The sequence below is a fragment of the Hydractinia symbiolongicarpus genome, chromosome 5 (assembly GCF_029227915.1).
Source record: "Hydractinia symbiolongicarpus strain clone_291-10 chromosome 5, HSymV2.1, whole genome shotgun sequence".
NCBI lineage: Eukaryota > Metazoa > Cnidaria > Hydrozoa > Anthoathecata > Hydractiniidae > Hydractinia > Hydractinia symbiolongicarpus.
The window spans coordinates 11,684,185-11,756,273 of record NC_079879.1 but is presented as its reverse complement, the minus strand read 5'-3'; the positions used below and the strand labels follow the sequence as shown (position 1 = coordinate 11,756,273).

The 72,089-nt window shown below is 40.8% G+C and overlaps 1 protein-coding gene and 2 long non-coding RNA genes across 3 annotated transcripts; 1 reads left to right on the top strand and 2 right to left on the bottom strand.

Annotated features, from left to right (window-relative positions):
* Positions 1-990: 990 nt before the first annotated feature.
* LOC130646278 (ankyrin repeat domain-containing protein 50-like) lies at positions 991-2,291 on the top strand. Its single transcript, XM_057452453.1, has one exon. The coding sequence runs from the start codon at positions 1,342-1,344 to the stop codon at positions 2,146-2,148; it is 807 nt and encodes a 268-aa protein (XP_057308436.1). The 5' UTR covers positions 991-1,341; the 3' UTR covers positions 2,149-2,291.
* A 30,977-nt stretch (positions 2,292-33,268) lies between these two features.
* Positions 33,269-35,269, bottom strand: LOC130644800 (uncharacterized). Its single transcript, XR_008982629.1, has 2 exons — positions 34,816-35,269; positions 33,269-34,026 (listed from the first exon to the last, which is right to left on the bottom strand). It is a non-coding gene; the product is annotated as an uncharacterized LOC130644800 (long non-coding RNA).
* Positions 35,270-40,045: 4,776 nt separating this feature from the next.
* LOC130644799 (uncharacterized) lies at positions 40,046-42,046 on the bottom strand. Its single transcript, XR_008982628.1, has 2 exons — positions 41,593-42,046; positions 40,046-40,803 (listed from the first exon to the last, which is right to left on the bottom strand). It is a non-coding gene; the product is annotated as an uncharacterized LOC130644799 (long non-coding RNA).
* Between the last annotated feature and the right edge of the window lie 30,043 nt (positions 42,047-72,089).

Below are 72,089 nucleotides of genomic sequence, written 5' to 3'. Positions count from 1 at the left end.
CATGCTAAGCGTTCTTATGACAGTAATTCTCGCACATGCGCAGCACGAGCAAATGAATCAACACCATAAGCAATAAAAACACGCACATTATGGCCTCTGTAGGCAATGTTGAACAGGTTACACATATAAAAACTCACACTATTTCTAGGTCCCTGAGTTTAAGGTATGTATCATCTCTACGGTATTCGTCAATTTCGTTATTTTTCGATTCGGTTGGGGGTCGGCAACATTTAGCTAAAAGAATGAATAATTTTCACCATTTGAGGTGTCATGCACAATCCCGAGCAACCACTCCATACGTACATTTGGAACTCGACTCCGAAAGTTAAGATCATTTTAAGAAGATTAAAGGCCTTGCCAATACTGGGAAGCACTGAGTATCATTATGAATGCGTCGGTACTGCGCGGACATCGTAGACTCAGTTTTCTCAGTCCAGACAAACACCCGTTGCAGTTTTCCATCGGAAATCATGGATTGGGCATTCCTCACACAGGGCAGGTCTTAAAAAGCACGTCTTTCCTAAGCATACCCGTGTTCCTAGAGAAGGTTACTGCTTACAAGTTTTATCTTGCTTCTGCAGCAGTCCCAAGGATGGTCAAAGATTTCTGCTTCTTTTAGCGTTGCACTGAATTTCTCCTTAAAAGTTCAAAACTGGCAAAATAGGAATAAAGTTTTAAACAACTTGTGAACATTTTGAAATTTGAAATCGGGAAAGTTAACAACGTGTGCTGAGATATTTTGGCATGCTAAGCGTTCTTATGACAGTAATTCTCGCACATGCGCAGCACGAGCAAATGAATCAACACCATAAGCAATAAAAACACGCACATTATGGCCTCGTAGGCAATGTTGAACAGGTTACACATAAAAAAACTCACACTATTTCTAGGTCCCTGAGTTTAAGGTATGTATCATCTCTACGGTATTCGTCAATTTCGTTATTTTTCGAATTGGTTGGGGGTCGGGAAGATTTAGCCAAAAGAATGAATATTTTTCACCATGTGAGGTGTCACGCAGAATCCCGAGGAACCACTCCATACGTATATTTGGAACTAGACTCCGAAAGTAGCTAGAGTAGGGAGGTAATTAAAGTACGGTTTAGGTTTTCGACGGTCAAACCCTATTAAAAAACGCTGCTTTTAGACCCACTAAAAAAATCTGTGACGTCACAGATTTCATCATGCCTCAAATGAGTAAAACACGTGACATCATGACGCCACTCGACAAAAACTGCTGACATCAACAAAAGCGCATGCGCAAATCTGTTCGAGTAGGGAAATTCCCTACTTAAATTGCGACCGCTGTTAGTTGACGTCTGAATGTACTTATAATAAAGAGAAATGAGTTTGTTCAAGAATGCAATCATGGGACTTGCAGCTGAAAAGTGTCACATTGAGATTGTTAAGCTGTGCAAAGAGTGGGGTGCGACGAACTTTGATTGGGCCATGAAACTTGCAGCTGAAAAGGGTCATATCGAGATTGTTAAGCTGTGCAAAGAGTGGGGTGCGACATACTTTGATTGGGCCATGAAACTTGCAGCTGAAAAGGGTCATATTGAGATTGTTAAGCTGTGCAAAGTGTGGGGTGCGACATACTTTGATTTGTCCATGGGACTTGCAGCTGAAAAGGGTCATATCGAGATTGTTAAGCTGTGCAAAGAGTGGGGTGCGACATACTTTGATTTGGCTCTAGAAAATGCAGCTGAAAACGGTCATATTGAGATTGTTAAGCTGTGCAAAGAGTGGGGTGCGACAGATTTTGATTTGTCCATGGGACTTGCAGCTGAAAAGGGTCATATCGAGATTGTTAAGCTGTGCAAAGAGTGGGGTGCGACATACTTTGATTTGGCTCTAGAAAATGCAGCTGAAAACGGTCATATTGAGATTGTTAAGCTGTGCAAAGAGTGGGGTGCGACAGATTTTGATTTTTCCATGGGACTTGCAGCTGAAAAGGGTCATATCGAGATTGTTGTATTGCTGCGTGGTTTTGATGTAATTCATGATGAATTGCTGCGACATCATCACAAGCGTAATTTTTATGCAAAAATATGGAATGAGGTAATACCAGTGGCGTGGCATCCGAATCGATATTGGAATTGGTGTTTAGATGAGGAAGAAAAGCGCGAGATCTCTAAATTATGGAAGTAATGTCCAGTATTTTGATTCTGGTTGAGGTTTAAAAAATCTATAATAAAGAGATGCCTTTCCTATCTGGAGAACAATTTGATGCCTTGAAATCAGAACACGAGAGTATTATGAAGTGGCGTGATGTTCAAAATTGAGTATGTTGAAGAGATCAAGACCGAAAAAAAAGGTGATGCAACTGTCATCGCCTTGATCGATTGCGATGGTGAACGATTTCGAGTATGGGCAACGAGTGTACTGAGAGAAGCTTTGATAGGTCGAACAGGTCAGATGTTTATCAAATCACTGGGAAAGAAACAATCTACGAAGAATCCTGATCAATTTTACTATGATTACAACCTTGTGGAAGTGGAAGACTAAAAAGACAAAAAAAGTAATCTTTTGTGACTGGAGACAGTCACAAAAATAACGAAAGCCTGGCGCTGTTCACATAAACAAATGGACAAACTGCGACAAGAAGCTAAAGCCTTAGGTCTCAAAGGGTACTCTACGCTGAAGCGAATAGACCTTATTGAAGCCATACGCAAGGTCAAGTATAAGGATGCGTCGACACAAACGGACGGACCGTACTGCGAGCTTTGTGTTAAAATTGCAAGGCAGAAAAATCTAGCTCAATATTTGAGGGATCTCGCTAAAAAATAGATCAAGATACGGGAGAAGTGATCGTCTAGTATGTTGACCAACATATTAGATCGCCTAGCGGCTCAGCACTTTGTAAGCAGGTGGAGACTCTAAGTAGCGCTGGCATACTGCGCAGATTGCAGTTTTTTAAAAATTTCATCTTTAGCTTCTTGCCTGCCTTGTGCTAGCAACTCTGCGCGTTCATTATCCTTGATGGATTTCACAGCTTTTTTCGTTCGTTGTCGGATCTGCTCCCTGAGCACCATATAGCGCTGTTTTTCCTGCATGATCCATGTAAACTCATCGTCTGAAATTATACCATCTTGGATCGCTCTGGAAGTCTTATCGTATACAGTGTCTAGTTTTGATTCAGCTAGGAGTTTGATGCACTCATGTTTGTGCACCTTATACTGTATCCTCTTGGAAGCATTCTTCAAACCTACTTGGCCTATGCCCACTGCAAGAGCCGCGGCTTCAAGACCAATTGCTATAGGGGCTCCGAATCCGGTTGCAAGCGTGGCAATACCTGCTGCGGAGGTGATGACAGTAACAGCAATCATGCCATGATCAGCATAGCGAAGCCCCATCCCCCAAAGCTTGAACTTTTTGTAGAGTTTTTCTCTCTCTTTGATCTCAGACCGCAGGTACTGCTCGATTTCTTCGATCTTTTTTAGTCTGTAGACTTGACTTTCTTGTATACTATCTTGCACAGGCGCACTTGGCGGCAAAGTTGGGTAAAGCTTCATTGTATCAGCCATCATTTATTCTATGAGTAAATGCATCGTAATTCCGACGAACGAAACATTTTTTTCATGATGATGCTCGTCCGTCAGCATAAACTCCAGTCTGTCTGTTGAGCCTTTCAAAGGAAGGTAGATTGGAGTGTCAAAACTCCATGTAAGCATATCTCCCCATGCGTTTAACTCTTTGGTGGGAAGCAAAGCAAGAATTTTTGATTTCTTCCCATCCAGTAGGCAATCGTCTTCATCCAGCTGAGGGCAAACGAGTCTCAATCTTTGGTACACGTCAGTTTTGTAGTAGCTGTCATAGTCGCCTTTGGTAGAATACTTTTTTGCAGGGTCGTAGGGTAGCCCCATAAGCTCTTGCAGTTGTCGATGGATTACCACAGTATACCCGTCACTAACCCTAAGCCTACAGAGTCCATTTTTCAGGACAAACAGATTAATCTTGTCCTGTGCTTGACTGTTGACGATGGCCGCGATATCCTCGATCTTGTACAGACCGTTCATTATTTCAATTCGGGTAACAGTCTGATCAGGTCCTACTTTGCGTATTGTAAAATCGTTGTTACTGTAAAGGTTCAGCCATACGGGCCTGATACTTATCGATTTCAGGGCAATTCTCGTGTCCTGCCCTAGGTAATTGTCAAAAATTGTAGGCTTCTCTATATCCGTGACATACAGCTGTGTCATGTTTATTCTCAAAGAAACATGAACATTTATAGCTATAACCACAAGGCAAAATACAAGTCCAATAGAGGAGAATGGCCCCTCGGTGTAATTAATCTAGAACATCAAGACCTCTACGTTTCTACAGAATCGCACATTCCCGTGACCTTCTCGATGTTTACGAAATACCCAATAAAATCCCCACTAACCTATTGAACGACCCCGTAAGTGTAAATTGGACTGGTCAAGCCCTTGGCTACTGGAATATACAAGTTAATTTCGCTTGTCATTGCGCTAGCACCGCCTTAGGTATATCCGCCAAACACTTGAATGGCTCCGTGCCTCTCATCAACAGTATCTTTAAATTCCACGTCTATTACCACATGCGGCGTATCCTAGCAAGAATGAAGGTACCCATGCCATACGATGACGGCTTTTCTCAGTACGAGAACCCCTACTCTACATCTGGATATGCCCAGATTTGTCGTGAATATGGTGCCGACCCCAATGCCCAATACAAGTTTAAAGCCCTCATGTCCTCGCTCACAAATGGTAGCTGGTGGCCGCAAGTTGATGGGGACTTGGCCAAGTTTATCATGCCTACGAGCCAAGGCCTGACATCGGAAGGTCTGTCGAAGCTTAGCGAGAGAATTTGTGTTTACGTGATTTTACTACTAGGATCCCAAGCTGATGCCAAGGCATCCCTTATAGGTTCGGATGCTGACAATTTTACAGCGAGACAGATACTACTACAGAAATTCGAAGCCATGGTACAACGTGAGGAGAACGTAGGCCACGATATCACCGAGTTTCAAAAGGTGCTTCAATATGCCAGGACCCCAGTGAATTTTGCCGTGATGCACCACGTGTACATGCTACCATCCGATATGAACCTGCGTATTGGTAAAATTGTGGGGTATAACAACAACATCTTGATTGCGCCGGCGAGTGCGATGATTGGCATAAAGCTAGACCTAAACAACAACCCCACACAGCCTCAGGGTTTAAAACGAGGTGCTACGCGGCAAGAAATATCGAGGGGTGGTGCCACCCTAACCCGGGGGTCTGAAAAGATGCCACCGATACCTCAGTCAGGTCTAGGAGATGGAAACCCTCACGAGGACACCAAGGCCACCTTGGTTACTGCGGGAGTAGGTCTCATCTTAGCATATCTATGGTTTAAATAAAGGTGCTCATGCTGAGCTGCAAGGCGATCTAATATGTTCGTTAACATACTAGATCATCTACGATAGTTTGCCACCCTTCCCAACATATACCACAACAAGAGCAGCAGCGGCAGCGATCGCCATGTATAGATGCTTTGCTACATATTCGACAACTCTCGCAGCCACTCTGAAAAAGAACGAGACAACCGTGCCAATAATCCCTGGTAGCGCCGCACCTGCCTTACCTGCTAAGTATTTCAAAAATTTTCCAAGCCTTTCCAGCTGTTTTTGTATGAAACCCTTCCCTGCGGCACTTCCTCCCGCTGCAGCACCCGCTCCACCTGTAACTGCGAGTACGATGGTGGCAATCAGTAGACCAACAGCCGAGACGATGCTTGCTATAGTAATCCCTTGCTCCTTAAACAAGATTCTAAGCTTTTCAGCTAGAGATTTATCGCCTTCTGCGATTTTCATCAGCGTTTCCTTAATTGCTTTCAGTTGGCTCTGGGTGTCAGATGATAGTAAACCGTGTGCTTCTCGTACTGCTTGCTTTTGATCTTGGAGTCGTTCTAGCTCTTCCCTAGCCTTTGCAATGTCTTCGTTCCAGATAGTTTGCTGCTCCTCTGATACTCTAGGTGTAGCTTTCTTCGTCTCAAGCCTTTTCACCTTGGCTTCTGCTTTGGCGATCTCGCTGTCGTAGAAGATCATCTTGCTTTTCAAGTGCTTTAGGTTACCCTTTAGGGTTTGAAGCTCGAGGTTGAACCCTCTTCTTTCACGCTCTGTGAAGCTGGCGCTAAAGGGAGTCTCTTCCTCTGGTAGGCGATCGATCAGGCTCTCCGTTTCATCAAGGACGTTCTCGAGCAGCGGCATCATTTCAATATCATCAGCCTTCTGTTGCTGAGCCGCTAGGCGATCAACATGAACAAGCTCTTTAAGGATTTTCTGAGCCATTGCTTTACTGCCTTTGTTTGGTGTAGTATACTCGGTAAACCACAATTCTCGCAAGCGATTTGTGCCTAATCTCCTCTGTATCTCGGCAACGCTCCTCACTTCACCATTCCTTTTAGTGATCTCTATGCCATCGAAAAGAAGCTGGTTTCCTTGTGCCTCAAACTCGTTATAAAATCTCGCGATTGGCTGCCCTAGGTCCTCACTAAGGTGTTCGTAAAGATCGTCGACCTTTGATTTTAATAGCTCTTCCCTCTGCCTTGTGATCTTGCTGAGCCGCCAGGCGATCGTGGTGCCAGTGAGGTCGCCTCGTGCTGAGACGGATTGTTCCTGATCTTGCTCCGCCAGGCGATCTGGTGTTAAATTGGCATCAGGCCTACTGAAATCCTCGTCTGAAATTTTTTCCTCTGGCGTAAAGTCGTCTCCTTCGTAAATTGGATTAATCGGCATTTATTTGAAACGAATATCAGCTAATAATAAAGCATGAGTAACATATTCGGAACTAAGCTCGATCCGTACGCGGAGATTAAAACAATGATGGCTATGAAAGGTAAGAAGCAGCGTGTAAAAGTAAGTCATGTGCCTAGTACGATTAATCAGAACGAGGACTTGTATATTGACATTCCCAACATGGGGCAGAACGATGTAATTTTTCCAGGTAGTATCAAACTACTTTTCAATCTGGAAATTACGGGAACAAACACGAAGCGCAATATCGTCAGCAACATAGGCAAAGCCTTGAACGGTAACGAGGTACAGAATATAAGCGATTTCAGCACCCTGGCGGTTTACCGGGATCTCTGGCTACCAAAATTTTATCGGGAAAACAACTTGATCCTAGAGGGGATCAATTCGAATGACGGTACAATCCGCGCCCTACAGGTGAAAGCGATTGATTATGTCGGCACGGATGAGGAAAAAGCGATCGTCGCAGCTTACGGCAACACCTTTTGCATCCCTATCGGTAAAATGTTTGAATTGACACGAGACTTGCTGTTCTACCAGCCAGGGCTACACGATAGGCTGCAATTCGTTATACATTTTGCATCGTACGGTGATGTTATCAAAGATGGTGGTACGGTGTCTTCAGGAAGCACGGCAGCTAAGTCCGCAGACAGTGCGTACAAGATCACTAATATCGCATTAGAGTTTGACAAGGTTAATAATGAGGGTCTCGCGAGCGCTATGATGTCACGGTATAGTCGTTTAGCGCTACCCGATGAAAGTGTTCTCCGTAGCAAGGTTGTCACGATAAAAAAGGCTGATACCAGCTACAATTTGCAAATTGATACTCCAGCAAAAAGTTTAAAGGGCGTTTTACTGCTCTTTGTAGACCCTGGAAAAGTAAAGGCTTACTCGGGTGCTAACGAGGTCTTCTATAACCCAAAGATCGAAAAAATCTCGATCACTGTCGAGGGTGAGCCTAATGAGCTCTACACGCACGCGATGCTCCCGAAAGATCACCTCGAGCAGATCGTAAACTTATTCGGTAGCCACGATTCAAAGGTGACAATTGGGCAGTTCATGACTGAGCGTTATGCCCTGTTTGTTGATTTCTGAGCATCACCTGATCATAGTCTCCATGGTTCCGGAAGGCCGTTACAGAGATTGTCAGACGGTATAACATTGCATATGACAAAGAAAGCAGACGGAACAACGGGGGATATTAAATGCTACGTTTTCCTACTTCAAGATGCTCAGCTGAACATCTTAGATGGGCGTTTTTACAGTGTCGAATATTAAACGAGAATCCTAAAATAAAGATGGCAAGCATATTAGTACCCACGGGTGGGGCTATAATCAATGCCCTCGCGTTTACCGGATCGAATTACTTAATCAGTAAGCTGTCAGACCATGGCGAGGCCGAGCGTAAAAAGCGTGATAAAGCAATTGAACAACTGCAAGCTGCTCAACAAGCACAGAGGGTAAGAGATCGGCAGGCAAAAGATTGGTATAACCATCAACGAGAGCTGAAAAGGCAAGCTGGAAAGAGCTTGAAGGAGCTCCATGAAGGTATGAGAGACTATTACATCGAAACGATCGAGAAGACTCCTAAGTTATCCGACTTCTACACGCCCAGCAAGCAGCAACAAGACGGTGAGCTAACGTTCATCGTAGGATCACTAGCCCTCCTTGGTTTTGCAGTGTACAAGTTCGCCTAGACGGCGTAAAATGTTTTCGATATGTCGAATATTAAAATAAACATGTCGAAACATATCATTACTCCAGAAGAAGCGAAAAAATTAAGCAGTATTTACTATACCCCTGAAAATTTATGGACTGGTCGGAAGGCTGTTAAATTGCTCGCTGAGCACAGTGGACTACCTAAAAAGAAAGTCGTACACTGGCTATCTAGTCAGTTGCTCTGGCTTAGACTTATTCGAGGACCTAAAAGGATTGATTACCCGCATTTACAATCACAAGGCCTAATGAAATGCACCAATTTGATTTGCTCTACATGCCTCATGATCGCCTGTATGGCTGGAAATACAAATATATCCTCACAGGGATCGAGGTAGCCTCGCGCTACAAGGTAGCTAGACCGTTGAGAACGAAGAAAGCCAGCGAAGTCGCTGATATGATCAAGGATATTTACGCTGGAGGCAAAGCAGGACCTTTACGCTATCCGAAGATCTTCCAGTGTGACAACGGTAGTGAGTTCAAGTCAGATGTGACGAAGCTTCTAGAGGGGAAAGGGGTCGAGATTAGGCGCGCAACTACCAAGTACCACCATACGTTTACAGCCTTTGTCGATTCCTATAACAAGGTACTCGCTGAGAGACTTTTCAAACCTCAGGATGCGCAAAAGTTGGTCACTGATGAGACTAGTACCACATGGGTCAAACATCTGTACACTATCGTGAAAGGCATGAACAATACCAAAACTGCCATGATCGGCATGAAACCCAACAAGGCAATCAAGCTAGATGAAGTCCTACTTACGAAAGGCGAGGAATATCCCGATCGCCTGGCGGCTCCGCAGGGGCAGGACCGAAAGGAAACAAAGCCTCTACCCGAGGACGGTCTTTACTTGTACCTGCTACAACCGGGAGAAGAGCATGGCGATGCGAGAAGACGTGCTACTGACGCCTGGTGGAGCAAAAAGATGTATAGACTCGATCGTATTGTGACTGGTACACGTCTTCTGTACTATTTGGCAGATGGGCCTGATCGAAGCTTTGTGGCAGAGGAGCTCATGCTAATCCCAGAGGATGTTAAAGTACCTCCAGAGCATGTCAAGGTGTGGTAAATTGCACGAGCCATTAGTCCTCCGCTGCGGGGACTTGCTCAGTTGCCACTTGTGGGTGTAATTTTTTGTGGCAGTTAACGTGAACCACAGGTTCACGTTAATACCTACCCGAGCCCTTTAATCATCGTCGGAGTCATCGCTGGAGTCAATCGGATGAAGGCGGGTATAATCATCAGGATGTAGGGTATAGAATGGATAGCCATAGACGATTCCCTTGATAACATTTGGCTCGCTATCAAGATCTTTGATATCAACTAGGCGCCTATCCTCGATTTTAATGTTGACTATGTCGCCAATTTTCTTTAGGTCTGCTAGATCCGAGAGCCTTAAGTCCTTATCCCTGATAATCTCGTAGCAGAGCATGCCCCACTTGTTCACCTCAGCGGAAACACTATGCAAATCCCGATCCTCAATATCAACCTGGAGATCCTCATCTATATATTCCGTCGGGATTGTCGCCCATGGTTTTTCGCCCGAGGCTACTCTGTCTAAAAGCTCGTCATCATCCGGATATAGAAACCCCTCGTAGTATGGCCCATTTCTAAATCTAAAATTCTCCAAACACTGTGAACAATAACCGGTAGTGGAACCTGCATTGATACAGCATCGCAGAACCGGTACCGTCACATCGTAAGACTTTGTAAATTGCTGACTCTGTACGTACTTTTCCATTTTTCTTTAACGCTTAATTATATATTGAAATATTTTGAAACGGTCAATATATAACTTTCCCAATTATATTCCAACCAGGATGTATGTCCTTAGAACAGTTGACATTATATCTTTTTCTTCGAGGTCATCTTCAAGCAACGCCAGGGCTTGACGCTGCTCTTCGATGGTTGCAGCAAGCCTTCGCATTTCCTGGGGCAGCACTTCCTCTACAACCCAATGTATTTTGCCTTGGGTTTCTTACATTAAAGCAATATAGACCGGGTTCTGTCAGTAACATCGTGTCTGGTTGGGGGTGATCTGTCCAGGTGAACAGATCTGTCCACCCTTGTCAAGGAGTGGTAAGCTGACGATATTTTTGTAGCCTCGTGCCCTTGCTGAGCCGCTAGGTGATGAAGCTACAAAAAAGTTGAGTCTCGCTAGTCTTCGAGCGCAGGCACTCCTAGGTCATACAAATCGTCGCGAGTAAGATCGATGAGTCGAAAGTGGCATTGATACCGTTCTATGTGTCCTTCTTCTTCGAATCGATTGAACGCGTGCATCCCGTTAGGATTATCGATGACCACAATCGCTTCACAGTTTGGATAGTTGTCCCTAAGCCATCTTCTTTTGGTGGAGATTTTCCGTCTTTGAACACGTGCACAGTAGTAGGGAAGACGATGGCACTGATCATCGTCTGGTGCAGTATGCTTGCGGTAAATCATGATCGCGTTGTCTTTTCGAGGGTCTTGCGCACGTGGAACATGTCGCTGTCGTAGCCCCGTGATTTCTTGCGCTTGTACCGCAAGTTGTCTATCTTTTTCTCCAAGATCATCCTCCAGCACCATAAGTTGTCTATCCCTGTCTTCAAGATTTTCGTCAAGGATCGCAATGGCTACGTCTTTTTCATCGATAGCTTGCCGTTGCTCTCGTACTTCATCTTGCAGCTTTTCTATACCTTTTCGCGCTAGCCACTTGGTAAGCTCGATGGCTTTTGGTTTTCTAGAACAGTCTGCAATGTCAAGAGCTCCACCTAGTGTCACAAACATATCGTGAGGATTAGCATGTTTTGGTTCTTGAAAGGTTTGCTTTAAAAGCAACCCTTTTATATCACGACGGGGTGTTGTTTTTACGTCTCTGTAAGTCGTCGCAATGTTATGGATCCCTAAAAATCTACCAAGATGAGCACGCTTGAAGCGCGGCTGCGAGTGCTCGTCATACAAGGTTTCGATCGCTCCAGCAGGCACGGCGTTGCACAGCTCAAGTTGAGAAGACATCTTTCTTATACAAGCCAAGGCTCAACCACAGTTTTTTTTGTGATTCACAAAATGTCACAAAATTACGAGGTCCAATAACGAACACCAAGCTGAGGAAGCCATGGATATTTTTTGCATAACTCTTGCCCGTCCGGACGGAGCCGCAGGCGATCAATATCCTGAGTCGTGTATACCACTTTGCTGTCATCGTCATCATTCACTGCATCTATCAGTCTGTCATAGGTTCTCAAAAGAGCTTGATAAACAGCTTTAATTACGCTCTCATTATCCATCTTTTCTTATATGTCAAGAGTCTAACCAACAATCTTGTAACTTCTAGGATGCTCCAGTCTTACGTACAAGCAAGCGTGCTTGGACTTTTTCAGCTGAGCCTTGATGTTTTCCCAGTCGCTGATCATGTTTGTTTCCTCGTCGACGAGTTTCATGTCTGATCGTTCGTGGGGGTACCACATGAACAACTGTTTCTTCTGGCGTCTGAGGTTCTTCGGCAAGGCGGTATACGACTGCGTTAGTAGCCAGAGACTGTGTTTGCGACGTCTACCACTGACGGCAAGCTTAAGCAAGGGCTGTCGCTTTTTATCCAGACTCTCTTCGGCTATCATATCGTCAACGATGAACAGCGTCTCTTCTTTCGCCAGCTTCGACGACAGTTCTTTGATCCACTCGAATAGCTGCTCCTTGGGGTCTATCAGAGCCACGTAGTCATCTTTCCACAGCGAGGATCTCTCGAGATAGGTCTTGTTCCAGCGGATTGTAGGACATAGAATGACAATGTTGTCAAAATGCTGCCTATACTCGTTCTCAAGCAAATCCAGGACACGCTGCGTCTTGCCACAGCTTGTCGGTCCAGTAAAGATTGCCGTATGCGGGTCTTTGACAATGTCTAGAGTCATATTTATTCTGAGTTAGGCAGTTACTTCGGAGGCATCATGGAACGCTTATACCACCCTTGTTTTATCGCGTAATCGTCGAATAATATCGCTCCTGTCATATATCCAGCGAGCTTCAAGCCGTACTCCATGTCCATCTTGGCCCCCGGTCTAGAAACTCCCAGAGCTTTTTTCGTGCCTAGCGCCAAGACAATAGTATAGGATACTAGTCTGACAGATTCCCACAAGGAATCGACGACTTCTTTCTGATACTCTTTGCTGCTCATTTATTATAGGTTTATCGCATCTTGAAAATGTCAATTTGGGGTTTCGAAGGCTCTCGCATGTGCTGCTGAGACGCACGTACTCCTGCGGAGATGGTTTCAGCAGGCTTTTTTGAACTATGTTCCGCGCTGCCACGTATGTAATAGACTGCCACGCAAGCGGTAATTACGGCAGCGAGACCTTCAGCGACATAGAGATATGCACCGAACTTGTGAGGACTTGCAACAAGTTCCTGACCCTCTTGTGAAGTACTTTTGCCTAAGTTCTTCTGTAGGTCAGCCTTGTTCTGGCGATTCCATTCAGCAAGTCTCTTGCCAGCAGCAACACGACCCTCATTCTTCTTGGTTATGACTTGGTTAGATTGCTCTTCACTCATTTATTTGTAAGGTGAGACCTTGGAAAAAGATGAAGACAAAAAGCCTTTATCTGAGGTCTCTAGAGGGGGTGACCAGATGGGGGACGATTCATCCTCCACCTACAACGAGGGAAAAGTCATCGTTTTTAAACGACCAAAGGCACGCCTGGGCTAAAAATTTCCCTGTAGTGACGAATCAGTGAATTTTCGACTTTTCTAGTAGAGCCAAGTTTTGCTCAAAATTATCCCATACCTTCACCAAAGACCTACAGACCATCGTGTAAAATAACGATGGTCTCTCTTCAAACCTTATAACAACCTGAAGGTAATGGCGCCTGCCGCGTTTGTGGAACGAGCTAAGCAAAACCGGAAAGAGACTCATTCCACTCTCCACAAGTACGTGGGAAATAACGAGCCTACATAGCCTCCCGTTCCCATCTTCGAATGGATGGGTATTAATCAGGTCCATAAACAACCTCACCGCGTTCCATATCAGATCGTCAGTCTCTGTAGAGTAGCATCGATCCAGGGCGTCTATGACTAACCTTGGGATTGCAGAAACAGGGGCAAATTCGTGAAAACCAGCGAATGCCTTAGTCGTCCTGTATTTCCCTGTCAGCACGGGTTTGCCGCCCCTGTGTTCTTCCCCGCGCATCATGATTTCATGGATAGTTTGGATTTTGTCAGGTGTGAGACGTCTGCAGCACTGCATCCATTTTAGAGCGCGCATAAAGTTTATCATCTGCCTTTTGAAACTTTTCGTCTTTTCGTCAAGATGTGCGTCTTCAGGATCCTGCATCAGCTTCCAGGCATCAGATGATGAAAAGTTGGAGTCTACCTCCCCTTCGAATGTGTAGGTTCCGTACGCGAACAGGGCTTCCCACCCTTTTAGAAATTCCTCTACGTATGCGTGGTTTTTTCGCTTTCGCGAGAGTTCGGCTAGCCTTGCAGTTTTATTTAGAACATTTCGGTACTCGTCTTCGTCTACCATCCAATACTGCATTTTCAATTTTTTGTTAAATATCTGACTGCTCCCCATCTTCTTCTTGCTGTTCATCATCTCGCTTTTTATCTGTCTTGGACACATGCTGGCAGGCATGGTTAAATGTATGAGCAACAACCAATATTGGTGCTAGAAATTTTCCAAAGGCAGAGTACACAAGTCCCCCCAAATCTGCCATGGAGTCCTTGATAATCGGGTCTTCCTTGATGTCTTTTTTCAGACCCTCCGCACTATCGAGTTGAACAACATTACCTATGGCCTTCGCGTAAATGTCAATCGCATGTGGGGAAAGTGCCTTGGCGGTCTTTTCTACTTTCTCATGAATTTCATGTTGAATGAATTCCGCATACGCTTTTTCGATCACCTCATCTGATGCCTTGTCAGTAAAGCTTTCAGTACATTTCTTCGGCAAGAGATGTTGTTTGCCTTTGCGTATAGCATCCTTCAAGGCTTGACGTTTGTCGATAGGTTTTTCACGATGTTGAAAGGCTTCCGTGTCTGCAACATCAAATATAGCTGTAATCTCACTCATCTTTATTAGAAGCGTTCTATAACGCAAAAAGCAGAGCACGATCAAGACGTACGGAAGGATTATTGCTACAGTGAGGCTTATGTCGTTCATCATTTTTATTTTTCAACGCAACCTACAACTCTAGCGGTACTGTGTGGATGCCATCATCGAGTACCTTTCGCTTATCATAAAAAGCCGAGAGGTCCAGCTTGTTTTGTTCGTACGTAACCATCCCCTGGTTGCGAACCCGGAAACCTACGTTTTTGGCCATGTCAATAGAGACATTCAACGCGTTCTTATACCTCTCCCATGTCATAGCGTTATGCTTCTTCGACATGCCATTTTGTGCCCTCTTTCCCTTCAACGAAATAGCACTTGGTTGTGCCAGCGATCATTCTAAAACCGATAAATTCCGGCTTGAATATCCCTCCTGTTTGACTCGAGTACTTATCAGTGACGAGCCAGTTTTTCACGTCTTTGTCGTACTCGTCAAGCAGTTCAGGGCGAACGACATCACGTAACGCTTCCCCAGAGATGGCAAAATACGCGCTGTCTGTATCCATGTAAATATATTCAAAATCTCGACGATCCACGTACTTGTCGATGAAGTCATAATAGAACTGAAGCATGCGCAATTTAGCCAGCTGGTACACCGCAGTACCGCACTGGTACGCTCTGTCGATATGCACCTTTTTCTTTCCTTCTCGGTTCTCGTAAGCATCACCTATCTCTTCAAGATCTTCAAGATACGGCGATCTCATCGCTGCATCAACCTTCTTTTCATCTCTGGTAAACGTTGTATTAGCGTGCCTCGCTTGGTCCTCGATCGTTTTCCCATAGAACGAGTTCCCTTTCTGTTTGGCTGTATCTCCCTCAATACGCTTGTCAGGATCCTTATCTGCTTGTCGTCGTGCATCCGCAATTTCTTCCGGAAACCATGCAAATGGCTTACCTTGTTTGTACTTGATGAACTGGTGAAACGCTGTCACCTTCAGGCCCTGGTCAAGGTACCACTTGAGCAAGGTTGTGAGCAACAAGATCTTTTTAGCTTTCATCAACCCTAGAAGCTTACGTGTACCTGGAATACGTTTGCGCCCTGTTGCTTTTAGGTACTCGTGCATGTGCTTGGGGATTTGATCGTCGGGTATCTCCTTGACCACAAATAGCGGAGGCATCTCGCTGAATTTGTCATACAGCTCCAGAGGGACCTCGATGTCGACCTGCACATAACCAAAGAGGGATCCATTTTGCATACCTTCTATCAACAGTCTGATGTTGTACTCAACCGTGGGTGGGTTGATCTTGATCAGCTTCTCATTTCCACAAGGAAAGTAGTTCAACAACGTACTCGGGTACAGCATGTTCGCGTCGTACCCTAGAATGGTCTTGCACATTTTGGCGTCCTCGTATACGTGAGATCTGATACCCGTCACGTCTCTCTCGTGGTATCTACATAATACGATGGCAGGTCCTCCCACCATGCCTGTTTGAAGCAGTTCATACGCCTCATTCTTCGTGCACTCAGTGCAAGCCTTTTTCACCTTTTTGCACGCCTTGCAACTCTTTCCCTTGCACGGTTTGCTTTCACACTTGTGTTTGCAAGGCTCTCCTGGAGCGTAGAGCTCTAGCTTTGGGTTCAGTCGTAGAGACTTGTTCAAGACGTAGCGCATTGATACACCTGGAATGCTTACCGCGTCTTTTAAAATATCTATCTCGTCGTCGTAGTACTGCAGCCTTGTCTTGTCCACGGCTTCGATGAAGGGTTCCACACCGGCTAAATTGTACTCACGCAACCAGTCCATCATGGTGACGCAGCCTCGCTTTTAAAACTCTGCACGGAATGTTTCGTACCCATCAAGAGGGAGGGCGTTTTTCCCACTAAGACTGCTATAGAAGTGTTCGTACGCCACGGGTCCGACGTGGGTTAGCTTGTCATAGCTCGTCAGCCACTCGTATGGGAACACCAGCTTTTCGAGCTTGCAATCCAGAGACTTGCACCATCGGTCGTAGCTCAGACCAGGAGCGAGAAAATTTTTGATATCGAGAAATTTGAACCTCGAGGTCGTGAGGAACATGTAGTCGTTGTCTTTCTTCGCCACGTTGATCTTTTCGCTATCGTCTCTGACAATTTGATCGACAAAGTACCGCTTGATCATGTTCAGGTCATACTTGCCGCTGTTGAAGCCGATCACGGCCACTTGGTTTACCCACTCGTTCCATGCCTTCTGAGTCTTGTCTGGAAGCATGTCAAAATCATCAGGTCTCGGGTACATTCTCTCCACCTCTTTCACGATGATGGCGTGTCTCTTTTCGAGCTGCTCCACAAATCGTTCAACCAAGATCTTGGGATCATCGTGCTCCAGGAACGTTGGATCCCAGTTCAGACTATCGTGAATGGCGACGCTGACCGGTACATGCTCCGAGATGTATGTTAGATCGGATGTTTGCCGCTGATTCAGAGGGAGAATGAGGGCCTCGAAATCAAACACGATGTAGTGAGGGTAGGGTCTAAATTTTTTCTTGAAGTACCTCTTTGCTTTGGGTGGGCTCTCACACTCCCACACTGTCACGAGTTTGTAGCCAAGTTTTCGGATGCCTTCCTCCTTAGACTTGGTGGCCGTATATCGATATTTATTCGTGTTTGTTTCTTGGCAGGGGCATCCGTGCCACTTACAGCCGTGGTACTCATAGACTGTCCTGGTCTGAGGTTCATAGCCGTCTACAAGGTAGACCTCATTTTCTTTCTCCCCGTAGCGAATCACGCGTTCTCCTCCATGCCCACAGAGTGCGTGATGGATGTGTCTTCCAGTTTCCCTCGACATGTGCTCGAGCCATTTACAAGCGTCATGGCTGAAGCCCTCACCGTAAAAGACCTTCTCTGACTTGCTAGGCATGCGCTTGACCTTCTCGCCTTTGCAGATGATAGTCGGCTTTTTTCCCTCGCACTCGTTCTTTTTGTGCCTTGTTAGGTTTTCAGCTCTGGTGAATCGCTGTTTGCAGGCTTCGCATTCCCAGTGTTGCGTTAAAACATCTATCTTTTTAATGTAGAAACAGTGCCCATCCAGCATGCCGAGGTTTATCGTGTCTAAATCTTTTTTGTATTGATTCTGACCGTACACGAGTCTCCAGGGTGCCTTTTCAGAGTTTGATAGGGGCTCAAAAGCTCTGATGTTGATCTTGAAACGCTTCGCTATTCCCTCAAAGTCAACGAGCTTCGTAGCACGTACTTCTTCCCGCTTTAGTTTGGGATTTTCGTAGTACTCACGTGCTAGTGCGAGAGCTGGTCTCGTGACACGTTTCTCGCGCTGCTGTCTTTCTTCACGGTAGTGTACGGCAAGACATCTCCAGACACACAAATTGTCGGTCCTCTCATCCTCCTTGTCAAAGCTGTAGATGCACCTCTTCCTTCGCAACCAGTCTGGTAAAGGTCCACAGCCTAACAAAGGCTCCCTTGTGGAGATGATCTTGATCTGCACATGCTGGAAGACTATTTTCCCTTCGTACGATCCTGGGGTCTCGATTGTTCTTTCTGGTGGCAGGTACGCCTTCCCCCAAAACTCATGATCTCCTAGATCTAATCGCTGCATTTCGCATTTTTCGATAAAGGCTTCGATGTCAGCTAGGCTCGTAAGCGATCCTTCGCTTCCCTTGGTCTCGTGATACGGAGCCGTGCCACCTCCTGCTTCGTGGATGGTGCAAGCAAAACTGTAGACTACCTTGACTCTCATGTCTATGTAGGACGTAATTTTTCGCAGGATGGCCTCCGTCAGTGGCTGATTAAGGTTCTTGTTGAACCGCCATGTCTTGACACGATTTCCGTCTTCCAACATCTGTGTGTCATTTTCGTCAAAAATGTGCTGAATGTCTTCGACGCCTTCGGATCGGTTTTTCTCTTGTGGGAACATGTGCTTGATGTCTTCGACTCCGCTGTATTCGTCTTGTATGTCTCCAGCATCGTAAAAGTCCTCTTGCACCTCGGCTTCGATTTCATCGTGCAGCGTTGGCCCTCCAGCAATTTGCTCCACCGCCCTATTATAATAAGAAGTAACAGTGTCTCGTACACTCTGCAGGCGATCGGCAAGAGCGTTGCGAGTTGCTACCACAGGTGCTGAGACAGCGCTATATAATTTACTGATTGCATTCTTGAACCACTCATCTCTCATTATTATAAGTACATTCAGACTTCAACTAACAGCAGTCGCAATTTGGGTAGGGAATTTCCCTACTCGAACAGATTTGCGCATGCGCTTTTGTTGATGTCAGCAGTTTTTGTCGAGTGGCGTCATGATGTCACGTGTTTTACTCATTTGAGGCATGATGAAATCTGTGACGTCACAAATTTTTTTAATGGGTCTAAAAGCAGCGTTCTTTAATAGGGTTTGACCGTCGAAAACCTAAACCGTACTTTAATTACCTCCCTACTCTAGCTAAAGTTAAGATCGTGTTGAGAAGATTAAGGGCCTTGTCAATGCTGGGAAGCACTACGTATGTGCAGTTTTTCATCGGAAATCTTGGATTGGGCATTCCTCACACAGGGCAGGTCTTAAAAGGCACCTCTTTCCTAACCATACCCGTGTCCCTGGAGAAGGTCACTGCTTACAAGTTTTACCTTGCTTCTGCAGCACTCCCAAGGATGGCAAAGATTTCTGCTTCTTTTAGCGTTGCACTGAATTTCTCCTTTAAAGTTCAAAACTGGCAAAATAGGAATAAAGTTTTAAACAACTTGTGAACATTTTGAAATTTGAAATCGGGAAAGTTAACAACGTGTGCTGAGGTATTTTGGCATGCTAAGCGTTCTTATGACAGTAATTCTCGCACATGCGCAGCACGAGCAAATGAATAAACACCATAAGCAATAAAAACACGCGCATTATGGCCTCTGTACACGATGTTGAACAGGTTACAGATAAAAAAACTCACACTATTTCTAGGTCTCTGAGTTTAAGGTATGTATTATCTCTACGGTATTCGTCAATTTCGAAATTTTTCGATTCGCTTGTGGGTCGGGAACATTTAGCTAAAAGAATGAATTTTTTTCACCATGTGAGGTGTCACGCAGAATCCCGAGGAACCACTCCATACGTACATTTGGACCTCGACTCCGAAAGTTAAGATCATGTTGAGAAGATTAAATGCCTTGTCAATACTGGGAAGCACTGAGTATCATTATGAATGCGTCAGCACTGCGCAGACATCGTAGACTCAGTTTTCTCAGTCCAGACAAACACCCGTTGCAGTTTTCCATCGGAAATCTTGGATTGGGCATTCCTCACACAGGGCAGGTCTTAAAAGGCACCTCTTTCCTAAGCATACCCGTGACCCTAGAGAAGGTTACTGCTTACAAGTTTTACCTTGCTTCTGCAGCAGTCCCAAGGATGGCAAAGATTTCTGCTTCTTTTAGCGTTGCACTGAATTTCTCCTTTAAAGTTCAAAACTGGCAAAATAGGAATAAAGTTTTAAACAACTTGTGAACATTTTGAAATTTGAAATCGGGAAAGTTAACAACGTGTGCTGAGGTATTTTGGCATGCTAAGCGTTTTTATGACAGTAATTCTCGCACATGCGCAGCACGAGCAAATGAATCAACACCATAAGCAATAAAAACACGCACATTATGGCCTCTGTAGGCAATGTTGAACATGTTACAGATAAAAAAACTCACACAATTTCTAGGTCCCTGAGTTTAAGGTATGTATCATCTCTACGGTATTCGTCAATTTTGTTATTTTTCGATTCGGTTGGGGGTCGGGAAAATTTAGCTAAAAGAATGAATATTTTTCACCATGTGAGGTGTCACGCAGAATCCCGAGGAACCACTCCATACGTACATTTGGAACTAGACTCCGAAAGTTAAGATCATGTTGAGAAGATTAAGGGCCTTGTCAATGCTGGGAAGCACTGAGTATCATTATGATCGCAGCGGGACTGCAGGGACATCGTACACTCAGTTTTCTCGGTCCAGACAAGCACCCGTTGCAGTTTTTCATCGGAAAACTTGCATTGCGCAAACGTTTGACAGGCCAGGTCTTGAAAAGTACGTCTTCCCTAAGCATACCCGTGTTTTCAGAGAAGGTTACAGCTTCTTTTATCGTTGCACTGAAATTCTCCTCTAAAGTTCAAAATTTGCAAGATAAGGAGAAAGTTAAAAACAATTTAAGAACATTTTGAAAATTCAAATCGGGAAAGTCAAGAACGTTTGATGAAGTATCTTGGTATGTTGAGCGTTCTTATGAGTAAAAGCCTTGTAGTACAGTCATCTTTGTCGTACTAAGTTCGCGCTTCCTGACAATTAAGGTGAAATCTTAAGCAAATACTAACAAGCTATGCAGGCAAGAGTGCATTGAGAGAATTGTTGAATTAACGGATTTGTTGCCTAAAAATCTCTGTATAGTCATCATTGTCGAGCAGCAAGAAGTAACTCCAGTATCTTTTCACGGATTGTTTGTTTGATGATCATCTTTTTTTCACCCGAGATGTCTCCTCAAAGTAGATAGCATACGAACAGTCCTACTTTTATTTTGATTACACTGAAGCGATTTTGTAACCACGGTCATTCCAGTTTTAATTTCTGAGCGCTTCCCCAGTTTATCTGTGTCATTGAGGTGTTCAGTAATTCCCGCACATGCGCAGCACGAGCAAATGAATAAACACCATAAACAATAAAAACACGCGCATTATGGCCTCTGTACGCAATCTTGAACAGGTTACAGATAAAAAAACTCACACTATTTCTAGGTCCCTGAGTTTAAGGTATGTATCATCTCTACGGTATTCGTCAATTTCGAAATTTTTCGATTCGGTTGGGGGTCGGGAACATTTAGCTAAGAGAATGAATTTTTTTCACCATGTGAGGTGTCACGCAGAATCCCGAGGAACCACTCCATACGTACATTTGGAACTCGACTCCGAAAGTTAAGATCATGTTGAGAAGATTAAAGGCCTTGTTAATACTGGGAAGCACTGAGTATCATTATGAATGCGTAGGTACTGCGCGGACATCGTAGACTCAGTTTTCTCAGTCCAGACAAACACCCGTTGCAGTTTCCCATCGGAAATCTTGGATTAGGCATTCCTCACACAGGACAGGTCTTAAAAAGCACGTCTTTCCTAACCATACCCGTGTTCCTAGAGAAGGTTACTGCTTACAAGTTTTACCTTGGTTCTGCAGCAGTCCCAAGGATGGTCAAAGATTTCTGCTTCTTTTAGCGTTGCACTGAATTTCTCCTTTAAAGTTCAAAACTGGCAAAATAGGAATAAAGTTTTAAACAACTTGTGAACATTTTGAAATTTGAAATCGGGAAAGTTAACAACGTGTGCTGAGGTATTTTGGCATGCTAAGCGTTCTTATGACAGTAATTCGCGCACATGCGCAGCACGAGCAAATGAATCAACACCATAAGCAATAAAAACACGCACATTATGGCCTCTGTAGGCAATGTTGAACAGGTTACAGATAAAAAACTCACACTATTTCTAGGTCCCTGAGTTTAAGGTATGTATCATCTCTACGGTATTCGTCAATTTCGTTATTTTTCGATTCGGTTGGGGGTCGGGAAGATTTAGCTAAAAGAATGAATATTTTTCACCATGTGAGGTGTCACGCAGAATCCCGAGGAACCACTCCATACGTACATTTGGAACTAGACTCCGAAAGTTAAGATCATGTTGAGTGGATTAAGGGCCTTGTCAATGCTGGGAAGCACTGAGTATCATTATGATCGCAGCGGGACTGCAGGGACATCGTACACTCAGTTTTCTCGGTCCAGACAAGCACCCGTTGCAGTTTTTCATCGGAAAACTTGCATTGCGCAAACGTTTGACAGGCCAGGTCTTAAAAAGTACGTCTTCCCTAAGCATACCCGTGTTTTCAGAGAAGGTTACAGCTTCTTTTATCGTTGCACTGAAATTCTCCTCTAAAGTTCAAAATTTGCAAAATAAGGAGAAAGTTAAAAATAATTTAAGAACATTTTGAAAATTCAAATTGGGAAAGTCAAGAACGTTTGATGAAGTATCTTGGTATGTTGAGCGTTCTTATGAGTAAAAGCCTTGTAGTACAGTCATCTTTGTCGTACTAAGTTCGCGCTTCCAGATAATTAAGGTGCAATCTTAAGCAAATACTAACAAGCTATGCAGGCAAGAGTGCATTGAGAGAATTGTTGAATTAACGGATTTGTTGCCTAAAAATCTCTGTATAGTCATCATTGTCGAGCAGCAAGAAGTAACTCCAGTATCTTTTTACGGATTGTTTGTTTGATGATCATCTTTTTTTCACCCGAGATGTCTCCTCAAAGTAGATAGAATACGAACAGTCCTACTTTTATTTTGATTACACTGAAGCGATTTTGTAACCACGGTCATTCCAGTTTTAATTTCTGAGCGCTTCCCCAGTTTATCTGTGTCATCGAGGTGTTCAGTAATTCCCGCACATGCGCAGCACGAGCAAATGAATACACACCATAAGCAATAAAAACACGCGCATTATGGCCTCTGTACGCAATGTGGAACAGGTTACAGATAAAAAAAGCTCACACTTTTTCTAGGTCCCTGAGTTTAAGGTATGTATCATCTCTACGGTATTCGTCAATTTCGAAATTTTTTGATTCGGTTGGGGGTCGGGAACATTTAGCTAAAAGAATAAATTTTTTCACCTTGTGAGGTGTCACGCAGAATCCCGAGGAACCACTCCATACGTACATTTGGAACTCGAATCCGAAAGTTAAGATCATGTTGAGAAGATTAAAGGCCTTGTCAATACTGGGAAGCACTGAGTATCATTATGAATGCGTCGGTACTGCGCGGACATCGTAGACTCAGTTTTACCAGTCCAGACAAACACCCGTTGCTGTTTTCCATCGGAAATCTTGGATTGGGCATTCCTCACACAGGACAGGTCTTAAAAAGCACGTCTTTCCTAAGCATACCCGTGTTCCTAGAGAAGGTTACTGCTTACAAGTTTTACCTTGCTTCTGCAGCAGTCCCAAGGATGGTCAAAGATTTCTGCTTCTTTTATCGTTGCACTGAAATTCTCCTCTAAAGTTCAAAATATGCAAAATAAGGAAAAAGTTAAAAACAATTTAAGAACATTTTAAAAACTCAAATCGGGAAAGTCAAGAACGTTTGATAAAGTATCTTGGTATGTTGAGCGTTCTTATGAGTAAAAGCCTTGTAGTACAGTCATCTTTTTCGTTCTAAGTTCGCGCTTCCTGATAATTAAGGTGCAATCTTAAGCAAATACTAACAAGCTATGCAGGCAAGAGTGCATTGAGAGAATTGTTGAATTAACGGATTTGTTGCCTAAAAATCTCTGTATAGTCATCATTGTCGAGCAGGAAGAAGTAACTCCAGTATCTCTGTACGGATTGTTTGCTTGATGATCATCTTTTTTTCACCCGAGATGTCTCCTCAAAGTAGATAGAATACGAACAGTCCTACTTTTATTTTGATTACACTGAAGCGATTTTGTAACCATGGTCATTCAAGTTTTAATTTCTGAGCGCTTCCCCAGTTTATCTGTGTCATCGAGGTGTTCAGTAATTCCCGCACATGCGCAGCACGAGCAAATGAATAAACACCATAAGCAATAAAAACACGCGCATTATGGGCTCTGTACGCAATGTTGAACAGGTTACAGATAAAAAAACTCACACTATTTCTAGGTCCCTGAGTTTAAGGTATGTATCATCTCTACGGTATTCGTCAATTTCGAAATTTTTCGATTCGGTTGGGGGTCGGGAACATTTAGCTAAAAGAATGATTTTTTTCACCATGTGAGGTGTCACGCAGAATCCCGACATACGTACATTTGGAACTCGACTCCGAAAGTTAAGATCATGTTGAGAAGATTAAAGGCGTTGTCAATACTGGAAAGCACTGAGTATCATTATCAATGCGTCGGTACTGCGCGGACATCGTAGACTCAGTTTTCTCAGCTCAGACAAACACCCGTTGCAGTTTTCCATCGGAAATCTTGGATTGGGCATTCCTCACACAGGACAAGTCTTAAAAAGCACGTCTTTCCAAAGCATACCCGTGTTCCTAGAGAAGGTTACTGCTTACATGTTTTACCTTGCTTCTGCAGCAGTCCCAAGGATGGTCAAAGATTTCTGCTTCTTTTAGCGTTGCACTGAATTTCTCCTTTAAAGTTCAAAACTGGCAAAATAGGAATAAAGTTTTAAACAACTTGTGAACATTTTGAAATTTGAAATCGGGAAAGTTAACAACGTGTGCTGAGGTATTTTGGCATGCTAAGCGTTCTTATGACAGTAATTCGCGCACATGCGCAGCACGAGCAAATGAATCAACACCATAAGCAATAAAAACACGCACATTATGGCCTCTGTAGGCAATGTTGAACAGGTTACGGATAAAAAAACTCACACTATTTCTAGGTCCCTGAGTTTAAGGTATGTATCATCTCTACGGTATTCGTCAATTTCGTTATTTTTCGATTCGGTTGGGGTTCGGGAAGATTTAGCTAAAAGAATGAATATTTTTCACCATGCGAGGTGTCACGCAGAATCCCGAGGAACCACTCCATACTTACATTTGGAACTAGACTCCGAAAGTTAAGATCATGTTGAGAAGATTAAGGGCCTTTTCAATGCTGGGAAGCACTGAGTATCATTATTTACGCAGCGGGACTGCAGGGACATCGTACACTCAGTTTTCTCGGTCCAGTCAAGCACCCGTTGCAGTTTTTCATCGGAAAACTTGCATTGCGCAAACGTTTGACAGGCCAGGTCTTGAAAAGTACATCTTCCCTAAGCATACCCGTGTTTTCAGAGAAGGTTACAGCTTCTTTTATCGTTGCACTGAAATTCTCCTCTAAAGTTCAAAATTTGCAAAATAAGGAGAAAGTTAAAAACAATTTAAGAACATTTTGAAAATTCAAATCGGGAAAGTCAAGAACGTTTGATGAAGTATCTTGGTATGTTGAGCGTTCTTATGAGTAAAAGCCTTGTAGTACAGTCATCTTTGTCGTTCTAAGTTCGCGCTTCCTGATAATTAAGGTGCAATCTTAAGCAAATACTAACAAGCTATGCAGGCAAGAGTGCATTGAGAGAATTGTTGAATTAACGGATTTGTTGCCTAAAAATCTTTGTATAGTCATCATTGTCGAGCAGCAAGAAGTAACTCCAGTATCTCTGTACGGATTGTTTGTTTGATGATCATCTTTTTTTCACCCGAGATGTCTCCTCAAAGTAGATAGAATACGAACAGTCCTACTTTTATTTTGATTACACTGAAGCGATTTTGTAACCATGGTCATTCCAGTTTTAATTTCTGAGCGCTTCCCCAGTTTATCTGTGTCATCGAGGTGTTCAGTAATTCCCGCACATGCGCAGCACGAGCAAATGAATGAACACCATAAGCAATAAAAACACACGCATTATGGCCTCTGTACGCAATGTTGAAGAGGTTACAGATAAAAAAACACACACTATTTCTAGATCCCTGAGTAAAAGGTATGTATCATCTCTACGGAATTCCTCAATTTCGAAATTTTTCGATTCGGTTGGGGTTCGGGAAGATTTAGCTAAAAGAATGAATATTTTTCACCATGCGAGGTGTCACGCAGAATCCCGAGGAACCACTCCATACTTACATTTGGAACTAGACTCCGAAAGTTAAGATCATGTTGAGAAGATTAAGGGCCTTTTCAATGCTGGGAAGCACTGAGTATCATTATTATCGCAGCGGGACTGCAGGGACATCGTACACTCAGTTTTCTCGGTCCAGTCAAGCACCCGTTGCAGTTTTTCATCGGAAAACTTGCATTGCGCAAACGTTTGACAGGCCAGGTCTTGAAAAGTACATCTTCCCTAAGCATACCCGTGTTTTCAGAGAAGGTTACAGCTTCTTTTATCGTTGCACTGAAATTCTCCTCTAAAGTTCAAAATTTGCAAAATAAGGAGAAAGTTAAAAACAATTTAAGAACATTTTGAAAATTCAAATCGGGAAAGTCAAGAACGTTTGATGAAGTATCTTGGTATGTTGAGCGTTCTTATGAGTAAAAGCCTTGTAGTACAGTCATCTTTGTCGTTCTAAGTTCGCGCTTCCTGATAATTAAGGTGCAATCTTAAGCAAATACTAACAAGCTATGCAGGCAAGAGTGCATTGAGAGAATTGTTGAATTAACGGATTTGTTGCCTAAAAATCTTTGTATAGTCATCATTGTCGAGCAGCAAGAAGTAACTCCAGTATCTCTGTACGGATTGTTTGTTTGATGATCATCTTTTTTTCACCCGAGATGTCTCCTCAAAGTAGATAGAATACGAACAGTCCTACTTTTATTTTGATTACACTGAAGCGATTTTGTAACCATGGTCATTCCAGTTTTAATTTCTGAGCGCTTCCCCAGTTTATCTGTGTCATCGAGGTGTTCAGTAATTCCCGCACATGCGCAGCACGAGCAAATTAATAAACACCATAAGCAATAAAAACACGCGCATTATGGCCTCTGTACGCAATGTTGAAGAGGTTACAGATAAAAAAACACACACTATTTCTAGGTCCCTGAGTTTAAGGTATGTATCATCTCTACGGAATTCCTCAATTTCGAAATTTTTCGATTTGGTTGGGGGTCGGGAACATTTAGATAAAAGAATGATTTTTTTCACCATGTGAGGTGTCACGCAGAATCCCGAGGAACCACTCCATACGTACATTTGGAACTCGACTCCGAAAGTTAAGATCATGTTGAGAAGATTAAAGGCCTTGTCAATACTGGAAAGCACTGAGTATCATTATGAATGCGTCGGTACTGCGCGGACATCGTAGACTCAGTTTTCTCAGTCCAGACAAACACCCGTTGCAGTTTTCCATCGGAAATCTTGGATTGGGCATTCCTCACACAGGACAGGTCTTAAAAAGCACGTCTTTCCTAAGCATACCCGTGTTCCTAGAGAAGGTTACTGCTTACAAGTTTTACCTTGCTTCTGCAGCAGTCCCAAGGATGGTCAAAAATTTCTGCTTCTTTTAGCGTTGCACTGAATTTCTCCTTTAAAGTTCAAAACTGGCAAAATAGGAATAAAGTTTTAAACAACTTGTGAACATTTTGAAATTTGAAATCGGGAAAGTTAACAACGTGTGCTGAGGTATTTTGGCATGCTAAGCGTTCTTATGACAGTAATTCTCGCACATGCGCAACACGAGCAAATGAATCAACACCATAAGCAATAAAAACACGCACATTATGGCCTCTGTAGGCAATGTTGAATAGGTTACAGATAAAAAAACTCACACTATTTCTAGGTCCCTGAGTTTAAGGTATGTATCATCTCTACGGTATTCGTCAATTTCGAAATTTTTCGATTCGGTAGGGGGTAGGGAACATTTAGCTAAAAAAATGAGTTTTTCTCACCATGTGAGGTGTCACGCAGAATCCCGAGGAACCACTCCATACGTACATTTGGAACTCGACTCCGAAAGTTAAGATCATGTTGAGAAGATTAAGGGCCTTGTCAATACTGGGAAGCACTGAGTATCATTATGAATGCGTCGGTACTGCGCGGACATCGTAGACTCAGTTTTCTCAGTCCAGACAAACACCCGTTGCAGTTTTCCATCGGAAATCTTGGATTGGGCATTCCTCACACAGGACAGGTCTTAAAAGGCACGTCTTTCCTAAGCATACCCGTGTTCCTAGAGAAGGTTACTGCTTACAAGTTTTACCTTGCTTCAGCAGCGGTCCCAAGGATGGTCAAAGATTTGTGCTTCTTTTAGCGTTGCACTGAATTTCTCCTTTAAAGTTCAAAACTGGCAAAATAGGAATAAAGTTTTAAACAACTTGTGAACATTTTGAAATTTGAAATCGGGAAAGTTAACAACGTGTGCTGAGGTATTTTGGCATGCTAAGCGTTCTTATGACAGTAATTCGCGCACATGCGCAGCACGAGCAAATGAATCAACACCATAAGCAATAAAAACACGCACATTATGGCCTCTGTAGGCAATGTTGAACAGGTTACAGATAAAAAAACTCACACTATTTCTAGGTCCCTGAGTTTAAGGTATGTATCAGCTCTACGGTATTCGTCAATTTCGTTATTTTTCGATTCGGTTGGGGGTCGGGAAGGTTTAGCTAAAAGAATGAATATTTTTCACCATGTGAGGTGTCACGCAGAATCCCGAGGAACCACTCCATACTTACATTTGGAACTAGACTCCGAAAGTTAAGATCATGTTGAGAAGATTAAGGGCCTTGTCAATGCTGGGAAGCACTGAGTATCATTATGATCGCAGCGGGACTGCAGGGACATCGTACACTCAGTTTTCTCGGTCCAGACAAGCACCCGTTGCATTTTTTCATCGGAAATCTTGCATTGCGCAAACGTTTGACAGGCAGGTCTTGAAAAGTACGTCTTCCCTAAGCATACCCGTGTTTTTAGAGAAGGTTACAGCTTCTTTTATCGTTGCACTGAAATTCTCCTCTAAAGTTCAAAATTTGCAAAATAAGGAGAAAGTTAAAAACAATTTAAGAACATTTTGAAAATTCAAATCGGGAAAGTCAAGAACGTTTGATGAAGTATCTTGGTATGTTGAGCGTTCTTATGAGTAAAAGCTTTGTAGTACAGTCATCTTTGTCGTACTAAGTTCGCGCTTCCTGATAATTAAGGTGCAATCTTAAGCAAATACTAACAAGCTATGCAGGCAAGAGTGCATTGAGAGAATTGTTGAATTAACGGATTTGTTGCCTAAAAATGTCTGTATAGTCATCATTGTCGAGCAGCAAGAAGTAACTCCAGTATCTCTTTACGGATTGTTTGTTTGATTATCATCTTTTTTTCACCCGAGATGTCTCCTCAAAGTAGATAGAATACGAACAGTCCTACTTTTATTTTGATTACACTGAAGCGATTTTGTAACCACGGTCATTCCAGTTTTAATTTCTGAGCGCTTCCACAGTTTATCTGTGTCATCGGAGTGTTCAGTAATTCCCGCACATGCGCAGCATGAGCAAATGAATAAACACCATAAGCAATAAAAACACGCGCATTATGGCCTCTGTACGCAATGTTGAACAGGTTACAGATAAAAAAACTCACACTAATTCTAGGTCCCTGAGTTTAAGGTATGTATCATCTCTACGGTATTCGTCAATTTTGAAATTTTTCGATTCGGTTGGGGGTCGGGAACATTTAGCTAAAAGAATGAATTTTTTTCACCATGTGAGGTGTCACGCAGAATCCCGAGGAACCACTCCATACGTACATTTGAAACTCGACTCCGAAAGTTAAGATCATGTTGAGAAGATTAAAGGCCTTGTCAATATTGGGAAGCACTGAGTATCATTATAAATGCGTCGGTACTGCGCGTACATCGTAGACTCAGTTTTCTCAGTCCAGACAAACACCCGTTGCAGTTTTCCATCGGAAATCTTGGATTGGGCATTCCTCACACAGGACAGGTCTTTAAAAGCACGTCATTCCTAAGCATACCCGTGTTCCTAGAGAAGGTTACTGCTTACAAGTTTTACCTTGCTTCTGCAGCAGTCCCAAGGATGGTCAAAGATTTCTGCTTCTTTTAGCGTTGCACTGAATTTCTCCTTTAAAGTTCAAAACTGGCAAAATAGGAATAAAGTTTTAAACAACTTGTGAACATTTTGAAATTTAAAATCGGGAAAGTTAACAACGTGTGCTGAGGTATTTTGGCATGCTAAGCGTTCTTATGACAGTAATTCGCGCACATGCGCAGCACGAGCAAATGAATCAACACCATAAGCAATAAAAACACGCACATTATGGCCTCTGTAGGCAATGTTGAACAGGTTACAGATAAAAAACTCACACTATTTCTAGGTCCCTGAGTTTAAGGTATGTATCATCTCTACGGTATTCGTCAATTTCGTTATTTTTAGATTCAGTTGGGGGTCGGGAAGATTTAGCTAAAAGAATGAATATTTTTCACCATGTGAGGTGTCACGCAGAATCCCGAGGAACCACTCCATACGTACATTTTGAACTCGACTCCGAAAGTTAGGATCATGTTGAGAAGATTAAAGGCCTTGTCAATACTGGGAAGCACTGAGTATCATTATGAATGCGTCGGTACTGCGCGGACATCGTAGACATAGTTTTCTCAGTCCAGACAAACACCCGTTGCAGTTTTCCATCGGAAATCTTGGATTGGGCATTCCTCACACAGGACAGGTCTTAAAAAGCACGTCTTTCCTAAGCATACCCGTGTTCCTAGAGAAGTTTAGTGCTTACAAGTTTTACCTTGCTTCTGCAGCAGTCCCAAGGATGGTCAAAGATTTCTGCTTCTTTTAGCGTTGCACTGAATTTCTCTTTTAAAGTTCAAAACTGGCAAAATAGGAATAAAGTTTTAAACAACTTGTGAACATTTTGAAATTTGAAATCGGGAAAGTTAACAACGTGTGCTGAGGTATTTTGGCATGCTAAGCGTTCTTATGACAGTAATTCTCGCACATGCGCAGCACGAGCAAATGAATCAACACCATAAGCAATTAAAACACGCACATTATGGCCTCTGTAGGCAATGTTGAACAGGTTACAGATAAAAAAACTCACACTATTTCTAGGTCCCTGAGTTTGAGGTATGTGTCATCTCTACGGTATTCGTCAATTTCGTTATTTTTCGATTCGGTTGGGCGTCGGGAAGATTTAGCAAAAGAATGAATATTTTTCACCATGTGAGGTGTCATGCAGAATCCCGAGGAACCACTCCATACGTACATTTGGAACTCGACTCCGAAAGTTAAGATCATGTTGAGAAGATTAAAGGCCTTGTCAATACTGGGAAGCACTGAGTATCATTATGAATGCGTCGGTACTGCGCGGACATCGTAGACTCAGTTTTCTCGGTCCAGACAAGCACCCGTTGCAGTTTTTCATCGGAAAACTTGCATTGCGCAAACGTTTGACAGACCATGTCTTGAACATTACGTCTTCCCTAAGCATACCCGTGTTTTCAGAGAAGGTTGCAGCTTCTTTTATCGTTGCACTGAAATTCTCCTCTAAAGTTCAAAATTTGCAAAATAAGGAGAAAGTTAAAAACAATTTAAGAACATTTTGAAAATTCAAATCGGGAAAGTCAAGAACGTTTGATGAAGTATCTTGGTATGTTGAGCGTTCTTATGAGTAAAAGCCTTGTAGTACAGTCATCTTTGTCGTACTAAGTTCGCGCTTCCTGATAATTAAGGTGCAATCCTAAGCAAATACTAACAAGCTATGCAGGCAAGAGTGCATTGAGAGAATTGTTGAATTAACGGATTTGTTGCCTAAAAATCTCTGTATAGTCATCATTGTCGAGCAGCAAGAATTAACTCCAGTATCTCTTTACGGATTGTTTGTTTGATGATCATCTTTATTTCACCCGAGATGTCTCCTCAAAGTAGATAGAATACGAACAGTCCTACTTTTATTTTGATTACACTGCAGCGATTTTGTAACCACGGTCATTCCAATTTTAATTTCTGAGCGCTTCCCCAGTTTATCTGTGTCATCGAGGTGTTCAGTAATTCCCGCACGTGCGCAGCACGAGCAAATGAATAAACACCATAAGCAATAAAAACACGCGCATTATGGCCTCTGTACGCAATGTTGAACAGGTTACAGAAAAAAAAACTCACACTATTTCTAGGTCCCTCAGTTTAAGGTATGTATCATCTCTACGGTATTCGTCAATTTCGAAATTTTTCGATTCGGTTGGGGGTCGGGAACATTTAGCTAAAAGAATGAATTTTTATCACCATGTGAGGTGTCACGCAGAATCCCGAGGAACCACTCCATACGTACATTTGGAACTCGACTCCGAAAGTTAAGATCATGTTGAGAAGATTAAAGGCCTTGTCAATACTGGGAAGCACTGAGTATCATTATGAATGCGTTGGTACTGCACAGACACCGTAGACTCAGTTTTCTCAGTCCAGACAAAAACCCGTTGCAGTTTTCCATCGGAAATCTTGGATTGAGCATTCCTGACACAGGACAGGTCTTAAAAAGCACGTCTTTCCTAAGCATACCCGTGTTCCTAGAGAAGGTTACTGCTTACAAGTTTTACCTTGCTTCTGCAGCAGTCCCAAGGATGGTCAAAGATTTCTGCTTCTTTTAGCGTTGCACTGAATTTCTCCTTTAAAGTTCAAAACTGGCAAAATAGGAATAAAGTTTTAAACAACTTGTGAACATTTTGAAATTTGAAATCGGGAAAGTTAGCAACGTGTGCTGAGGTATTTTGGCATGCTAAGCGTTCTTATGACAGTAATTCTCGCACATGCGCAGCACGAGCAAATGAATCAACACCATAAGCAATAAAAACACGCACATTATGGCCTTTGTAGGCAATGTTGAACAGGTTACAGATAAAAAAACTCACACTATTTCTAGGTCCCTGAGTTTAAGGTCACGGTCGTTCAAAACCGCGATTTTAAGGAAATAAAGTGTGCGCATGCGCCAAAAATTTTTTAAAAAAAGCGCCTACGGCATAAGATTATGACGTTATCGATATTGACCTCACTCTCTATTATCTTGTTTTAGTTGCCCCCAATAAAAGAAAATTTAACATTTTTTTCTTTTAAAACTAAAGAAGGATGACCATAGACTACTATTTCCCCTTTGGTTGCGACCTGGGGCAGCCTAAACAGACGGCAAGGTCCACAAAAGCCCGGATGGCTAGTTCACAATTTACCAGTACAGGATAACTCTTGTACAACATTCTGACGCAAGGTTTTGCCTAAAAATTACTTTTCCTGTTTGTATGTATCCCTTATCGAGCGTTCTATCGTATTAGGTAGTAGCTGCCACTTTTTTTACTACTAAAATTTTGAGCTTTTCTACACCATACATTTCACTTTCGTTTTCACAAAAAAATGGTTGACAACTATTAGAAATGTAAATTATTATACTTCTAAAATTAAATTTATAAGGAAAAAAAAAAATTCATCTGATCTGTAACCTTAGCTAGCTCTAAGGTTGGTCTTGATTAGTTTTCTAGAAGCCTGCTAAAACTAAACGTAAATGTGAGAAAGCTAGCTTCACTCAGACTCAGTGGACCCCAATGGAAATAATCCACTAACAATAGGTTTTTGTGATTTTCTGGGCTAGAAACATTTTAAATGTTTATCATTATTGTTGTTGTTGTTAGACTAGCAACTGATTGCAAATGAAAAAAATTGTACAGTTATATATGTGTTAAACGAAAGCACACACATTTTTAGACATTTAAGCCTAGACCATTCCTTAATCGTGAGATTTTTCACCACGATAGTCAATCTGAATTATATAAAAATAGTTTACAAATTAGGCTATTACAAGTATTTTTTATTTCAATTCATAATCTGTATTTAACGAATATATTCTTATTTCAAACGCATCCAACAAAAAGTGGTAATCGAGCAAATCGACAAGCTCCTCTGTTTCATCATTGTTCCATCTTTTTTTTTAACCGCTTCTGTCAACAAATCTTCACATGCAAATCACGTTTGAATGACGCTTGAAATTGTGAATTGTTGGGTCAAAATTACTTCAATGAAATCGTGCCAACATGTTTTGTATCATAGAACAATTTGGGACTGGTGCCCTAAAATGTGAACAAACAGAAAGTACAATATAAGCTACCAAAATCACGTGTGCAATGTGTGGCAATTGTTTTCAATCTTTTATAATTCAATAATTTAACAGACCAGCCGTCACATTCAATGGACCCCGGGTACAAACCTCGTACAGCCCACTTCCCTTGTGTGGCCATATTTGTTGTTTTAAATAATGGATTTCAGCCATCGACGCCACAGGAAAAAAAATATGGCGGACGAAAACGTGGTATTGTTTGACTAAGATTTTAACGATGTTAAAACAGGATGTGAATAAAAAAGAAACGTTACAAAACAAATTGTTACCACATCCATCTTAAAAAAAATACTTTTTTTTGCGTTTTTTGTGAAAGAATATCTTCATTAAATTATTGCGGATTTTACTATCGTCACCTAAATAGGCGACATGTAATATTTCATTTTAACATAATTCTTACTTGCGCGAGCATATCGAGGCACGAGTGACAATTTTGGAATCATGGTTGCGTAGACTATTCATTCTGAACAAAGTGTTTTTGCGATTTTTTTTAGGAATGTGTGAGAAGCCATTAAATATTGTAATGTCTTAACTAGGTTACATATGGTCTAACTAGGGTACAATGAGTCGTCTAAATAGGTGGTATGCCCTAATTAGCATACCGTCGCCTAATTAAGTGTTTACCCTGACTGTGAAAGGGTAGGGGGTAGCCACAAGCAACATTTTTCACATCTAACACTGGTTTATTGCTTATATTTATCTTATTGAGTGCACAACTCTCATTTAAAATAATGATATTTACCGATTTATGAAGTCTTGAGGTCATTTCCAAGGACCAATTTCTTTCAGAAAAAAAGTGGCAGCCACAAACCACTGGTTTTATTTGATAAAATAGGCTATCAGCTTTCAGGAAACACATGTCTTAAAGCATGACTTTGCGTTGGAAGGCAAATATCTTCATTTTCCACCAACATATAAAATTTTATGAACAAAACATTGCTATTCTTTCTGTCTCCTCCCAACAAAAGTGAAAGTGATCGGGTAGTGGAATCCAGAGTTTTTGTATAGTCCAAGGCCTGCTCTACTAAAATAAAATCTTTTTAAGAGATGATCTCTACCGCAGAGGCTCGAAAAACATTTGTTTTTAAGGGAAATTTAAAGCACGTGCGATGGTGGCCATTATGAATCGCTTGCGGCAGAAAATTTGATAACAAATAATGGCGCATGCGCACACTTTTTTTCCTGCCGTAAATGACCGTGAAGGTATGTATCATCTCTACGGTATTCGTCAATTTCGTTATTTTTCGATTCGGTTGGGGGTCGGGAAGATTTAGCTAAAAGAATGAATATTTTTCACCATGTGAGGTGTCACGCAGAATCCCGAGGAACCACTCCATACGTACATTTGGGACTAGACTCCGAAAGTTAAGATCATGTTGAGAAGATTAAGGGCCTTGTCAATGCTGGGAAGCACTGAGTATCATTATGATCGCAACGGGACTGCAGGGACATCGTACACTCAGTTTTCTCGGTCCAGACAAGCACCCGTTGCATTTTTTCATCGGAAATCTTGCATTGCGCAAACGTTTGACAGGCAGGTCTTGAAAAGTACGTCTTCCCTAAGCATACCCGTGTTTTTAGAGAAGGTTACAGCTTCTTTTATCGTTGCACTGAAATTCTCCTCTAAAGTTCAAAATTTGCAAAATAAGGAGAAAGTTAAAAACAATTTAAGAACATTTTGAAAATTCAAATCGGGAAAGTCAAGAACGTTTGATGAAGTATCTTGGTATGTTGAGCGTTCTTATGAGTAAAAGCTTTGTAGTACAGTCATCTTTGTCGTACTAAGTTCGCGCTTCCTGATAATTAAGGTGCAATCTTAAGCAAATACTAACAAGCTATGCAGGCAAGAGTGCATTGAGAGAATTGTTGAATTAACGGATTTGTTGCCTAAAAATGTCTGTATAGTCATCATTGTCGAGCAGCAAGAAGTAACTCCAGTATCTCTTTACGGATTGTTTGTTTGATTATCATCTTTTTTTCACCCGAGATGTCTCCTCAAAGTAGATAGAATACGAACAGTCCTACTTTTATTTTGATTACACTGAAGCGATTTTGTAACCACGGTCATTCCAGTTTTAATTTCTGAGCGCTTCCACAGTTTATCTGTGTCATCGGAGTGTTCAGTAATTCCCGCACATGCGCAGCATGAGCAAATGAATAAACACCATAAGCAATAAAAACACGCGCATTATGGCCTCTGTACGCAATGTTGAACAGGTTACAGATAAAAAAACTCACACTAATTCTAGGTCCCTGAGTTTAAGGTATGTATCATCTCTACGGTATTCGTCAATTTTGAAATTTTTCGATTCGGTTGGGGGTCGGGAACATTTAGCTAAAAGAATGAATTTTTTTCACCATGTGAGGTGTCACGCAGAATCCCGAGGAACCACTCCATACGTACATTTGAAACTCGACTCCGAAAGTTAAGATCATGTTGAGAAGATTAAAGGCCTTGTCAATATTGGGAAGCACTGAGTATCATTATAAATGCGTCGGTACTGCGCGTACATCGTAGACTCAGTTTTCTCAGTCCAGACAAACACCCGTTGCAGTTTTCCATCGGAAATCTTGGATTGGGCATTCCTCACACAGGACAGGTCTTTAAAAGCACGTCATTCCTAAGCATACCCGTGTTCCTAGAGAAGGTTACTGCTTACAAGTTTTACCTTGCTTCTGCAGCAGTCCCAAGGATGGTCAAAGATTTCTGCTTCTTTTAGCGTTGCACTGAATTTCTCCTTTAAAGTTCAAAACTGGCAAAATAGGAATAAAGTTTTAAACAACTTGTGAACATTTTGAAATTTAAAATCGGGAAAGTTAACAACGTGTGCTGAGGTATTTTGGCATGCTAAGCGTTCTTATGACAGTAATTCGCGCACATGCGCAGCACGAGCAAATGAATCAACACCATAAGCAATAAAAACACGCACATTATGGCCTCTGTAGGCAATGTTGAACAGGTTACAGATAAAAAACTCACACTATTTCTAGGTCCCTGAGTTTAAGGTATGTATCATCTCTACGGTATTCGTCAATTTCGTTATTTTTAGATTCAGTTGGGGGTCGGGAAGATTTAGCTAAAAGAATGAATATTTTTCACCATGTGAGGTGTCACGCAGAATCCCGAGGAACCACTCCATACGTACATTTTGAACTCGACTCCGAAAGTTAGGATCATGTTGAGAAGATTAAAGGCCTTGTCAATACTGGGAAGCACTGAGTATCATTATGAATGCGTCGGTACTGCGCGGACATCGTAGACATAGTTTTCTCAGTCCAGACAAACACCCGTTGCAGTTTTCCATCGGAAATCTTGGATTGGGCATTCCTCACACAGGACAGGTCTTAAAAAGCACGTCTTTCCTAAGCATACCCGTGTTCCTAGAGAAGTTTAGTGCTTACAAGTTTTACCTTGCTTCTGCAGCAGTCCCAAGGATGGTCAAAGATTTCTGCTTCTTTTAGCGTTGCACTGAATTTCTCTTTTAAAGTTCAAAACTGGCAAAATAGGAATAAAGTTTTAAACAACTTGTGAACATTTTGAAATTTGAAATCGGGAAAGTTAACAACGTGTGCTGAGGTATTTTGGCATGCTAAGCGTTCTTATGACAGTAATTCTCGCACATGCGCAGCACGAGCAAATGAATCAACACCATAAGCAATTAAAACACGCACATTATGGCCTCTGTAGGCAATGTTGAACAGGTTACAGATAAAAAAACTCACACTATTTCTAGGTCCCTGAGTTTGAGGTATGTGTCATCTCTACGGTATTCGTCAATTTCGTTATTTTTCGATTCGGTTGGGCGTCGGGAAGATTTAGCAAAAGAATGAATATTTTTCACCATGTGAGGTGTCATGCAGAATCCCGAGGAACCACTCCATACGTACATTTGGAACTCGACTCCGAAAGTTAAGATCATGTTGAGAAGATTAAAGGCCTTGTCAATACTGGGAAGCACTGAGTATCATTATGAATGCGTCGGTACTGCGCGGACATCGTAGACTCAGTTTTCTCGGTCCAGACAAGCACCCGTTGCAGTTTTTCATCGGAAAACTTGCATTGCGCAAACGTTTGACAGACCATGTCTTGAACATTACGTCTTCCCTAAGCATACCCGTGTTTTCAGAGAAGGTTGCAGCTTCTTTTATCGTTGCACTGAAATTCTCCTCTAAAGTTCAAAATTTGCAAAATAAGGAGAAAGTTAAAAACAATTTAAGAACATTTTGAAAATTCAAATCGGGAAAGTCAAGAACGTTTGATGAAGTATCTTGGTATGTTGAGCGTTCTTATGAGTAAAAGCCTTGTAGTACAGTCATCTTTGTCGTACTAAGTTCGCGCTTCCTGATAATTAAGGTGCAATCCTAAGCAAATACTAACAAGCTATGCAGGCAAGAGTGCATTGAGAGAATTGTTGAATTAACGGATTTGTTGCCTAAAAATCTCTGTATAGTCATCATTGTCGAGCAGCAAGAATTAACTCCAGTATCTCTTTACGGATTGTTTGTTTGATGATCATCTTTATTTCACCCGAGATGTCTCCTCAAAGTAGATAGAATACGAACAGTCCTACTTTTATTTTGATTACACTGCAGCGATTTTGTAACCACGGTCATTCCAATTTTAATTTCTGAGCGCTTCCCCAGTTTATCTGTGTCATCGAGGTGTTCAGTAATTCCCGCACGTGCGCAGCACGAGCAAATGAATAAACACCATAAGCAATAAAAACACGCGCATTATGGCCTCTGTACGCAATGTTGAACAGGTTACAGAAAAAAAAACTCACACTATTTCTAGGTCCCTCAGTTTAAGGTATGTATCATCTCTACGGTATTCGTCAATTTCGAAATTTTTCGATTCGGTTGGGGGTCGGGAACATTTAGCTAAAAGAATGAATTTTTATCACCATGTGAGGTGTCACGCAGAATCCCGAGGAACCACTCCATACGTACATTTGGAACTCGACTCCGAAAGTTAAGATCATGTTGAGAAGATTAAAGGCCTTGTCAATACTGGGAAGCACTGAGTATCATTATGAATGCGTTGGTACTGCACAGACACCGTAGACTCAGTTTTCTCAGTCCAGACAAAAACCCGTTGCAGTTTTCCATCGGAAATCTTGGATTGAGCATTCCTGACACAGGACAGGTCTTAAAAAGCACGTCTTTCCTAAGCATACCCGTGTTCCTAGAGAAGGTTACTGCTTACAAGTTTTACCTTGCTTCTGCAGCAGTCCCAAGGATGGTCAAAGATTTCTGCTTCTTTTAGCGTTGCACTGAATTTCTCCTTTAAAGTTCAAAACTGGCAAAATAGGAATAAAGTTTTAAACAACTTGTGAACATTTTGAAATTTGAAATCGGGAAAGTTAGCAACGTGTGCTGAGGTATTTTGGCATGCTAAGCGTTCTTATGACAGTAATTCTCGCACATGCGCAGCACGAGCAAATGAATCAACACCATAAGCAATAAAAACACGCACATTATGGCCTTTGTAGGCAATGTTGAACAGGTTACAGATAAAAAAACTCACACTATTTCTAGGTCCCTGAGTTTAAGGTCACGGTCGTTCAAAACCGCGATTTTAAGGAAATAAAGTGTGCGCATGCGCCAAAAATTTTTTAAAAAAAGCGCCTACGGCATAAGATTATGACGTTATCGATATTGACCTCACTCTCTATTATCTTGTTTTAGTTGCCCCCAATAAAAGAAAATTTAACATTTTTTTCTTTTAAAACTAAAGAAGGATGACCATAGACTACTATTTCCCCTTTGGTTGCGACCTGGGGCAGCCTAAACAGACGGCAAGGTCCACAAAAGCCCGGATGGCTAGTTCACAATTTACCAGTACAGGATAACTCTTGTACAACATTCTGACGCAAGGTTTTGCCTAAAAATTACTTTTCCTGTTTGTATGTATCCCTTATCGAGCGTTCTATCGTATTAGGTAGTAGCTGCCACTTTTTTTACTACTAAAATTTTGAGCTTTTCTACACCATACATTTCACTTTCGTTTTCACAAAAAAATGGTTGACAACTATTAGAAATGTAAATTATTATACTTCTAAAATTAAATTTATAAGGAAAAAAAAAAATTCATCTGATCTGTAACCTTAGCTAGCTCTAAGGTTGGTCTTGATTAGTTTTCTAGAAGCCTGCTAAAACTAAACGTAAATGTGAGAAAGCTAGCTTCACTCAGACTCAGTGGACCCCAATGGAAATAATCCACTAACAATAGGTTTTTGTGATTTTCTGGGCTAGAAACATTTTAAATGTTTATCATTATTGTTGTTGTTGTTAGACTAGCAACTGATTGCAAATGAAAAAAATTGTACAGTTATATATGTGTTAAACGAAAGCACACACATTTTTAGACATTTAAGCCTAGACCATTCCTTAATCGTGAGATTTTTCACCACGATAGTCAATCTGAATTATATAAAAATAGTTTACAAATTAGGCTATTACAAGTATTTTTTATTTCAATTCATAATCTGTATTTAACGAATATATTCTTATTTCAAACGCATCCAACAAAAAGTGGTAATCGAGCAAATCGACAAGCTCCTCTGTTTCATCATTGTTCCATCTTTTTTTTTAACCGCTTCTGTCAACAAATCTTCACATGCAAATCACGTTTGAATGACGCTTGAAATTGTGAATTGTTGGGTCAAAATTACTTCAATGAAATCGTGCCAACATGTTTTGTATCATAGAACAATTTGGGACTGGTGCCCTAAAATGTGAACAAACAGAAAGTACAATATAAGCTACCAAAATCACGTGTGCAATGTGTGGCAATTGTTTTCAATCTTTTATAATTCAATAATTTAACAGACCAGCCGTCACATTCAATGGACCCCGGGTACAAACCTCGTACAGCCCACTTCCCTTGTGTGGCCATATTTGTTGTTTTAAATAATGGATTTCAGCCATCGACGCCACAGGAAAAAAAATATGGCGGACGAAAACGTGGTATTGTTTGACTAAGATTTTAACGATGTTAAAACAGGATGTGAATAAAAAAGAAACGTTACAAAACAAATTGTTACCACATCCATCTTAAAAAAAATACTTTTTTTTGCGTTTTTTGTGAAAGAATATCTTCATTAAATTATTGCGGATTTTACTATCGTCACCTAAATAGGCGACATGTAATATTTCATTTTAACATAATTCTTACTTGCGCGAGCATATCGAGGCACGAGTGACAATTTTGGAATCATGGTTGCGTAGACTATTCATTCTGAACAAAGTGTTTTTGCGATTTTTTTTAGGAATGTGTGAGAAGCCATTAAATATTGTAATGTCTTAACTAGGTTACATATGGTCTAACTAGGGTACAATGAGTCGTCTAAATAGGTGGTATGCCCTAATTAGCATACCGTCGCCTAATTAAGTGTTTACCCTGACTGTGAAAGGGTAGGGGGTAGCCACAAGCAACATTTTTCACATCTAACACTGGTTTATTGCTTATATTTATCTTATTGAGTGCACAACTCTCATTTAAAATAATGATATTTACCGATTTATGAAGTCTTGAGGTCATTTCCAAGGACCAATTTCTTTCAGAAAAAAAGTGGCAGCCACAAACCACTGGTTTTATTTGATAAAATAGGCTATCAGCTTTCAGGAAACACATGTCTTAAAGCATGACTTTGCGTTGGAAGGCAAATATCTTCATTTTCCACCAACATATAAAATTTTATGAACAAAACATTGCTATTCTTTCTGTCTCCTCCCAACAAAAGTGAAAGTGATCGGGTAGTGGAATCCAGAGTTTTTGTATAGTCCAAGGCCTGCTCTACTAAAATAAAATCTTTTTAAGAGATGATCTCTACCGCAGAGGCTCGAAAAACATTTGTTTTTAAGGGAAATTTAAAGCACGTGCGATGGTGGCCATTATGAATCGCTTGCGGCAGAAAATTTGATAACAAATAATGGCGCATGCGCACACTTTTTTTCCTGCCGTAAATGACCGTGAAGGTATGTATCATCTCTACGGTATTCGTCAATTTCGTTATTTTTCGATTCGGTTGGGGGTCGGGAAGATTTAGCTAAAAGAATGAATATTTTTCACCATGTGAGGTGTCACGCAGAATCCCGAGGAACCACTCCATACGTACATTTGGGACTAGACTCCGAAAGTTAAGATCATGTTGAGAAGATTAAGGGCCTTGTCAATGCTGGGAAGCACTGAGTATCATTATGATCGCAACGGGACTGCAGGGACATCGTACACTCAGTTTTCTCGGTCCAGACAAGCACCCGTTGCAGTTTTTCATCGGAAAACTTGCATTGCGCAAACGTTTGACAGGCCAGGTCTTGAAAAGTACGTCTTCCCTAAGCATACCCGTGTTTTCAGAGAAGGTTGCAGCTTCTTTTATCGTTGCACTGAAATTCTCCTCTAAAGTTCAAAATTTGCAAAATAAGGAGAAAGTTAAAAACAATTTAAGAACATTTTGAAAATTCAAATCGGGAAAGTCAAGAACGTTTGATGAAGTATCTTGGTATGTTGAGCGTTCTTATGAGTAAAAGCCTTGTAGTACAGTCATCTTTGTCGTACTAAGTTCGCGCTTCCTGATAATTAAGGTGCAATCCAAAGCAAATACTAACAAGCTATGCAGGCAAGAGTGCATTGAGAGAATTGTTGAATTAACGGATTTGTTGCCTAAAAATCTCTGTATAGTCATCATTGTCGAGCAGCAAGAATTAACTCCAGTATCTCTTTACGGATTGTTTGTTTGATGATCATCTTTATTTCACCCGAGATGTCTCCTCAAAGTAGATAGAATACGAACAGTCCTACTTTTATTTTGATTACACTGAAGCGATTTTTTAACCACGGTCATTCCAGTTTTATTTTCTGAGCGCTTCCCCAGTTTATCTGTGTCATCGAGGTGTTCAGTAATTCCCGCACATGCGCAGCACGAGCAAATGAATAAACACCATAAGCAATAAAAACACGCGCATTATGGCCTCTGTACGCAATGTTGAACAGGTTACAGAAAAAAAAACTCACACTATTTCTAGGTCCCTCAGTTTAAGGTATGTATCATCTCTACGGTATTCGTCAATTTCGAAATTTTTCGATTCGGTTGGGGGTCGGGAACATTTAGCTAAAAGAATGAATTTTTATCACCATGTGAGGTGTCACGCAGAATCCCGAGGAACCACTCCATACGTACATTTGGAACTCGACTCCGAAAGTTAAGATCATGTTGAGAAGATTAAAGGCCTTGTCAATACTGGGAAGCACTGAGTATCATTATGAATGCGTTGGTACTGCACGGACACCGTAGACTCAGTTTTCTCAGTCCAGACAAAAACCCGTTGCAGTTTTCCATCGGAAATCTTGGATTGAGCATTCCTGACACAGGACAGGTCTTAAAAAGCACGTCTTTCCTAAGCATACCCGTGTTCCTAGAGAAGGTTACTGCTTACAAGTTTTACCTTGCTTCTGCAGCAGTCCCAAGGATGGTCAAAGATTTCTGCTTCTTTTAGCGTTGCACTGAATTTCTCCTTTAAAGTTCAAAACTGGCAAAATAGGAATAAAGTTTTAAACAACTTGTGAACATTTTGAAATTTGAAATCGGGAAAGTTAGCAACGTGTGCTGAGGTATTTTGGCATGCTAAGCGTTCTTATGACAGTAATTCTCGCACATGCGCAGCACGAGCAAATGAATCAACACCATAAGCAATAAAAACACGCACATTATGGCCTCTGTAGGCAATGTTGAACAGGTTACAGATAAAAAAACTCACACTATTTCTAGGTCCCTGAGTTTAAGGTCACGGTCGTTCAAAACCGCGATTTTAAGGAAATAAAGTGTGCGCATGCGCCAAAAATTTTTTAAAAAAAGCGCCTACGGCATAAGATTATGACGTTATCGATATTGACCTCACTCTCTATTATCTTGTTTTAGTTGCCCCCAATAAAAGAAAATTTAACATTTTTTTCTTTTAAAACTAAAGAAGGATGACCATAGACTACTATTTCCCCTCTGGTTGCGACCCGGGGCAGCCTAAACAGACGGTAAGGTCCACAAAAGCCCGGATGGCTAGTTCACAATTTACCAGTACAGGATTACTCTTGTACAACATTCTGACGCAAGGTTTTGCCTAAAAATTACTTTTCCTGTTTGTATGTATCCCTTATCGAGCGTTCTATCGTATTAGGTAGTAGCTGCCACTTTTTTTACTACTAAAATTTTGAGCTTTTCTACACCATACATTTCACTTTCGTTTTCACAAAAAAATGGTTGACAACTATTAGAAATGTAAATTATTATACTTCTAAAATTAAATTTATAAGGAAAAAAAAAAATTCATCTGACCTGTAACCTTAGCTAGCTCTAAGGTTGGTCTTGATTAGTTTTCTAGAAGCCTGCTAAAACTAAACGTAAATGTGAGAAAGCTAGCTTCACTCAGACTCAGTGGACCCCAATGGAAATAATCCACTAACAATAGGTTTTTGTGATTTTCTGGGCTAGAAACATTTTAAATGTTTATCATTATTGTTGTTGTTGTTAGACTAGCAACTGATTGCAAATGAAAAAAATTGTACAGTTATATATGTGTTAAACGAAAGCACACACATTTTTAGACATTTAAGCCTAAACCATTCCTTAATCGTGAGATTTTTCACCACGATAGTCAATCTGAATTATATAAAAATAGTTTACAAATTAGGCTATTACAAATATTTTTTATTTCAATTCATAATCTGTATTTAACGAATATATTCTTATTTCAAACGCATCCAACAAAAAGTGATAATCGAGCAAATCGACAAGCTCCTCTGTTTCATCATTGTTCCATCTTTTTTTTTAACCGCTTCTGTCAACAAATCTTCACATGCAAATCACGTTTGAATGACGCTTGAAATTGTGAATTGTTGGGTCAAAATTACTTCAATGAAATCGTGCCAACATGTTTTGTATCATAGAACAATTTGGGACTGGTGCCCTAAAATGTGAACAAACAGAAAGTACAATATAAGCTACCAAAATCACGTGTGCAATGTGTGGCAATTGTTTTCAATCTTTTATAATTCAATAATTTAACAGACCAGCCGTCACATTCAATGGACCCCGGGTACAAACCTCGTACAGCCCACTTCCCTTGTGTGGCCATATTTGTTGTTTTAAATAATGGATTTCAGCCATCGACGCCACAGGAAAAAAAATATGGCGGACGAAAACGTGGTATTGTTTGACTAAGATTTTAACGATGTTAAAACAGGATGTGAATAAAAAAGAAACGTTACAAAACAAATTGTTACCACATCCATCTTAAAAAAAATACTTTTTTTTGCGTTTTTTGTGAAAGAATATCTTCATTAAATTATTGCGGATTTTACTATCGTCACCTAAATAGGCGACATGTAATATTTCATTTTAACATAATTCTTACTTGCGCGAGCATATCGAGGCACGAGTGACAATTTTGGAATCATGGTTGCGTAGACTATTCATTCTGAACAAAGTGTTTTTGCGATTTTTTTTAGGAATGTGTGAGAAGCCATTAAATATTGTAATGTCTTAACTAGGTTACATATGGTCTAACTAGGGTACAATGAGTCGTCTAAATAGGTGGTATGCCCTAATTAGCATACCGTCGCCTAATTAAGTGTTTACCATGACTGTGAAAGGGTAGGGGGTAGCCACAAGCAACATTTTTCACATCTAACACTGGTTTATTGCTTATATTTATCTTATTGAGTGCACAACTCTCATTTAAAATAATGATATTTACCGATTTATGAAGTCTTGAGGTCATTTCCAAGGACCAATTTCTTTCAGAAAAAAAGTGGCAGCCACAAACCACTGGTTTTATTTGATAAAATAGGCTATCAGCTTTCAGGAAACACATGTCTTAAAGCATGACTTTGCGTTGGAAGGCAAATATCTTCATTTTCCACCAACATATAAAATTTTATGAACAAAACATTGCTATTCTTTCTGTCTCCTCCCAACAAAAGTGAAAGTGATCGGGTAGTGGAATCCAGAGTTTTTGTATAGTCCAAGGCCTGCTCTACTAAAATAAAATCTTTTTAAGAGATGATCTCTACCGCAGAGGCTCGAAAAACATTTGTTTTTAAGGGAAATTTAAAGCACGTGCGATGGTGGCCATTATGAATCGCTTGCGGCAGAAAATTTGATAACAAATAATGGCGCATGCGCACACTTTTTTTCCTGCCGTAAATGACCGTGAAGGTATGTATCATCTCTACGGTATTCGTCAATTTCGTTATTTTTCGATTCGGTTGGGGGTCGGGAAGATTTAGCTAAAAGAATGAATATTTTTCACCATGTGAGGTGTCACGCAGAATCCCGAGGAACCACTCCATACGTACATTTGGGACTAGACTCCGAAAGTTAAGATCATGTTGAGAAGATTAAGGGCCTTGTCAATGCTGGGAAGCACTGAGTATCATTATGATCGCAGCGGGACTGCAGGGACATCGTACACTCAGTTTTCTCGGTCCAGACAAGCACCCGTTGCAGTTTTTCATCGGAAAACTTGCATTGCGCAAACGTTTGACAGGCCAGGTCTTGAAAAGTACGTCTTCCCTAAGCATACCGGTGTTTTTAGAGAAGGTTACAGTGTCTTTTATCGTTGCACTGAAATTCTTCTCTAAAGTTCAAAATTTGCAAAATAAGGAGAAAGTTAAAAACAATTTAAGAACATTTTGAAAATTCAAATCGGGAAAGTCAAGAACGTTTGATAAAGTATCTTGGTATGTTGTGCGTTCTTATAAGTAAAAGCCTTGTAGTACAGTCATCTTTGTCGTACTAAGTTCGCGCTTCCTGATAATTAATGTGCAATCTTAAGCAAATACTAACAAGCTATGCAGGCAAGAGTGCATTGAGAGAATTGTTGAATTAACGGATTTTTTGCCTAAAAATCTCTGTATAGTCATCATTGTCGAGCAGCAGGAAGTAACTCCAGTATCTCTTTACGGATTTTTTGTTTGATGATCACCTTTTTTTCACCCGAGATGTCTCCTCAAAGTAGATAGAATACGAACAGTCCTACTTTTATTTTGATTACACTGAAGCGATTTTGTAACCACGGTCATTCCAGTTTTAATTTCTGAGCGCTTCCCCAGTTTATCTGTGTCATCGAGGTGTTCAGTAATTCCCGCACATGCGCAGCACGAGCAAATGAATAAACACCATAAGCAATAAAAACACGCGCATTATGGCCTCTGTACGCAATGTTGAACAGGTTTCAGATAAAAAAACTCACACTATTTCTAGGTCCCTGAGTTTAAGGTATGTATCATCTCTACGGTATTCGTCAATTTCGAAATTTTTCGATTCGGTTGGGGGTCGGGAACATTTAGCTAAAAGAATGAATTTTTTTCACCATGTGAGGTGTCACGCAGAATCCCGAGGAACCACTCCATACGTACATTTGGAACTCGACTCCGAAAGTTAAGATCATGTTGAGAAGATTAAGGGCCTTGTTAATGCTGGGAAGCACTGAGTATCATTATGATCGCAGCGGGACTGCAGGGACATCGTACACTCAGTTTTCTCGGTCCAGACAAGCACCCGTTGCAGTTTTTCATCGGAAAACTTGCATTGCGCAAACGTTTGACAGGCCAGGTCTTGAAAAGTACGTCTTCCCTAAGCATACCGGTGTTTTTAGAGAAGGTTACAGCTTCTTTTATCGTTGCACTGAAATTCTCCTCTAAAGTTCAAAATTTACAAAATAAGGAGAAAGTTAAAAACAATTTAAGAACATTTTGAAAATTCAAATCGGGAAAGTCAAGAACGTTTGATAAAGTATCTTGGTATGTTGTGCGTTCTTATGAGTAAAAGCCTTGTAGTACAGTCATCTTTGTCGTACTAAGTTCGCGCTTCCTGATAATTAATGTGCAATCTTAAGCAAATACTAACAAGCTATGCAGGCAAGAGTGCATTGAGAGAATTGTTGAATTAACGGATTTGTTGCCTAAAAATCTCTGTATAGTCATCATTGTCGAGCAGCAAGAATTAACTCCAGTATCTCTTTACGGATTGTTTGTTTGATGATCATCTTTATTTCACCCGAGATGTCTCCTCAAAGTAGATAGAATACGAACAGTCCTACTTTTATTTTGATTACACTGAAGCGATTTTTTAACCACGGTCATTCCAGTTTTATTTTCTGAGCGCTTCCCCAGTTTATCTGTGTCATCGAGGTGTTCAGTAATTCCCGCACATGCGCAGCACGAGCAAATGAATAAACACCATAAGCAATAAAAACACGCGCATTATGGCCTCTGTACGCAATGTTGAACAGGTTACAGAAAAAAAAACTCACACTATTTCTAGGTCCCTCAGTTTAAGGTATGTATCATCTCTACGGTATTCGTCAATTTCGAAATTTTTCGATTCGGTTGGGGGTCGGGAACATTTAGCTAAAAGAATGAATTTTTATCACCATGTGAGGTGTCACGCAGAATCCCGAGGAACCACTCCATACGTACATTTGGAACTCGACTCCGAAAGTTAAGATCATGTTGAGAAGATTAAAGGCCTTGTCAATACTGGGAAGCACTGAGTATCATTATGAATGCGTTGGTACTGCACGGACACCGTAGACTCAGTTTTCTCAGTCCAGACAAAAACCCGTTGCAGTTTTCCATCGGAAATCTTGGATTGAGCATTCCTGACACAGGACAGGTCTTAAAAAGCACGTCTTTCCTAAGCATACCCGTGTTCCTAGAGAAGGTTACTGCTTACAAGTTTTACCTTGCTTCTGCAGCAGTCCCAAGGATGGTCAAAGATTTCTGCTTCTTTTAGCGTTGCACTGAATTTCTCCTTTAAAGTTCAAAACTGGCAAAATAGGAATAAAGTTTTAAACAACTTGTGAACATTTTGAAATTTGAAATCGGGAAAGTTAGCAACGTGTGCTGAGGTATTTTGGCATGCTAAGCGTTCTTATGACAGTAATTCTCGCACATGCGCAGCACGAGCAAATGAATCAACACCATAAGCAATAAAAACACGCACATTATGGCCTCTGTAGGCAATGTTGAACAGGTTACAGATAAAAAAACTCACACTATTTCTAGGTCCCTGAGTTTAAGGTCACGGTCGTTCAAAACCGCGATTTTAAGGAAATAAAGTGTGCGCATGCGCCAAAAATTTTTTAAAAAAAGCGCCTACGGCATAAGATTATGACGTTATCGATATTGACCTCACTCTCTATTATCTTGTTTTAGTTGCCCCCAATAAAAGAAAATTTAACATTTTTTTCTTTTAAAACTAAAGAAGGATGACCATAGACTACTATTTCCCCTTTGGTTGCGACCCGGGGCAGCCTAAACAGACGGTAAGGTCCACAAAAGCCCGGATGGCTAGTTCACAATTTACCAGTACAGGATTACTCTTGTACAACATTCTGACGCAAGGTTTTGCCTAAAAATTACTTTTCCTGTTTGTATGTATCCCTTATCGAGCGTTCTATCGTATTAGGTAGTACCTGCCACTTTTTTTACTACTAAAATTTTGAGCTTTTCTACACCATACATTTCACTTTCGTTTTCACAAAAAAATGGTTGACAACTATTAGAAATGTAAATTATTATACTTCTAAAATTAAATTTATAAGGAAAAAAAAAAATTCATCTGACCTGTAACCTTAGCTAGCTCTAAGGTTGGTCTTGATTAGTTTTCTAGAAGCCTGCTAAAACTAAACGTAAATGTGAGAAAGCTAGCTTCACTCAGACTCAGTGGACCCCAATGGAAATAATCCACTAACAATAGGTTTTTGTGATTTTCTGGGCTAGAAACATTTTAAATGTTTATCATTATTGTTGTTGTTGTTAGACTAGCAACTGATTGCAAATGAAAAAAATTGTACAGTTATATATGTGTTAAACGAAAGCACACACATTTTTAGACATTTAAGCCTAAACCATTCCTTAATCGTGAGATTTTTCACCACGATAGTCAATCTGAATTATATAAAAATAGTTTACAAATTAGGCTATTACAAGTATTTTTTATTTCAATTCATAATCTGTATTTAACGAATATATTCTTATTTCAAACGCATCCAACAAAAAGTGATAATCGAGCAAATCGACAAGCTCCTCTGTTTCATCATTGTTCCATCTTTTTTTTTAACCGCTTCTGTCAACAAATCTTCACATGCAAATCACGTTTGAATGACGCTTGAAATTGTGAATTGTTGGGTCAAAATTACTTCAATGAAATCGTGCCAACATGTTTTGTATCATAGAACAATTTGGGACTGGTGCCCTAAAATGTGAACAAACAGAAAGTACAATATAAGCTACCAAAATCACGTGTGCATTGTGTGGCAATTGTTTTCAATCTTTTATAATTCAATAATTTAACAGACCAGCCGTCACATTCAATGGACCCCGGGTACAAACCTCGTACAGCCCACTTCCCTTGTGTGGCCATATTTGTTGTTTTAAATAATGGATTTCAGCCATCGACGCCACAGGAAAAAAAATATGGCGGACGAAAACGTGGTATTGTTTGACTAAGATTTTAACGATGTTAAAACAGGATGTGAATAAAAAAGAAACGTTACAAAACAAATTGTTACCACATCCATCTTAAAAAAAATACTTTTTTTTGCGTTTTTTGTGAAAGAATATCTTCATTAAATTATTGCGGATTTTACTATCGTCACCTAAATAGGCGACATGTAATATTTCATTTTAACATAATTCTTACTTGCGCGAGCATATCGAGGCACGAGTGACAATTTTGGAATCATGGTTGCGTAGACTATTCATTCTGAACAAAGTGTTTTTGCGATTTTTTTTAGGAATGTGTGAGAAGCCATTAAATATTGTAATGTCTTAACTAGGTTACATATGGTCTAACTAGGGTACAATGAGTCGTCTAAATAGGTGGTATGCCCTAATTAGCATACCGTCGCCTAATTAAGTGTTTACCCTGACTGTGAAAGGGTAGGGGGTAGCCACAAGCAACATTTTTCACATCTAACACTGGTTTATTGCTTATATTTATCTTATTGAGTGCACAATTCTCATTTAAAATAATGATATTTACCGATTTATGAAGTCTTGAGGTCATTTCCAAGGACCAATTTCTTTCAGAAAAAAAGTGGCAGCCACAAACCACTGGTTTTATTTGATAAAATAGGCTATCAGCTTTCAGGAAACACATGTCTTAAAGCATGACTTTGCGTTGGAAGGCAAATATCTTCATTTTCCACCAACATATAAAATTTTATGAACAAAACATTGCTATTCTTTCTGTCTCCTCCCAACAAAAGTGAAAGTGATCGGGTAGTGGAATCCAGAGTTTTTGTATAGTCCAAGGCCTGCTCTACTAAAATAAAATCTTTTTAAGAGATGATCTCTACCGCAGAGGCTCGAAAAACATTTGTTTTTAAGGGAAATTTAAAGCACGTGCGATGGTGGCCATTATGAATCGCTTGCGGCAGAAAATTTGATAACAAATAATGGCGCATGCGCACACTTTTTTTCCTGCCGTAAATGACCGTGAAGGTATGTATCATCTCTACGGTATTCGTCAATTTCGTTATTTTTCGATTCGGTTGGGGGTCGGGAAGATTTAGCTAAAAGAATGAATATTTTTCACCATGTGAGGTGTCACGCAGAATCCCGAGGAACCACTCCATACGTACATTTGGGACTAGACTCCGAAAGTTAAGATCATGTTGAGAAGATTAAGGGCCTTGTCAATGCTGGGAAGCACTGAGTATCATTATGATCGCAGCGGGACTGCAGGGACATCGTACACTCAGTTTTCTCGGTCCAGACAAGCACCCGTTGCAGTTTTTCATCGGAAAACTTGCATTGCGCAAACGTTTGACAGGCCAGGTCTTGAAAAGTACGTCTTCCCTAAGCATACCGGTGTTTTTAGAGAAGGTTACAGTGTCTTTTATCGTTGCACTGAAATTCTTCTCTAAAGTTCAAAATTTGCAAAATAAGGAGAAAGTTAAAAACAATTTAAGAACATTTTGAAAATTCAAATCGGGAAAGTCAAGAACGTTTGATAAAGTATCTTGGTATGTTGTGCGTTCTTATAAGTAAAAGCCTTGTAGTACAGTCATCTTTGTCGTACTAAGTTCGCGCTTCCTGATAATTAATGTGCAATCTTAAGCAAATACTAACAAGCTATGCAGGCAAGAGTGCATTGAGAGAATTGTTGAATTAACGGATTTTTTGCCTAAAAATCTCTGTATAGTCATCATTGTCGAGCAGCAGGAAGTAACTCCAGTATCTCTTTACGGATTTTTTGTTTGATGATCACCTTTTTTTCACCCGAGATGTCTCCTCAAAGTAGATAGAATACGAACAGTCCTACTTTTATTTTGATTACACTGAAGCGATTTTGTAACCACGGTCATTCCAGTTTTAATTTCTGAGCGCTTCCCCAGTTTATCTGTGTCATCGAGGTGTTCAGTAATTCCCGCACATGCGCAGCACGAGCAAATGAATAAACACCATAAGCAATAAAAACACGCGCATTATGGCCTCTGTACGCAATGTTGAACAGGTTTCAGATAAAAAAACTCACACTATTTCTAGGTCCCTCAGTTTGAGGTATGTATCATCTCTACGGTATTCGTCAATTTCGAAATTTTTCGATTCGGTTGGGGGTCGGGAAGATTTAGCTAAAAGAATGAATTTTTATCACCATGTGAGGTGTCACGCAGAATCCCGAGAAACCACTCCATACGTACATTTGGAACTCGACTCCGAAAGTTAAGATCATGTTGAGAAGATTAAAGGCCTTGTCAATACTGGGAAGCACTGAGTATCATTATGAATGCGTTGGTACTGCGCGGACACCGCAGACTCAGTTTTCTCAGTCCAGACAAACACCCGTTGCAGTTTTCCATCGGAAATCTTGGATTGAGCATTCCTGACACAGGACAGGTCCTAAAAAGCACGTCTTTCCTAAGCATACCCGTGTTCCTAGAGAAGGTTACTGCTTACAAGTTTTACCTTGCTTCTGCAGCAGTCCCAAGGATGGTCAAAGATTTCTGCGTCTTTTAGCGTTGCACTGAATTTCTCCTTTAAAGTTCAAAACTGGCAAAATAGGAATAAAGTTGTAAACAACTTGTGAACATTTTGAAATTTGAAATCGGGAAAGTTAGCAACGTGTGCTGAGGTATTTTGGCATGCTAAGCGTTCTTATGACAGTAATTCTCGCACATGCGCAGCACGAGCAAATGAATCAACACCATAAGCAATAAAAACACGCACATTATGGCCTCTGTAGGCAATGTTGAACAGGTTACAGATAAAAAAACTCACACTATTTCTAGGTCCCTGAGTTTAAGGTATGTATCATCTCTACGGTATTCGTCAATTTCGTTATATTTCGATTCGGTTGGGGGTCGGGAAGATTTAGCTAAAAGAATGAATATTTTTCACCATGTGAGGTGTCACGCAGATTCCCGAGGAACCACTCCATACGTACATTTGGGACTAGACTCCGAAAGTTAAGATCATGTTGAGAAGATTAAGGGCCTTGTCAATGCTGGGAAGCACTGAGTATCATTATGATCGCAGCGGGACTGCAGGGACATCGTACACTCAGTTTTCTCGGTCCAGACAAGCACACGTTGCAGTTTTTCATCGGAAAACTTGCATTGCGCAAACGTTTGACAGGCCAGGTCTTGAAAAGTACGTCTTCCCTAAGCATACCCGTGTTTTTAGAGAAGGTTACAGCTTCTTTTATCATTGCACTGAAATTCTCCTCTAAAGTTCAAAATTTGCAAAATAAGGAGAAAGTTAAAAACAATTTAAGAACATTTTGAAAATTCAAATCGGGAAAGTCAAGAACGTTTGATAAAGTATCTTGGTATGTTGTGCGTTCTTATGAGTAAAAGCCTTGTAGTACAGTCATCTTTGTCGTACTAAGTTCGCGCTTCCTGATAATTAAGGTGCAATCTTAAGCAAATACTAACAAGCTATGCAGGCAAGAGTGCATTGAGAGAATTGTTGAATTAACGGATTTGTTGCCTAAAAATCTTGGTATAGTCATCATTGTCGAGCAGCAAGAAGTAACTCCAGTATCTCTTTACGGATTTTTTGTTTGATGATCACCTTTTTTTCACCCGAGATGTCTCCTCAAAGTAGATAGAATACGAACAGTCCTACTTTTATTTTGATTACACTGAAGCGATTTTGTAACCACGGTCATTCCAGTTTTAATTTCTGAGCGCTTCCCCAGTTTATCTGTGTCATCGAGGTGTTCAGTAATTCTCGCACATGCGCAGCACGAGCAAATGAATCAACACCATAAGCAATAAAAACACGCACATTATGGCCTCTGTAGGCAATGTTGAACAGGTTACAGATAAAAAAACTCACACTATTTCTAGGTCCCTGAGTTTAAGGTATGTATCATCTCTACGGTATTCGTCAATTTCGTTATATTTCGATTCGGTTGGGGGTCGGGAAGATATAGCTAAAAGAATGAATATTTTTCACCATGTGAGGTGTCACGCAGAATCCCGAGGAACCACTCCATACGTACATTTGGGACTAGACTCCGAAAGTTAAGATCATGTTGAGAAGATTAAGGGCCTTGTCAATGCTGGGAAGCACTGAGTATCATTATGATCGCAGCGGGACTGCAGGGACATCGTACACTCAGTTTTCTCGGTCCAGACAAGCACACGTTGCAGTTTTTCATCGGAAAACTTGCATTGCGCAAACGTTTGACAGGCCAGGTCTTGAAAAGTACGTCTTCCCTAAGCATACCCGTGTTTTTAGAGAAGGTTACAGCTTCTTTTATCATTGCACTGAAATTCTCCTCTAAAGTTCAAAATTTGCAAAATAAGGAGAAAGTTAAAAACAATTTAAGAACATTTTGAAAATTCAAATCGGGAAAGTCAAGAACGTTTGATAAAGTATCTTGGTATGTTGTGCGTTCTTATGAGTAAAAGCCTTGTAGTACAGTCATCTTTGTCGTACTAAGTTCGCGCTTCCTGATAATTAAGGTGCAATCTTAAGCAAATACTAACAAGCTATGCAGGCAAGAGTGCATTGAGAGAATTGTTGAATTAACGGATTTGTTGCCTAAAAATCTTGGTATAGTCATCATTGTCGAGCAGCAAGAAGTAACTCCAGTATCTCTTTACGGATTTTTTGTTTGATGATCACCTTTTTTTCACCCCAGATGTCTCCTCAAAGTAGATAGAATACGAACAGTCCTACTTTTATTTTGATTACACTGAAGCGATTTTGTAACCACGGTCATTCCAGTTTTAATTTCTGAGCGCTTCCCCAGTTTATCTGTGTCATCGAGGTGTTCAGTAATTCCCGCACATGCGCAGCACGAGCAAATGAATAAACACCATAAGCAATAAAAACACGCGCATTATGGCCTCTGTACGCAATGTTGAACAGGTTTCAGATAAAAAAACTCACACTATTTCTAGGTCCCTGAGTTTAAGGTATGTATCATCTCTACGGTATTCGTCAATTTCGAAATTTTTCGATTCGGTTGGGGGTCGGGAACATTTAGCTAAAAGAATGAATTTTTTTCACCATGTGAGGTGTCACGCAGAATCCCGAGGAACCACTCCATACGTACATTTGGAACTCGACTCCGAAAGTAAAGATCATGTTGAGAAGATTAAAAGCCTTGTCAATACTGGGAAGCACTGAGTATCATTATGAATGCGTTGGTACTGCGCGGACAACGTAGACTCAGTTTCCTCAGTCCAGACAAACACCCGTCGCAGTTTTCCATCGGAAATCTTGGATTGGGCATTCCTCACACAGGACAGGTCTTAAAAAGCACGTCTTTCCTAAGCATACCCGTGTTCCTAGAGAAGGTTACTGCTTACAAGTTTTACCTTGCTTCTGCAGCAGTCCCAAGGATGGTCAAAGATTTCTGCTTCTTTTAGCGTTGCACTGAATTTCTCCTTTAAAGTTCAAAACTGGCAAAATAGGAATAAAGTTTTAAACAACTTGTGAACATTTTGAAATTTGAAATCGGGAAAGTTAGCAACGTGTGCTGAGGTATTTTGGCATGTTAAGCGTTCTTATGACAGTAATTCTCGCACATGCGCAGCACGAGCAAATGAATCAACACCATAAGCAATAAAAACACGCACATTATGGCCTCTGTAGGCAATGTTGAACAGGTTACAGATAAAAAAACTCACACTATTTCTAGGTCCCTGAGTTTAAGGTATGTATCATCTTTACGGTATTCGTCAATTTCGTTATATTTCGATTCGGTTGGGGGTCGGGAAGATATAGCTAAAAGAATGAATATTTTTCACCATGTGAGGTGTCACGCAGAATCCCGAGGAACCACTCCATACGTACATTTGGGACTAGACTCCGAAAGTTAAGATCATGTTGAGAAGATTAAGGGCCTTGTCAATGCTGGGAAGCACTGAGTATCATTATGATCGCAGCGGGACTGCAGGGACATCGTACACTCAGTTTTCTCGGTCCAGACAAGCACACGTTGCAGTTTTTCATCGGAAAACTTGCATTGCGCAAACGTTTGACAGGCCAGGTCTTGAAAAGTACGTCTTCCCTAAGCATACCCGTGTTTTTAGAGAAGGTTACAGCTTCTTTTATCATTGCACTGAAATTCTCCTCTAAAGTTCAAAATTTGCAAAATAAGGAGAAAGTTAAAAACAATTTAAGAACATTTTGAAAATTCAAATCGGGAAAGTCAAGAACGTTTGATAAAGTATCTTGGTATGTTGTGCGTTCTTATGAGTAAAAGCCTTGTAGTACAGTCATCTTTGTCGTACTAAGTTCGCGCTTCCTGATAATTAAGGTGCAATCTTAAGCAAATACTAACAAGCTATGCAGGCAAGAGTGCATTGAGAGAATTGTTGAATTAACGGATTTGTTGCCTAAAAATCTCTGTGTAGTCATCATTGTCGAGCAGAAAGAAGTAACTCCAGTATCTCTTTACGGATTTTTTGTTTGATGATCACCTTTTTTCACCCGAGATGTCTCCTCAAAGTAGATAGAATACGAATAGTCCTACTTTTATTTTGATTACACTGAAGCGATTTTGTAACCACGGTCATTCCAGTTTTAATTTCTGAGCGCTTCCCCAGTTTATCTGTGTCATCGAGGTGTTCAGTAATTCCCGCACATGCGCAGCACGAGCAAATGAATAAACACCATAAGCAATAAAAACACGCACATTATGGCCTCTGTAGGCAATGTTGAACAGGTTACAGATAAAAAAACTCACACTATTTCTAGGTCCCTCAGTTTGAGGTATGTATCATCTCTACGGTATTCGTCAATTTCGAAATTTTTCGATTCGGTTGGGGGTCGGGAACATTTAGCTAAAAGAATGAATTTTTTTCACCATATGAGGTGTCACGCAGAATCCCGAGGAACCACTCCATACGTACATTTGGAACTCGACTCCGAAAGTTAAGATCATGTTGAGAAGATTAAAGGCCTTGTCAATACTGGGAAGCACTGAGTATCATTATGAATGCGTCGGTACTGCGCGGACAACGTAGACTCAGTTTCCTCAGTCCAGACAAACACCCGTCGCAGTTTTCCATCGGAAATCTTGGATTGGGCATTCCTCACACAGGACAGGTCTTAAAAAGCACGTCTTTCCTAAGCATACCCGTGTTCCTAGAGAAGGTTAGTGCTTACAAGTTTTACCTTGCTTCTGCAGCAGTCCCAAGGATGGTCAAAGATTTCTGCTTCTTTTAGCGTTGCACTGAATTTCTCCTTTAAAGTTCAAAACTGGCAAAATAGGAATAAAGTTTTAAACAACTTGTGAACATTTTAAAATTTGAAATCGGGAAAGTTAACAACGTGTGCTGAGGCATTTTGGCATGCTAAGCGTTCTTATGACAGTTATTCTCGCACATGCGCAGCACGAGCAAATGAATCAACACCATAAGCAATAAAAACACGCACATTATGGCTTCTGTAGGCAATGTTGAACAGGTTACAGATAAAAAAACTCACACTATTTCTAGGTCCCTCAGTTTGAGGTATGTATCATCTCTACGGTATTCGTCAATTTCGAAATTTTTCGATTCGGTTGGGGGTCGGGAACATTTAGCTAAAAGAATGAATTTTTATCACCATGTGAGGTGTCACGCAAAATCCCGAGGAACCACTCCATACGTACATTTGGAACTCGACTCCGAAAGTTAAGATCATGTTGAGAAGATTAAAGGCCTTGTCAATACTGGGAAGCACTGAGTATCATTATGATCGCAGCGGGACTGCAGGGACATCGTACACTCAGTTTTCTCGGTCCAGACAAGCACCCGTTGCAGTTTTTCATCGGAGAACTTGCATTGCGCAAACGTTTGACAGGCCAGGTCTTGAAAAATACGTCTTCCCTAAGCATACCCGTGTTTTCAGAGAAGGTTACAGCTTCTTTTATCGTTGCACTGAAATTCTCCTCTAAAGTTCAAAATTTGCAAAATAAGGAGAAAGTTAAAAACAATTTAAGAACATTTTGAAAATTCAAATCGGAAAAGTCAAGAACGTTTGATGAAGTATCTTGGTATGTTGAGCGTTCTTATGAGTAAAAGCCTTGTAGTACAGTCATCTTTGTCGTACTAAGTTTGCGTTTCCTGATAATTAAGGTGCAATCTTAAGCAAATACTAGCAAGCTATGCAGGCAAGAGTGCATTGAGAGAATTGTTGAATTAACGGATTTGTTGCCTAAAAATCTCTTTATAGTCATCATTGTCGAGCAGCAAGAAGTAACTCCAGTATCTCTTTACGGATTGTTTGTTTGATGATCATCTTTTTTTCACCCGAGATGTCTCCTCAAAGTAGATAGCATACGAACAGTCCTACTCTTATTTTGATTACACTGAAGCGATTTTGTAACCACGGTCATTCCAGTTTTAATTTCTGAGCGCTTCCCCAGTTTATCTGCGTCATCGAGGTGTTCAGTAATTCCCGAACATGCGCAGCACGAGCAAATTAATAAACACCATAAGCAATAAAAACACGCGCATTATGGCCTCTGTACGCAATGTTGAACAGGTTATAGATAAAAAAAACTCACACTATTTCTAGGTCCCTGAGTTTAAGGTATGTATCATCTCTACGGTATTCGTCAATTTCGAAATTTTTCGATTCGGTTGGGGGTCGGGAACATTTAGCTAAAAGAATGAATTTTTTTCACCATGTGAGGTGTCACGCAGAATCCCGAGGAACCACTCCATACGTACATTTGGAACTCGACTCCGAAAGTTAAGATCATGTTGAGAAGATTAAAGGCCTTGTCAATACTGGGAAGCACTGAGTATCATTATGAATGCGTCGGTACTGCGCGGACATCATAGACTCAGTTTTCTCAGTCCAGACAAACACCCGTTGCAGTTTTCCATCGGAAATCTTGGATTGGGCATTCCTCACACAGGACAGGTCTTAAAAATCACGTCTTTCCAAAGCATACCCGTGTTCCTAGAGAAGGTTACTGCTTACAAGTTTTACCTTGCTTCTGCAGCAGTCCCAAGGATGGTCAAAGATTTCTGCTTCTTTTAGCGTTGCACTGAATTTCTCCTTTAAAGTTCAAAACTGGCAAAATAGGAATAAAGTTTTAAACAACTTGTGAACATTTTGAAATTTGAAATCGGGAAAGTTAACAACGTGTGCTGAGGTATTTTGGCATGCTAAGCGTTCTTATGACAGTAATTCTCGCACATGCACAGCACGAGCAAATGAATCAACACCATAAGCAATAAAAACACGCACATTATGGCCTCTGTAGGCAGTGTTGAACAGGTTACAGATAAAAAAACTCACACTATTTCTAGGTCCCTGAGTTTAAGGTATGTATCATCTCTACGGTATTCGTCAATTTCGAAATTTTTCGATTCGGTTGGGGTTCGGGAACATTTAGCTAAAAGAATGAATTTTTTTCACCATGTGAGGTGTCACGCAGAATCCCGAGAAACCATTCCATACGTACATTTGCAACTCGACTCCGAAAGTTAAGATCATGTTGAGAAGATTAAAGGCCTTGTCAATACTGGGAAGCACTGAGTATCATTATGAATGCGTCGGTACTGCGCAGACATCGTAGACTCAGTTTTCTCAGTCCAGACAAACACCCGTTGCAGTTTTCCATCGGAAATCTTGGATTGGGCATTCCTCACACAGGACAGGTCTTAAAAAGCACGTCTTTCCTAAGCATACCCGTGTTCCTAGAGAAGGTTAGTGCTTAGAAGTTTTACCTTGCCTCTGCAGCAGTCCCAAGGATGGTCAAAGATTTCTGCTTCTTTTAGCGTTGCACTGAATTTCTCCTTTAAATTCAAAACTGGCAAAATAGGAATAAAGTTTTAAACAACTTGAGAACATTTTAAAATTTGAAATCGGGAAAGTTAACAACGTGTGCTGAGGTATTTCGGCATGCTAAGCGTTCTTTTGACAGTAATTCTCGCACATGCGCAGCACGAGTAAATGAATCAACACCATAAGCAATAAAAACACGCACATTATGGCCTTTGTAGGCAATGTTGAACAGGTTACAGATTAAAAAACTCACACTATTTCTAGGTCCCTGAGTTTAAGGTATGAATCATCTCTACGGTATTCGTCAATTTCGTTATTTTTCGATTCGGTTGGGGGTCGGGAAGATTTAGCTAAAAGAATGAATTTTTTTCACCATGTGAGGTGTCACGCAGAATCCCGAGAAACCATTCCATACGTACATTTGCAACTCGACTCCGAAAGTTAAGATCATGTTGAGAAGATTAAAGGCCTTGTCAATACTGGGAAGCACTGAGTATCATTATGAATGCGTCGGTACTGCGCAGACATCGTAGACTCAGTTTTCTCAGTCCAGACAAACACCCGTTGCAGTTTTCCACCGGAAATCTTGGATTGGGCATTCCTCACACAGGACAGGTCTTAAAAAGCACGTCTTTCCTAAGCATACCCGTGTTCCTAGAGAAGGTTACTGCTTACAAGTTTTACCTTGCCTCTGCAGCAGTCCCAAGGATGGTCAAAGATTTCTGCTTCTTTTAGCGTTGCACTGAATTTCTCCTTTAAATTCAAAACTGGCAAAATAGGAATAAAGTTTTAAACAACTTGTGAACATTTTAAAATTTGAAATCGGGAAAGTTAACAACGTGTGCTGAGGTATTTCGGCATACTAAGCGTTCTTATGACAGTAATTCTCGCACATGCGCAGCACGAGTAAATGAATCAACACCATAAGCAATAAAAACACGCACATTATGGCCTCTGTAGGCAATGTTGAACAGGTTAGAGATTAAAAAACTCACACTATTTCTGGGTCCCCCAGTTTAAGGTATGTATCATCTCTACGGTATTCGTTAATTTCGTTATTTTTCGATTCGGTTGGGGGTCAGGAAAATTTAGCTAAAAGAATGAATATTTTTCACCATGTGAGGTGTCACGCAGAATTCCGAGGAACCACTCCATACGTACATTTGGAACTAGACTCCGAAAGTTAAGATCATGTTGAGAAGATTAAGGGCCTTGTCAATGCTGGGAAGCACTGAGTATCATTATGAATGCGTCGGTACTGCGCGGACATCATAGACTCAGTTTTCTCAGTCCAGACAAACACCCGTTGCAGTTTTCCAACGGAAATCTTGGATTGGGCATTCCTCACACAGGACAGGTCTTAAAAATCACGTCTTTCCAAAGCATACCCGTGTTCCTAGAGAAGGTTACTGCTTACAAGTTTTACCTTGCTTCTGCAGCAGTCCCAAGGATGGTCAAAGATTTCTGCTTCTTTTAGCGTTGCACTGAATTTCTCCTTTAAAGTTCAAAACTGGCAAAATAGGAATAAAGTTTTAAACAACTTGTGAACATTTTGAAATTTGAAATCGGGAAAGTTAACAACGTGTGCTGAGGTATTTTGGCATGCTAAGCGTTCTTATGACAGTAATTCTCGCACATGCACAGCACGAGCAAATGAATCAACACCATAAGCAATAAAAACACGCGCATTATGGCCTCTGTACGCAATGTTGAACAGGTTTCAGATAAAAAAACTCACACTATTTCTAGGTCCTTGAGTTTAAGGTATGTATCATCTCTACGGTATTCGTCAATTTCGAAATTTTTCGATTCGGTTGGGGGTCGGGAACATTTAGCTAAAAGAATGAATTTTTTTCACCATGTGAGGTGTCACGCAGAATCCCGAGGAACCACTCCATACGTACATTTGGAACTCGACTCCGAAAGTTAAGATCATGTTGAGAAGATTAAAGGCCTTGTCAATACTGGGAAGCACTGAGTATCATTATGAATGCGTCGGTACTGCGCGGACATCGTAGACTCAGTTTTCTCGGTCCAGACAAGCACCCGTTGCAGTTTTGCAGGTCTTAAAAAGCACATCTTTCCTAAGCATACCCGTGTTCCTAGAGAAGGTTAGTGCTTAGAAGTTTTACCTTGCCTCTGCAGCAGTCCCAAGGATGGTCAAAGATTTCTGCTTCTTTTAGCGTTGCACTGAATTTCTCCTTTAAATTCAAAACTGGCAAAATAGGAATAAAGTTTTAAACAACTTGAGAACATTTTAAAATTTGAAATCGGGAAAGTTAACAACGTGTGCTGAGGTATTTCGGCATGCTAAGCGTTCTTATGACAGTAATTCTCGCACATGCGCAGCACGAGTAAATGAATCAACACCATAAGCAATAAAAACACGCACATTATGGCCTTTGTAGGCAATGTTGAACAGGTTACAGATTAAAAAACTCACACTATTTCTAGGTCCCTGAGTTTAAGGTATGTATCATCTCTACGGTATTCGTCAATTTCGTTATTTTTCGATTCGGTTGGGGGTCGGGAAGATTTAGCTAAAAGAATGAATTTTTTTCACCATGTGAGGTGTCACGCAGAATCCCGAGAAACCATTCCATACGTACATTTGCAACTCGACTCCGAAAGTTAAGATCATGTTGAGAAGATTAAAGGCCTTGTCAATACTGGGAAGCACTGAGTATCATTATGAATGCGTCGGTACTGCGCAGACATCGTAGACTCAGTTTTCTCAGTCCAGACAAACACCCGTTGCAGTTTTCCACCGGAAATCTTGGATTGGGCATTCCTCACACAGGACAGGTCTTAAAAAGCACGTCTTTCCTAAGCATACCCGTGTTCCTAGAGAAGGTTACTGCTTACAAGTTTTACCTTGCCTCTGCAGCAGTCCCAAGGATGGTCAAAGATTTCTGCTTCTTTTAGCGTTGCACTGAATTTCTCCTTTAAAGTTCAAAACTGGCAAAATAGGAATAAAGTTTTAAACAACTTGTGAACATTTTGAAATTTGAAATCGGGAAAGTTAACAACGTGTGCTGAGGTATTTTGGCATGCTAAGCGTTCTTATGACAGTAATTCTCGCACATGCACAGCACGAGCAAATGAATCAACACCATAAGCAATAAAAACACGCGCATTATGGCCTCTGTACGCAATGTTGAACAGGTTTCAGATAAAAAAACTCACACTATTTCTAGGTCCCTGAGTTTAAGGTATGTATCATCTCTACGGTATTCGTCAATTTCGTTATTTTTCGATTCGGTTGGGGTTCGGGAAGATTTAGCTAAAAGAATGAATATTTTTCACCATGTGAGGTGTCACGCAGAATTCCGAGGAACCACTCCATACGTACATTTGGAACTAGACTCCGAAAGTTAAGATCATGTTGAGAAGATTAAGGGCCTTGTCAATGCTGGGAAGCACTGAGTATCATTATGAATGCGTCGGTACTGCGCGGACAACGTAGACTCAGTTTCCTCAGTCCAGACAAACACCCGTCGCAGTTTTCCATCGGAAATCTTGGATTGGGCATTCCTCACACAGGACAGGTCTTAAAAAGCACGTCTTTCCTAAGCATACCCGTGTTCCTAGAGAAGGTTAGTGCTTACAAGTTTTACCTTGCTTCTGCAGCAGTCCCAAGGATGGTCAAAGATTTCTGCTTCTTTTAGCGTTGCACTGAATTTCTCCTTTAAAGTTCAAAACTGGCAAAATAGGAATAAAGTTTTAAACAACTTGTGAACATTTTGAAATTTGAAATCGGGAAAGTTAACAACGTGTGCTGAGGTATTTTGGCATGCTAAGCGTTCTTATGACAGTAATTCTCGCACATGCGCAGCACGAGCAAATGAATCAACACCATAAGCAATAAAAACACGCACATTATGGCTTCTGTAGGCAATGTTGAACAGGTTACAGATAAAAAACTCACACTATTTCTAGGTCCCTCAGTTTGAGGTATGTATCATCTCTACGGTATTCGTCAATTTCGAAATTTTTCGATTCGGTTGGGGGTCGGGAACATTTAGCTAAAAGAATGAATTTTTATCACCATGTGAGGTGTCACGCAGAATCCCAAGGAACCACTCCATACGTACATTTGGAACTCGACTCCGAAAGTTAAGATCATGTTGAGAAGATTAAAGGCCTTGTCAATACTGGGAAGCACTGAGTATCATTATGATCGCAGCGGGACTGCAGGGACATCGTACACTCAGTTTTCTCGGTCCAGACAAGCACCCGTTGCAGTTTTTCATCGGAGAACTTGCATTGCGCAAACGTTTGACAGGCCAGGTCTTGAAAAATACGTCTTCCCTAAGCATACCCGTGTTTTCAGAGAAGGTTACAGCTTCTTTTATCGTTGCACTGAAATTCTCCTCTAAAGTTCAAAATTTGCAAAATAAGGAGAAAGTTAAAAACAATTTAAGAACATTTTGAAAATTCAAATCGGAAAAGTCAAGAACGTTTGATGAAGTATCTTGGTATGTTGAGCGTTCTTATGAGTAAAAGCTTTGTAGTACAGTCATCTTTGTCGTACTAAGTTCGCGCTTCCTGATAATTAAGGTGCAATCTTAAGCAAATACTAGCAAGCTATGCAGGCAAGAGTGCATTGAGAGAATTGTTGAATTAACGGATTTGTTGCCTAAAAATCTCTGTATAGTCATCATTGTCGAGCAGCAAGAAGTAACTCCAGTATCTCTTTACGGATTGTTTGTTTGATGATCATCTTTTTTTCACCCGAGATGTCTCCTCAAAGTAGATAGCATACGAACAGTCCTACTCTTATTTTGATTACACTGAAGCGATTTTGTAACCACGGTCATTCCAGTTTTAATTTCTGAGCGCTTCCCCAGTTTATCTGCGTCATCGAGGTGTTCAGTAATTCCCGAACATGCGCAGCACGAGCAAATTAATAAACACCATAAGCAATAAAAACACGCGCATTATGGCCTCTGTACGCAATGTTGAACAGGTTATAGATAAAAAAAACTCACACTATTTCTAGGTCCCTGAGTTTAAGGTATGTATCATCTCTACGGTATTTGTCAATTTCGAAATTTTTCGATTCGGTTGGGGGTCGGGAACATTTAGCTAAAAGAATGAATTTTTTTCACCATGTGAGGTGTCACGCAGAATCCCGAGGAACCACTCCATACGTACATTTGGAACTCGACTCCGAAAGTTAAGATCATGTTGAGAAGATTAAAGGCCTTGTCAATACTGGGAAGCACTGAGTATCATTATGAATGCGTCGGTACTGCGCGGACATCATAGACTCAGTTTTCTCAGTCCAGACAAACACCCGTTGCAGTTTTCCATCGGAAATCTTGGATTGGGCATTCCTCACACAGGACAGGTCTTAAAAATCACGTCTTTCCAAAGCATACCCGTGTTCCTAGAGAAGGTTACTGCTTACAAGTTTTACCTTGCTTCTGCAGCAGTCCCAAAGATGGTCAAAGATTTCTGCTTCTTTTAGCGTTGCACTGAATTTCTCCTTTAAAGTTCAAAACTGGCAAAATAGGAATAAAGTTTTAAACAACTTGTGAACATTTTGAAATTTGAAATCGGGAAAGTTAACAACGTGTGCTGAGGTATTTTGGCATGCTAAGCGTTCTTATGACAGTAATTCTCGCACATGCACAGCACGAGCAAATGAATCAACACCATAAGCAATAAAAACACGCACATTATGGCCTCTGTAGGCAATGTTGAACAGGTTACAGATAAAAAAACTCGCACTATTTCTAGGTCCCTGAGTTTAAGGTATGTATCATCTCTACGGTATTCGTCCATTTCGAAATTTTTCGATTCGGTTATGGTTCGGGAACATTTAGCTAAAAGAATGAATTTTTTTCACCATGTGAGGTGTCACGCAGAATCCCGAGAAACCATTCCATACGTACATTTGCAACTCGACTCCGAAAGTTAAGATCATGTTGAGAAGATTAAAGGCCTTGTCAATACTGGGAAGCACTGAGTATCATTATGAATGCGTCGGTACTGCGCAGACATCGTAGACTCAGTTTTCTCAGTCCAGACAAACACCCGTTGCAGTTTTCCATCGGAAATCTTGGATTGGGCATTCCTCACACAGGACAGGTCTTAAAAAGCACGTCTTTCCTAAGCATACCCGTGTTCCTAGAGAAGGTTAGTGCTTACAAGTTTTACCTTGCCTCTGCAGCAGTCCCAAGGATGGTCAAAGATTTCTGCTTCTTTTAGCGTTGCACTGAATTTCTCCTTTAAATTCAAAACTGGCAAAATAGGAATAAAGTTTTAAACAACTTGTGAACATTTTAAAATTTGAAATTGGGAAAGTTAACAACGTGTGCTGAGGTATTTCGGCATACTAAGCGTTCTTATGACAGTAATTCTCGCACATGCGCAGCACGAGTAAATGAATCAACACAATAAGCAATAAAAACACGCACATTATAGCCTCTGTAGGCAATGTTGAACAGGTTACAGATTAAAAAACTCACACTATTTCTAGGTCCCTGAGTTTAAGGTATGTATCATCTCTACGGTATTCGTCAATTTCGTTATTTTTCAATTCGGTTGGGGGTCGGGAAGATTTAGCTAAAAGAATGAATATTTTTCACCATGTGAGGTGTCACGCAGTATTCCGAGGAACCACTCCATACGTACATTTGGAACTAGACTCCGAAAGTTAAGATCATGTTGAGAAGATTAAGGGCCTTGTCAATGCTGGGAAGCACTGAGTATCATTATGAATGCGTCGGTACTGCGCGGACATCATAGACTCAGTTTTCTCAGTCCAGACAAACACCCGTTGCAGTTTTCCATCGGAAATCTTGGATTGGGCATTCCTCACACAGGACAGGTCTTAAAAATCACGTCTTTCCAAAGCATACCCGTGTTCCTAGAGAAGGTTACTGCTTACAAGTTTTACCTTGCTTCTGCAGCAGTCCCAAGGATGGTCAAAGATTTCTGCTTCTTTTAGCGTTGCACTGAATTTCTCCTTTAAAGTTGAAAACTGGCAAAATAGGAATAAAGTTTTAAACAACTTGTGAACATTTTGAAATTTGAAATCGGGAAAGTTAACAACGTGTGCTGAGGTATTTTGGCATGCTAAGCGTTCTTATGACAGTAATTCTCGCACATGCACAGCACGAGCAAATGAATCAACACCATAAGCAATAAAAACACGCGCATTATGGCCTCTGTACGCAATGTTGAACAGGTTTCAGATAAAAAAACTCACACTATTTCTAGGTCCCTGAGTTTAAGGTATGTATCATCTCTACGGTATTCGTCAATTTCGAAATTTTTCGATTCGGTTGGGGGTCGGGAACATTTAGCTAAAAGAATGAATTTTTTTCACCATGTGAGGTGTCACGCAGAATCCCGAGGAACCTCTCCATACGTACATTTGGAACTCGACTCCGAAAGTTAAGATCATGTTGAGAAGATTAAAGGCCTTGTCAATACTGGGAAGCACTGAGTATCATTATGAATGCGTCGGTACTGCGCGGACATCATAGACTCAGTTTTCTCAGTCCAGACAAACACCCGTTGCAGTTTTCCATCGGAAATCTTGGATTGGGCATTCCTCACACAGGACAGGTCTTAAAAATCACGTCTTTCCTAAGCATACCCGTGTTCCTAGAGAAGGTTACTGCTTACAAGTTTTACCTTGCTTCTGCAGCAGTCCCAAGGATGGTCAAAGATTTCTGCTTCTTTTAGCGTTGCACTGAATTTCTCCTTTAAAGTTCAAAACTGGCAAAATAGGAATAAAGTTTTAAACAACTTGTGAACATTTTAAAATTTGAAATCGGGAAAGTTAACAACGTGTGCTGAGGTATTTCGGCATGCTAAGCGTTCTTATGACAGTAATTCTCGCACATGCGCAGCACGAGTAAATGAATCAACACCATAAGCAATAAAAACACGCACATTATGGCCTCTGTAGGCAATGTTGAACAGGTTACAGATTAAAAAACTCACACTATTTCTAGGTCCCTGAGTTTAAGGTATGTATCATCTCTACGGTATTCGTCAATTTCGTTATTTTTCGGTTCGGTTGGGGGTCGGGAAGATTTAGCTAAAAGAATGAATATTTTTCACCATGTGAGGTGTCACGCAGAATTCCGAGGAACCACTCCATACGTACATTTGGAACTAGACTCCGAAAGTTAAGATCATGTTGAGAAGATTAAGGGCCTTGTCAATGCTGGGAAGCACTGAGTATCATTATGATCGCAGCGGGACTGCAGGGACATCGTACACTCAGTTTTCTCGGTCCAGACAAGCACCCGTTGCAGTTTTTCATCGGAAAACTTGCATTGCGCAAACGTTTGACAGGCCAGATCTTAAAAAGTACGTCTTCTCTAAGCATACCCGTGTTTTTAGAGAAGGTTACAGCTTCTTTTATCGTTGCACTGAAATTCTCCTCTAAAGTTCAAAATTTGCAAAATAAGGAGAAAGTTAAAAACAATTTAAGAACATTTTGAAAATTTGAATCAGGAAAGTCAAGAACGTTTGATGAAGTATCTTGGTATGTTGAGCGTTCTTATGAGTAAAAGCTTTGTAGTACAGTTATCTTTGTCGTACTAAGTTCGCGCTTCCTGATAATTAAGGTGCAATCTTAAGCAAATACTAACAAGCTATGCAGGCAAGAGTGCATTGAGAGAATTGTTGAATTAACGGATTTATTGCTTAAAATTTTCTGTATAGTCATCATTGTCGAGCAGCAAGAAGTAACTCCAGTATCTCTTTACGGATTGTTTGTTTGATGATCATCTTTTTTTCACCCGAGATGTCTCCTCAAAGTAGATAGAATACGAACAGTCCTACTTTTATTTTGATTACACTGAAGCGATTTTGTAACCACGGTCATTCCAGTTTTAATTTCTGAGCGCTTCCCCAGTTTATCTGTGCCATCGAGGTGTTCAGTAATTCCCGCACATGTGCAGCACGAGCAAATGAATCAACACCATAAGCAATAAAAACACGCGCATTATGGCCTCTGTACGCAATGTTGAACAGGTTACAGATAAAAAAACTCACACTATTTCTAGGTCCCTGAGTTTAAGGTATGTATCATCTCTACGGTATTCGTCAATTTCGTTATTTTTCGATTCGGTTGGGGGTCGGGAACATTTAGCTAAAAGAATAAATATTTTTCACCATGTGAGGTGTCGCGCAGAATCCCGAGGAACCACTCCATACGTACATTTGGAACTAGACTCCGAAAGTTAAGATCATGTTGAGAAGATTAAGGGCCTTGTCAATGCTGGGAAGCACTGAGTATCATTATGATCGCAGCGGGACTGCAGGGACATCGTACACTCAGTTTTCTCGGTCCAGACAAGCACCCGTTGCAGTTTTTTATCGGAAAACTTGCATTGCGCAAACGTTTGACAGGCCAGGTCTTGAAAAGTACGTCTTCCCTAAGCATACCCGTGTTTTCAGAGAAGGTTACAGCTTCTTTTATCGTTGCACTGAAATTCTCCTCTAAAGTTCAAAATTTGCAAAATAAGGAGAAAATTAAAAACAATTTAAGAACATTTTGAAAATTCAAATCGGGAAAGTCAAGAACGTTTGATGAAGTATCTTGGTATGTTGAGCGTTCTTATGAGTAAAAGCCTTGTAGTACAGTCATCTTTGTCGTACTAAGTTTGCGCTTCCTGATAATTAAGGTGCAATCTTAAGCAAATACTAACAAGCTATGCAGGCAAGAAGAGTGCATTGAGAGAATTGTTGAATTAACGGATTTGTTGCTTAAAATTCTCTGTATAGTCATCATTGTCGAGCAGCAATAAGTAAGACCAGTATCTCTTTACGGATTGTTTGTTTGATGATCATCTTTTTTTCACCCGAGATGTCTCCTCAAAGTAGATAGAATACGAACAGTCCTACTTTTTTTTTTGATTACACTGAAGCGATTTTGTAACCACGGTCATTCCAGTTTTAATTTCTGAGCGCTTCCCCAGTTTATGTGTGCCACCGAGGTGTTCAGTAATTCCCGCACATGTGCAGCACGAGCAAATGAATAAACACCATAAGCAATAAAAATACGCACATTATGGCCTCTGTAGGCAATGTTGAACAGGTTACAGATAAAAAAACTCACACTATTTCTAGGTCCCTGAGTTTAAGGTATGTATCATCTCTACGGTATTCGTCAATTTCGTTATTTTCAATTCGGTTGGGGGTCGGGAAGATTTAGCTAAAAGAATGAATATTTTTCACCATGTGAGGTGTCACGCAGAATCCTGAGGAACCACTCCATACGTACATTTGGAACTAGACTCCGAAAGTTAAGATCATGTTGAGAAGATTAGGGGCCTTGTCAATGCTGGGAAGCACTGAGTATCATTATGATCGCAGCGGGAGTGCAGGGACATCGTACACTCAGTTTTCTCGGTCCAGACAAGCACCCGTTGCAGTTTTTTATCGGAAAACTTGCATTGCGCAAACGTTTGACAGGCCAGGTCTTGAAAAGTACGTCTTCCCTAAGCATACCCGTGTTTTCAGAGAAGGTTACAGCTTCTTTTATCGTTGCACTGAAATTCTCCTCTAAAGTTCAAAATTTGCAAAATAAGGAGAAAGTTAAAAACAATTTAAGAACATTTTGAAAATTCAAATCGGGAAAGTCAAGAACGTTTGATGAAGTATCTTGGTATGTTGAGCGTTCTTATGAGTAAAAGCCTTGTAGTACAGTCATCTTTGTCGTACTAAGTTCGTGCTTCCTGATAATTAAGGTGCAATCTTAAGCAAATACTAACAAGCTATGCAGGCAAGAAGAGTGCATTGAGAGAATTGTTGAATTAACGGATTTGTTGCTTAAAATTCTCTGTATAGTCATCATTGTCGAGCAGCAAGAAGTAACTCCAGTATCTCTTTACGGATTGTTTGTTTGATGATCATCTTTTTTTCACCCGAGATGTCTCCTCAATGTAGATAGAATACGAACAGTCCTACTTTTATTTTGATTACACTGAAGCGATTTTGTAACCACGGTCATTCCAGCTTTAATTTCTGAGCGCTTCCCTAGTTTATGTGTGCCATCGAGGTGTTCAGTAATTCCCGCACATGTGCAGCACGAGCAAATGAATAAACACCATAACAATAAAAACACGCACATTATGGCCTCTGTAGGCAATGTTGAACAGGTTACAGATAAAAAAACTCACACTATTTCTAGGTCCCTGAGTTTAAGGTATGTATCATCTCTACGGTATTCGTCAATTTCGTTATTTTTCAATTCGGTTGGGGGTCGGGAAGATTTAGCTAAAAGAATGAATATTTTTCACCATGTGAGGTGTCACGCAGAATCCCGAGGAATCACTCCATACGTACATTTGGAACTAGACTCCGAAAGTAAAGATCATGTTGAGAAGATTAAGGGCCTTGTCAATACTGGGAAGCACTGAGTATCATTATGAATGCGTCGGTACTGCGCGGACATCGTAGACTCAGTTTTCTCAGTCCAGACAAACACCCGTTGCAGTTTTCCATCGGAAATCTTGGATTGGGCATTCCTCACACAGGACAGGTCTTAAAAAGCACGTTTTTCCTAAGCATACCCGTGTTCCTAGAGAAGGTTACTGCTTACAAGTTTTACCTTGCTTCTGCAGCAGTCCCAAGGATGGTCAAAGATTTCTGCTTCTTTTAGCGTTGCACTGAATTTCTCCTTTAAAGTTCAAAACTGGCAAAATAGGAATAAAGTTTTAAACAACTTGTGAACATTTTGAAATTTGAAATCGGGAAAGTTAACAACGTGTGCTGAGGTATTTTGGCATGCT

Excerpts from the sequence above, each read along its gene's own strand:
- LOC130646278 (XM_057452453.1), top strand. The coding sequence starts at position 1,342 with ATGAGTTTGTTCAAGAATGCAATCATGGGACTTGCAGCTGAAAAGTGT.